Here is a 72,089-nt window from a genome sequence, read left to right as displayed (position 1 = left end):
TCTATTCACGATTTTATGGCTTATGGTACCTTTGCTGGATGGATTTGTCATGGGATTCTAACATTTCCGATATGCGCTGAAGACACTTTATGCTTCCGACTTAAGTTTGGTGGAAAGATATGTTACTTCGATTGCCATAGATGTTTTTTTGCTAGAGGATCACCCATTCAGGTTCGATAGGAACGCTTTTAAACAAGTTTTTGCATCTCATATCGTATTTTACTGATTCTTGTTTTGGGTACATGTTAATGCATCTATTTGCTTGATCGAAAAACATTTCATGTAGGTGTCTGTGCCTTGGATGGCCACCCTATCATAGGGTTATCGGGCCTTGTGCAGGTGGTGGGCTTCCCTTGAGTTTCATGCCATTTTTGAAAGGAACATGGGAAACCGTGGTACTGAGTCGTTCCACAACTACGACGGTGATGGACATGTACACTTGGCTGAGCGAATGGTATGTCACATTTTGTTGTAACTTCGAATTACATAGAAATGTGTCATTCTAACTTGTATTTACAGGAAGTCAAATCCACCCGTATGCCTACGAATGTGGAGGTGTATATGCAAGGGCACAGGGGTTCTGATCCACAGAATCCTGATGTTTTATGCACTCAGACAACCATCGACCGTCTAGTGTGTTTTTGGTACTCTATTATGTGTTTGTGCATCAACTTCGTAATGCACATATATTTGGTATGTTTGCCTCTAGCCTTTGTATGGGCAGGAGATGGTTCAGCGCCATGGGCTGGACAACGATTGGAGGAACCAGCCAATCGACCCTCAGGCAACATATGCTAGTGCAGGAGGACAAGCCCATGGATGATGAGAGTATTTGATTTGGATTTCAAAATTGTTCTCATATGCTTGTGATTGAACCGAGTCCATGGTTTACTCTACTAAGTGCATGGTTCACTCTTGTAGGTTGGGTATTTTTGATTCCACGATTGATTCTAGGGAGCTGAGACACCATGGACGATAGTCCACATCCTCGTCTTCGCAGTTGTCCCGTTCTCGATCATCCGCCCAAGAGATAGAGATTGCAGTGTTGCGTCAGCAGCAGAGTATCATCAATCAGTTTTGAGGGAAACAAATGGAGTATCAGAGGCAACAAGCTGAGTACGAGAAGAAGAAGGACGAGTATTATTCAAACCTTCAGGCCCATAATCAAGCTCTACTCTCGGTAAGTTGAAGTAACATTTTGTTCGTAACAACTAAAAACACATGATGTGTACCTTATTTTCTCAACAATGGCTTGCATCTAATTTGTAGCAACTAGCACAACAATGTCAGAAATTTACAAAAATATAATTTTTTTGCAACTACTGAAATTCATTATGTCTAATGGCTTAACACAAGCCGTCGGACATAATACTTCATTATGTCCGAATGCTAACATAGGCTTTGGCTAATATAGGCCACCAGACATAAGTGATGGACGACCGTTAACTGGCGTTACCGAGGATAAACGCCGATGGCTGAAAGGTGCCGTCAGACATAGCTTATGTCCAACGGCCACCGTCAGAAATAAGAGTATTTTTTACGCTTTACGACAGAGGGACGGGTACCATCGAACATAAGCCTACGACCGTCCGTCGGAAATAACTTATGTCTGATGGCTTTAACCTTCGAAAATACCTTGTTTTACTAAAGTGACGAACAAGCACCACCCACGTATATGTATTTCCTTTAATCTGGGTTGCTGCTGCTCGTTGGCAGTAACATATTATTGACCAAACTTCTACCACGTCCTACGTACAATCCTGCATGTATTAGAGTACGTCTGGTTTCACATCAGACACTTATTCACGTTGTGTTTGTTTTTTCAAAGAAGAATGTAAAAGTTCATGTACCCGAGCTCCAGGACATGACATTTTTGTTTTCTTTTGTTTTTTTGCAAGCACCATGTAGCAGTTTAAAAGCTAAATTCCATCGAATCTATCTCTATATATGCATACACTCAGAACATCTCCAAAACCCTCCTTAAAAATCATTTGGGAAGTCAATGCATGATTATGCCAAGTGATCGATGAACAAAATAAATAGAGGGCTCTATTTTTATCTTCCTCTCCAGTAGTTTTTAGTAATTAGAGAATCTCCAGGACTTTAATGTATAATTTACTTGCTAAACCAGAGACAAGTTAACAAAATAAGCACCAACCTTAATTTACCCCCTCCAATAGTTTACCATATGAACTTTCTAAAAAAACGAATTGTTTGGCGCAGCAATTCCATGTAAGTGTGGCCATCCACCATGTCCGTCGACAGATAGGTTGTCATTCTCGGTTCACCCCATCCACCATGTGGGTCAGTACCGGACCTTGTACATTATTCCCTATGATCTTCATGGAACAGCGACGGTAGAAGTGCTACACAAAAAACATTTGTCAGCATATTCCTTTGGCTTTAATCTGTATTGGTTTCTACTATTTCTACAATATTTTTGTCTCTATAGATTGCAGCTACAGCAGCCTGAACAGCTGGCTTCAACGGATACCAGACAATCGAAACTAAATGTCTTAGCTTATAGTCTCGGTTGCATGCACCGATATTAATTGATTGATATCTTTAATACCAATTGTTGAATATATGTTGAAGAGACAATCATGACATATGATAACACTAATGAGTCTTTATGGTAAAAACACATTAGTAAGGGTCTATATGTACCAAAGGTCTGGCATGCTTGAGAGAATCATATTAGCTACCGCTGTCTCTTCCTATGGTTGCAGACGCTCGATACGTCGACACCGCTTCTCTCGATATGCACGTTTTTAGCGCACCGGCATTACGATATTTCATATTCACGTATGGATATACAACGGTGACACTGTTGTTACTGTGGTGTTGATCAATAACAAACTTGAGGAGGATGGGCTTGTTACTGTGGTGTTGATCAATAACAAACTTGAGGAGGATGGGCAAATGTGTTGTTGTTGGTACGCAAGGACATTCGATGACTTCCACTACATCAATGTGTCCTTCCACTGTGTTGCGCGTCTAGTAGTAGAAATGCATGATTCTGTAGTTACATGCAATCTTAGTTAAACATGGTAGATATGCTAGTGTGTATCATGCATGATTTCCATCAGTGGTACCAGAGCTAGGTCATGCACAATTTTTGATCTAGATTATTTGCATATAGGTGATACTCCTAGTATATTGCATCTATTTTTCTTTGGTTATAGCACAACTTAGGAGAAATGAGGTAATTGTCGGTATAGTGACATAACTCTACTGACTAGAATCACCGTAGGGATAACAATACATGTATCTTTTAGATTGAGAAAGTCAAGAAATCTGAATTGGATATACTATTATGGCTCTATGTCACACAATTGTCAATATGATTGACAGTAAAAATAGAGACATTTAGCTTGTCTCGAAATCAACTAGATTTGATTAATCTGGTGATATTTATATAGAGCTTTCATTGATGTGACCAGGAATTTCTGAGTGTACGACATAGATTATTTGGACAAACCATTTTCATACCGCATGGTAGTATCCGGCTCTCCACCTAGCATGGTTTTACAGAGAATATTATGAATAATATGACCCAAATATAGAAACCACATATAGGACTTGATGATGTAGATCACCATGATAAATGGATGACTTCTATCCTACATTTAATATAATTATCTGCGATGGTTTATTTTCCTACCTTACTATCCACCCATGTACTAAATATGATAGGATAGTTTCCCTAAAAAATTAAGAGTTTATTTTGATATCCTTCCAATTACTACATTTATATAGATTCTAATCATCACTAGGTTGGCCTACCAAAGCAAAGTGTCATTGATTATTTTAATCTAATAGGGTAAGTCCTAGACATTTGCTAAAGATGAAGGGCAAAGGTGAGGGCAAGGCTAAAGATGAGATCTCAAAGCTAAATGCAAATTCTAAGTCCGGCCTTTCTTCAAAAGACAAAAATTTCATTGTGGTGACCTTGAGAAACGGTCTAGGAACTACAAGAAGTACTTAGAAGACAATAAGGAAATTGAGACTTCTATTTTGTGTATATATGTTATTGAAATTAATCTGGCTATTTCTTTTAGTGAATCATGGGTATTTGATATCAGATCGATGATTCATACTTGCAAATCATTGCAAGGACTAAAAAGGACTAGAATATTAGCTACAAATGAGTTGAATATGTGTGTAGGCAATAGAGCAAAGGTTGTTGCACTAGCCATCGACACTTATCAAGTGCCACTTGTACACATTTTAGAAAGATCTTAACAAATATCTAATGCAGAGAATTCCTAATTTTCAATAGCAACAGATATCTAAGTTTTATAGCTTGGCATGGTTATTATTGTAGAAGATTTTGAAACATTGCCTTATGCCCTCATTTCATGGCTTCATGATTGTTATAGAAATTTCTAAATTTTTTGTTTTGTTTCTGTTGGTACCTCAAGATTGGGGCACCCACTACCACTGGATCAAGCTGGACCCTCCAGGACCATTGGAGCTTTGTCTTTTAGTTGCACTGGACAGTCCGGTTCCACACCAGACATGTACTGTTCACTGTCCGGTGCACCTCTGGCGGCTGCTCTGACTTCTGCGCGCACGGTCCGCGCACGGTAGCGTTTACAGGTGTTCGTTGCAGTCGACCGTTGCGCTGTTAGCCGTTGCTCCGCTGGTGCACCGGATAGTCTGGTGGCACACCGGACAGTCAAGTGAATTATAGCGGAGCTACACCTGAGAAACCCGAAGGTGGCGAGTTTGGAGTTGTACGGTCCTGGTGCACCGGACACTGTCCGGTGGCATACCGGACAGTCCGGTGCGCCAGACCAGGGCACCCTTCGGTTCCTTTGCTCCTTTGCTTTTGAACCCTAACTTTGATATTTTATTGGTTTGTGTTGAACCTTTATTGACCTGTGGAATATATAATCTAGAGCAAACTAGTTAGTCCAATCATTTGTGTTGGGCATTCAACCACCAAAATTATTTATAGAAAAAGGTTAAACCCTATTTCCCTTTCAATCTCCCCCTTTTTGGTGATTGATGCCAACACAAACCAAAGAAAATATATAAGTGCAGAATTGAACTAGTTTGCATAAGGTAAGTGCATAGGTTACTTAGAATTAAACCAATTTATACTTTTACTAGATATGCATGGTTGCTTTCTTTTATTTTAACATTTTGGACCACATTTGCACCACTTGTTTTGTTTTTGCAAATCTTTTTGGAAATTCTTTTTCAAAGTCTTTTGCAAATAGTCAAAGGTATATGAATAAGATTGTAAGAAGCATTTTCAAGATTTGAAATTTCTCCTCCTGTTTCAAATGCTTTTCCTTTGACTAAACAAAACTCCCCCTGAATAAAATTCTCCTCTTAGCTTTCAAGAGGGTTTTAAATAGATATCAATTGGAAATATATTTAGATGCTAATTTTGAAAATATACCAATTGAAAATCAACATACCAATTTGAAATTAAACATACCAATTTAAAAAATTTCAAAAGGTGGTGGTGCGGTCCTTTTGCTTTGGGCTTAATATTTCTCCCCCTTTGGCATTAATCGCCAAAAACAGAGACTTTGTGAGCCCTTTATACTTTCTCCCCATTGGTAAATGAAATATGAGTGAAAGATTATACCAAATTTGGAGAGTGATGCGGAGTGACGGCGAAGGATAAACGATACCGTTAGAGTGGAGTGGAAGCCTTGTCTTCGCCGAAGACTCCATTTCCCTTTCAATCTACGACTTAGCATAGAAATACACTTGAAAACACATTAGTCGTAGCCATGAAAGAGATATGATCAAAGGTATACAAATGAGCTATGTGTGTAATGTTTCAATCAAAATTCCGAGAATCAAGAATATTTAGCTCATTCCTAAGTTTGCTAATGGTTTTCTCATCTAATGGTTTGGTAAAGATATCGACTAATTGTTCTTTGGTGCTAACATAAGCAATCTCGATATCTCCCCTTTGTTGGTGATCCCTCAAAAAGTGATACTGAATGTCTATGTGCTTAGTGCGGCTGTGTTCAACGGGATTATCTGCCATGCGGATAGCACTCTCATTGTCACATAGGAGAGGGACTTTGCTCAATTTGTAGCCATAGTCCCTAAGGGTTTGCCTCATCCAAAGTAATTGCGCACAACAATGTCGTCCTGCGGCAATATACTTGGCTTCGGCGGTAGAAAGAGCTATTGAGTTTTGTTTCTTTGAAGCCCAAGACACTAGGGATCTCCCTAGAAACTGACAAGTCCCTGATGTGCTCTTCATATCAATTTTACACCCTTCCCAATCGGCATCTGAATATTATATTAAATCAAAGGTGGATCCCTTGGGGTACCAAAGACCAAACTTAGGAGTGTAAACTAAATATCTCATGATTCTTTTCACGGCCCTAAGGTGAACTTCCTTAGGATCGGCTTGGAACCTTGCACACATGCATATAGAAAGCATATTATCCGGTCGAGATGCACATAAATAGAGTAAAGATCCTATCATCGATCGGTATACCTTTTGATCTACGGATTTACCTCCCATGTCGAGGTCGAGATGCCCATTAGTTCCCATGGGTGTCTTGATGGGCTTGGCATCCTTCATTCCAAACTTGTTGAGTATGTCTTGAATGTACTTTGTTTGGCTGATGAAGGTGCCATCTTGGAGTTGCTTGACTTGAAATCCTAGAAAATACTTCAACTCCCCCATCATAGACATCTCGAATTTTTGAATCATGATCGTACTAAACTCTTCACAAGTAGATTTGTTAGTAGACCCAATTATGATATCATCAACATAAATTTAGCATACAAACAAAACTTTTGCAATGGTTTTAGTAAAGAGAGTAGGATCGGCTTTACTGACTTTGAAGCCATTAGTGATAAGAAAATCTCTTAGGCATTCATACCATGCTCTTGGGGCTTGCTTGAGCCCATAAAGCGCCTTTGAGAGTTTATAAACATGGTTAGGGTACTCACTATCTTCAAAGCCGGGAGGTTGCTCAACATAGACCTATTCACCCCGTTTGATCACTTTTTTGGTCCTTCAGGATCTAATAGTTATGTATAGTTTAGAGTCTCTTGTTTAATGGCCAGATATTTCTAATTAATCTAAGAATTTATGATATTTTTTAATTTTTTATCATGTCTGATGAGAATTAACATAAAGGCTCAATTGGGTCCTGAATTAATAATAGAGTGAAAATTAATCCAGAGGCTCTATTAGAACCTTCAATTAGTAATACCAAGATATATATAAGATAGTAGAGTATAGTTTAAATGTTGGCATTGTTCATTCTTTCTTTTGTTATTTAATTTATGCTTTGCACGGTGGTTAGTGGTTACGTCTGAAGGGTCCAAATAATGCATGAAGAGTTTGAGGACAAGAAGTCTGCCTAAAAATAGCGATGCAAAGGCATGGTGTCCAAGCCATACATATAGCGCACTAATTTTATCAGCAGAACAGTGGTATTTTGTGATACCCGGTTTGCAAAGAAGAGAAGTTGGGGGTTGTTCTTTTTGTTTTTTTCTTCCTCATCCGGTTGTTGTTTTGGGGGATTTGGAATTTGTGGAAAACATTCACAATTATGGCAGTAGAATTTATTTGGTTTGGCGCTGGCGATGGGGTCGGGAGTTGTCGCGTGGGCTAGTTGGGCCGCGGTTGGTGATTCGGCCCACTATTCCTCCCAAACCCTAGCCGCCCTCCCTCCTCACCCCTCCCCCTTTGTGCAGCCGCCCCCCCACTTCCCCCACACCTTGGCCGCCGCCCCCCCCCCCTCCCATCTCCTCCTCTCTCAATCCTTGCAGCCACACCACCATACCCTAGTCCCCCCCCCCAATCTCCTCCTCCCAAGGTGCCAATCCTTGCCGCTCGGATCATCGTCACGTGGTGCGAATCTTCAATCGTTTTGGTGGAGTGAAGAAGGGAGGAAGGAAAGGGGGAGAATCCAAGGTGATTTTTGTGTTCATCCCTTGTTCATTTGCGCTGCAATTCAATTGATTAGAGGTTGCGTTTGCGATTGGGTAGAGGGGGCTGTCCAGAATTTTAGGTGGTGGATGAACAGCAGTAGTTCTAGCAGTTTCTGGTTGTTTTCGTGAGAAATTAATGGAAATCAGTTTGGGGATCATGTAGAACTTTGTCTTACCTTTTCAACAAGTATTTATGTGCTCAATTTGGAGTTATAAATTGAAAGTTATCACCGTTTGAATCCGGGTATGTGGCTGTCCAAAAACCATATTTTCAGGGGGGATGAACAGCAGCAGTATTAGCAGTTTCTGGGGATTTTTCGGGAGTAATTAGTGTTAATCAGTATAAGAATCATGAAGGGCTCTTTCTTATCTTTCCAACAAGTACTTATGCGCTTGATTCGGAATTATATTTTAAAAGTTATCGCTGTTTGAATCCGAGTATGTCGCTGCCCCAAAACAGGAAAACAGATTGCAGGGTTTATTTTGTGGACCGTTTAGGGGTAATTAGATGTTAGAATTTAATCATAAATTGTATACAAAACTTGTGGGGAATTTTATGTAGTTGTCTCTAGAGTTTTTGTTAGACACCACTGCTGTCTTAATTTTAAAGTTATGGAATTGTTAAGCAGCGCCGCTGTAATTTGGTTGGTGTGGGGAGAATTGTTACCCGCGGCGGGGTTTGAGATTGCGCGTAGGTGCGGCGTTGTTTTGAGGCTTTTTATGTGAATTTGGTGCACTAAGTTGGGTGTCAAAAACAGGTGGTGGACTTTCGGATCGTTCTTATGGATTTGCCCAAACTTCCGGTGAAGGCAAGTAAAACTGTGATGGTTATTCCGTCTGTCAGATTAGGAGTTTTATACTTGATTATGTTGTGCTATTGTGTTCATATTCATATTTTTTTGAGTACCATCATTTGAAATGTACATGTTTCATGGATTTCATATGTTGAGTTTGAGGTTTGATTATGTTACTCAAGTGGTTATTATGTGGAATGGGTGGAAGTATATGTCTAGCACATTTTTATTTGGGAAGAACTCATGATGTTGTCATGCATAATGCACTCATCATCCATTGCATTGAAGTTTTCGTCACGATCTTATGGTCTGACCGTACCAGTACATTGAGCATCATATGTTGCCCGAGAAGGGGTATGGTGCAGCTTCATATCCTTTGAGATATGGAGGCAGAAGTCATTATTGCATCTGTAGCCATGTGCATTCATGGGAGAGGTGTGGAATCTATTATGTGGATGTGGATACTTTGGACTTGTGCATGGTGATTCTTCTTGGCGTTAAGAATTTAGTTATTTGTTTACTTGCTGCAATTTACTGTTCAAAAGAAAGAAAGGAGTTCTGAACCATGTGGTTGTGTAAGCACAGTTGATTTACAATGTCCTATTTGTTGTTGTTATGTTTACTTGCTGAGATGTATTATCTCACATCTTGCATTGTTTGATGCAGGCACCTAATCTCTGCTTTGGGAATAGAGGGATGTAGCAGCACGACCACTACACCTTTAATAAAGGAATCACCATTTAATAATGTTGTTAATCAAAATTGGTCAAGTCTAGTGAATTGCCTTGTTCTTGGTTTAGCGTTTATGTTGGGGTGGGCTGAGTTCCTCATCCCATCTGTTTTGCTTCAGTTGGGGCATAAATGAGTTTACCACTTTGCATTTAGCTTCTACTATGTGAATTATATGTCTTTATATCTTGTATGAACTTCATGTTTTCCCCTCCTTGTTATGTTAGTTTCAAAGGAGGTGCCGCCGGATTTTGCTATATTTCCTGTCTTTATTACGCCTCTTGTGTTGAGTAAGTTAGGTGGGTGGGGTTTTTGGTAATATCCATTGTGTGTGACCAGTGGGGTGTTACAGTTGGTATCAAAGGATAGGCTGTAGGTCCTAGCAAGTGGAGTAATAATAAATTGACACACTGCACATGTAGGATGGGATTTCTGGCTTGCTATTGATATGTTATGTTATTGCATGTGCTAGTTTGGCATTATCTGAAGAGATGTTATGCCAATCTTATTTACTAATTATTCTCATCCCTGTGGCTGCAGCTATGCCGCCTCGTAGGGCTCGGAGTAGTCCGCAAGCTCCTAGTGGGGACTCGATGAGTCCGGCGGCAATGTTAGCCGCGATGCAGGCCATGCAGCAGGAGTTGGCCCTTCTGAGGCAAGCCATTCCTGTCACCCCTACGGGTGCTGGAGGTGGAGAAGTGCCCGGGGGCGCTGTCCCTGTGGGTGTTGTTCCAGGTGGCGGGGCCGAGGTGCCTCTTTCAGTCAGTGGTCTTTCTCTGATGCAGTGGATGGGCATGAAGTTGGATTCTTTTGATGGCAGTGGTACTCTGGTCGAGGCGGCAGATTGGTTGACTTATGTGGAGGATAAGATGAATGTCTTCGAGATTGCATATGGAGATCGGGTTCGCTTTGGCACTCAACTGCTGAAGGGAGAGGCTCAAATTTGGTGGAGAGGCGTGCAGGCAGCGCACTCCTCCTCACCAGGAGTTCTATCTTGGGATGTTTTCATCAGGCAGCTTGAAAGGAGATTCTACCCGGTCACCTTTCTGGAGAAAATGAAGATTGACTTGCAGTCCTACAAGCAGGAGAAGAAGACTGTCACAGAGTATGAGGTGGGCTTCAACAAGATGGTCCACTTTGTCCCTCATGTGGCTTATAATGAGATGGAGAAGGCGAGCTAGTTCCGTTAGGGTCTGAAGCCTTCTATCAGGCATGCACTGGGGGCCTTTCCGTTGGTGGACTTCCGTACCACGGTGGAGCAGGCACTGGGTGTGGAGATGCAACACTAGTATACCATGGAGTCGCAGAAGTATTCGGGTGTTGATCAGCCTCGTAGCCAGGATGCGAGGAGGGGCAACACTGGAGGTCCAGCCCACAAGAGGGGCAAGTCTCAGCATCAGCGCCACCATCCTTACCGTGGCAAATCTTCTGACTCGGGTACTTCGGGAGGAAGTACTCAGAGGTTTCGGGCCGTTCCTAAGCCCGGGCTGGGGCTGGTGTGTTTCCGCTGTGGTGATGTGCATCGCCGTGCAGAGTGCCAGTGGAGTGGCAGGTGTTCTATCTGCAGTTAGGACCATAAGGATGTGGTGTGTAGGAGGAATCCTAATGGGAAGCTCCGATGGGAGCCGGTGACTTCCTCCTCTTCTCAGGGCACCATCAACATGATGTCAAGTGCTGAGCAGCAGTTTTCAGTTCCTCTTCCTCCGCAGCAGCTCTATGTGCCTGGGACTTCTCAGTTCATGCCGATGCAGGGTTTTCCTCAGTATCAGGCCACGCCTACTCCTGCACCGTCTACTCCTATGCTGTCTCAGTTTGGAGCTCCGCGCCTGCCTCATCCAGTGGCTCAGTGGGGTTCTTCTATTAATTTCACTCTGGGGGCTTTCTCTTCTGCGGGTATTTCTGGAGCTTATGTGCTACCCGCTATGGATGGCAGGGAGCAAGGAGACGTGGTGATAGGTACGATTTCAGTTGATTCGTTTGCAGCCCATGCTCCTTTTGACTCTGGCGCTAGCTATTCGTTTGTTTCGGAGGATTTTGTGTCGCGGGCTGGTCTTTCGGTGCAGAGGTTGGGTCACCCAATTTTGGTTAGATCTGCTAATGGCTCCATTAGTAGCTGTTCAGTTTGTCAGGGGTGTTCCGTCATTCTTGCTGATGAGGTCTTTTCGGCCAATCTGGTGGTGATTTCCTTGGGGGCATTCGATGTTATCTTGGGTATGGATTGGTTATCCCAGTATCGCGCGTGTCGGCGTTTCGAGACAGGGGGGTCCCTAAGCCGACGAGTGAGTGTGCTGCGTGCCCCAGCCCAGATGGGTCGAGCGCGTGGGCGAGCGCGAAGGGGGGAGAGGCGAGGTGGCCGGAGTCGAGCGTGAGAGAGGTGTAAGTCCCGCGGCCTTCGTGTTCGTCCCGCGCCCAGGTCAGGTGCGCTTGCAGTAGGGGGGTTACAAGCGTCCACGCGGGTGAGGGAAGCGAGCGGCCCCAAGAGAGCGCCTGTCCCGTCCTCGGTCCCGCGCGGCCAACCTCCTCTGAGAAGGCCCTGGTCCTTCCTTTTATAGTCGTAAGGAGAGGATCCAGGTGTACAATGGGGGGTGTAGCAGAGTGCTACGTGTCTAGCGGAGGGAGAGCTAGCGCCCTAGGTACATGCCAATGTGGCAGCCGGAGAGATCTGGGCACCCTGCTGGCGTGATGTCGTGGCTGTCGGAGGTGCGGCGGAGCCTGATGGAGGGACAGCTGTTGGAGCGGTCGAGTCCCTGCTGACGTTGTCCTGCTTCCGTAAGAGAGCCGGGGGCCGCCGTCGTCATAGAGCTTGTGGAGCGCCATCATTGCCCCTCTGACGGAGCTGGCCGGATGAGACGCCGGTCTTGTTCTCCGTGACCCGAGTCGATTCGGGGTAGGATGATGATGGCGCCTCCTGTTGACGTGGCGGTCTGTGCCCTAGGCAGGGCGACGTGGGGGTTCCTCCGAAGCCGAGGTTGAGTCTGCCTTTTGTTGCCGCGGCCGAGCCCGAGCCAAGGGGTCGGGCGAGGCGGAAGTCGTTCGGCCGAGGCCAGGGCGGAGTCCGAGCCCTGGGGTCGGGCGAGGCGGAGTTTCGTCGTCTTCCGGGTCTTAGCCCGAGTCCGAGCCCTGGGGTCGGGCGGAGCGGAGTTCGCCGTCTTCCGGGTCTTAGCCCGAGTCCGAGCCCTGGGGTCGGGCGGAGCGGAGTTCGCCGTCTTCCGGGTCTTAGCCCGAGTCCGAGCCCTGGGGTCGGGCGGAGCGGAGTTCGCCGTCTTCCGGGTCTTAGCCCGAGTCCGAGCCCTGGGGTCGGGCGGAGCGGAGTTCGCCGTCTTCCGGGTCTTAGCCCGAGTCCGAGCCCTGGGGTCGGGCGGAGCGTAGTTCGCCGTGGCAAGGCCTGACTGCCTGTCAGACTCACTCTGTCGAGTGGCACTGCAGTCGGAGTGGCGCAGGCGGCGCTGTCCTTCTGTCAGACTGGCCAGTGGAGCGGTGGAGTGACGGCGGTCACTTCGGCCCTGCCGGGGGCGCGTGTCAGGATAGAGGTGTCAGGCCACCTTTGCGTTTAATGCCCCTGCAATTTGGTCAGTCGGTGTGGCGATTTAGTCAAGGTTGCTTCTGAGCGAAGCCAAGGCCTCGGGCGAGCCGGTGATGTGTCCGCCATAAAAAGGGGGCCTCGGGCGAGACGGAAGTCTCTCGAGGTCGGCTGCCTTTGGCCGAGGCTAGGCTCGGGCGAAGCGTGATCGAGTCACTCGTGTGGACTGATCCCTGACTTAATCGTGCCCATCAGGCCTTTGCAGCTTTATGCTGATGGGGGTTACCAGCTGAGAATTAGGCGTCTTGAGGGTACCCCTAATTATGGTCCCCGACAGTAGCCCCCGAGCCTCAAAGGGAGTGTCAGCACTCGCTTGGAGGCTTTTGTCGCACTTTTTTGCAAGGGGACCAGCCTTTCTCGGTTGCATTTCGTTCCGGTGGGTGCGCGCGAGCGCACCCGCCGGGTGTAGCCCCCGAGGCCTCGGAGGAGTGGTTACACTCCTTCGAGGTCTTAATACCTCGCTTAACGCTTCGGCTGGTCTGGTCGTTCCCTCATGCGAACTGGCCGTAGCCCGGGTGCACGGTCGGGGCCCAAGCTCTCGGGCTGGTATGTTGACGCTGTCAACGATTTGGCCGGAGCCAGTTTTTGCGAGAGCAGCCCCCGAGCCTCTGCACAGGGCGAGAGGACGATCAGGGACAGACTCGACTTTTTACATACGCCCCTACGTCGCCTTTCCGCAAGGAGGAGGGGGGGAGTGCGCCATGTTACCCTCGATGGGCACCGAACATGGTGTCTCCGGTGAGCTGCGAGCGGGTAATCCGAGTGGACGTCCGTGCCCCGTTCGTTGGGGGTCGGCTAGGGGCCCAGAGGCACGCCCAAAAGTACCTGCGGGTGATTTGCCGGACCCGGTCCCCTGGCGACGGGGTCCGAGGGCTCGATGCCTCCCTCCGATGGGATTCCGTTACAAGATCGTTCCCGCTGGTCTCGGAAATGTCCTAGGGTACCTCGGGAGCGCAGCCCGAGCCTTGGTTATGTATCGAACGTACCCCTGGTCATCCCTCGCTCGGTGTCTGAGGCGACTGTGAACCCTTCGGGGGCCAGCCTTCGAACCCCTGATCAGTAATGGGCGCGGAGCCCGAGTAGCCTGAGGCGGCCATGGAGCCCTTCGGGGGGCTGGCCTTCGAACCCCTGACCAGTAGTGGGTGTCGGGGCCATGCGATCTGAGGCGACTGTTGAACCCTTCGGGGGGCCAGCCTTCGAACCCCTGATCAGTAATGGGGGGCTCGGAGCCCGGTTCCTTCGCGGAGAAGGATCCCTTTCGGGGTATCCCCCTTTCCCGGTCCCTGTTGCAAGAGATAGAGAAAGAGGAAAACGGAAAAGGATATGAAATCGGACGATGTGGCGTACCTTTTCTGACGCGTTTATTACGGCGAAGGTGAAGCGTCGCGCGCTCCGCCTGCCAGAGGCGCCGCGTGTCCCGCCGCGGAGTTAATGCGACGGGGCGAGTGGTTGGCGGGGCGGCCGTTGCGCGCGTGCGATCCGTTCGAGGAACGGGTCACGGGTGCGCCGTTTCCACGCCGTGAGTGGAGGCTCTCTTGCTGTCTCAGGATGGGACGTGAGCCTGGCTGACGACGTGACCGCTGCGCCCGCCCGCCTGCCACCGCTATTACTGCCGGCCCACTTTCGGTCGCTTCGACGCGTGGGCCTGGGTTCCCAAGCTGGCGTGTCAGAAGTCGGAGAAGCGCGTCCATCTGGCGCGGTTGCATGCCGCCTGCATGGCTGCCCGCCCCTTCTGCCCGTTGGTCTGGGCGGAAATGGGGGGTCGCCTGTAACCGCCGGTCGGTCGTGCGCACCACGCGCGGCGGTTTGGCTTCTTCTGCCCTGAGCCGGCTTGCATGACATGCGGGACCCAGCCCCCGAGTCGCAGGGGAGGGCCTTGGAGCGTGTTGGAGAAGACTCAGCCCGCGGCGCCTGGGGGCGCACGTAGGGAGAGTTGCCTTTAAAAGGAGGGAGACCCCTTTCGTAAGGCAACCATGTCTTCTTCCTCCCTTAAGCGTCGTGTCTTCCCATCTTCCAAGCCCCCGGATGGGGGGTATCCGCCGCCTTTCCGCCTCCTCGTTGGAGGAACGCAACTCCATGGGAGTTGGTACCTCTCAGCCATCGTTCGGCTTCAAGGATTTTCATCACGCAGCCCGGTCGCACCCCTTCACCGGCGGTCACCCGAGATGGCGACCTCCAGCTTGATGGTGGGGGAAAGCGAGCCGGGCTGCGGCCTCTGCCCCTTCCTCAGCCTCAAGGATTTTCATCACCAAGGCTGGGGAGGGGAGAGTGCTGAGTTGGGGTCGGCCCCTGCGTGGGCGGTGGCCCGCTCCTTCACTCAGTGATGGGGGGAGAAGCGGGCATTGCCCGTGGCGTCCGGCAGCTGCAGCGTGCCTGGTCTTCAGCCGCGAGTGGCTTCGGGGCCACTTGCGGCGCCGGCGTCTGCCACGGCAGCTGGAAGAGGTTCTTCCGCTGGCGCGGCGGCCGGGACCGGCCACGGGCTGACCTCCAACTTCTACGGCCTTCTGCCCGTCCTTGCCTCACGAATTTTGGCATGGGCGGGGGCCTCCTGGCAGCGGCATCCACCCTGAGGTCAGCGTTGCCGCTGTTCGGCCCCCCGGAGCAGAAGTCGTCGTCGTCGCCGCTGCTGGAGCAGGTGACGGCGCGCCGTTCGTCGGCCTTCCGTTGCTCCGCAGGCCTTCCCCCTCGGAGTGGGGTTGTTCGTACCTGCGGAGGGGGAACCGGAGTTCCGTTTGTAATGGCACTTCGAATGCCAGTGTTTTTTGTTCATTGTGGCTGTCGAGGCCTGAACGCGTATGTAATTTCGGCACGGAGCCGTGTTTTTTCCTCATTTTCGAGCATTAAGTCTCGCCTGTTGATTATCTGAACCGCTTTACCAAGCATGAGTTGCCCCGTGTCAAGGTGACGGGTGAGGTATCCGTATCCCGGAGGCGTAGGAATCCCTCGGCCCGTTCGGCCTTGTTGTCTGGGGCTCCTCTAGCTTAGTTGAAGAGACCCCTCGGCCGCCCTTCGGTGGACCGAGGCCAGGGGTAGCGATATCAGTATGAACAGAGGCGGAGTTGGCTCGAGAATGGGAACCTGGTTGGCCGGAGCCTAGCCGTGTTGTCCGTCAGCGGAGCCGACGCCAAAGTCGATCAGTCGATGCCTCGGGTTGGACTGGCGCCCTTGGAAGCCGGTTGACCGAGGCCCCAGGGGTAACCGGTTGAGCCGCCTGCTCGGGCCGGATTCCTGGAGGAGTCCCTGGACCGCGGCGCCGCCCGAGGCTGGGTCGGGCTTTGCTGAAGACGTCGTCGATGCCGAGGGTGCTACGGCTCCCTTCAGCGTGAAGACCCGAGCCTGCAGGATCAGATCATCTTGTAGCGTGTGCTTTCTGCGGCCGCCGAGGCCAGAAGAACACACCCTTGCCGCGCTTGCGAAGCTGCGTCTTTTTTCCTCTTGTTTCGAGCGTCTGGACTCTGTCGGTAACAGGGATGTTTGTGTGAGCGAGAGCTGCTTTTCGCGGAAGGGACGAGTGAGGTATCCGTATCCCGGAGGCGTGGGAATCCCTCGGCTCGGTCGGCCTTGCGGCTTACGCGTACTTTCACTCGTCCATGAGGCCCTGTCCCCGACTTAGTCGAGAAAGCTTGAAGGACTGCTTCGGCAGGAGAGCTTCCGAGCGTGATGACTCGTTCGGTCCACGGAGTCGCTTTATCCGAGCGCAAGTTACTTATCGCAGAAGGTGATGAGTGAGGTATCCGTATCCCGGAGGCGTAGGAGTCCCTCGGCTCGGTCAGCCTTGGCTGCTTACGTGTACCTCATCGTTTCCAGGATCCGCTTTCCGAAGTAGTCAAGAAGCACGAAAGAAATCCTGCTAAAAAGAGATCCTTTTTCGAGGAAAAAATTCGACGCAGAGGGGGTCTCCCCCCTTTTAGCCCCCGAGGGAGGGTCGGGCTTTGCCGAGGCTAGGCCGACCCTTCCTTGACGACTAAACTTTGCGTAGGTGCGAGGTATATGAACAACTTGAAAACATCTTAAGGGTAGAAGCGACGTAGCTGTTTGATGTTCCAAGCGTTGCCGTAGATCTCACCTTGATTGTTGGCCAGCTTGTATGTTCCGGGCTTCAGAACTTTGGCGATGACGAATGGCCCTTCCCAGGGGGGCGTGAGCTTGTGCCTCCCTCGGGCGTCTTGCCGCAGCCGAAGCACCAGGTCGCCCACCTGGAGTTCTCGGGACCGGACCCCTCGGGCGTGGTAGCGTCGCAGGGACTGTTGGTACCGCGCCGAGTGTAGTAAGGCCCTGTCCCGAGCTTCCTCCAGCTGGTCCAGCGATTCCTCTCGACTAGCTTGGTTACTTTGTTCGGTGTAGGCCCTCGCCCTCGGGGAGCCGTACTCCAGGTCAGTGGGTAAGATAGCTTCAGCCCGTAGACCAGGAAAAACGGCGTGAAGCCCGTGGCACGACTCGGCGTCGTCCTTAGGCTCCAGACCACCGAGGGGAGTTCCTTCATCCATCGCTTGCCGAACTTGTTGAGGTCGTTGTAGATCCGAGGCTTGAGCCCCTGTAGAATCATGCCATTGGCACGCTCTACTTGCCCATTCGACATGGGATGAGCCACGGCGGCCCAGTCCACCCGGATATGATGATCCTCGCAAAAATCCAAGAATTTTTTGCCGGTGAACTGGGTGCCGTTGTCGGTGATGATGGAGTTCGGGACCCCGAAGCGATGGATGATGTTGGTGAAGAATGCCACCGCCTGCTCGGACCTGATGTTGTTCAGAGGTCGGACCTCGATCCACTTGGAGAATTTGTCGATGGCGACCAGCAGGTGCGTGTAGCCCCCGGGCGCCTTCTGCAAGGGACCGACGAGGTCCAGACCCCATACAGCGAAGGGCCAGGTGATGGGTATTGTCTGCAGGGCCTGAGCGGGCAGGTGTGTCCGCTTCGCATAGAATTGGCACCCTTCGCAGGTGCGGACAATTCTAGTGGCGTCTGCCACCGCCGTTGGCCAGTAGAAGCCTTGCCGGAAAGCATTTCCGACAAGGGCTCGGGGCGCTGCGTGGTGGCCGCAAGCCCCCGAGTGTACTTCCTGCAGCAGTTCCCGACCTTCGGCGATGGAGATGCATCGCTGGAGGATGCCCGAGGGGCTGCGATGGTAGAGCTCCTCTTCGTCGCCCAGCAAGGCGAATGACTTGGCGCGTCGCGCTACCCGCCGAGCCTTGACTTGTTCGAGGGGTAGCTCTCCTCGACGGAGATATTGCAGGTACGGGGCCTGCCAATCTTGATCTGGTGTGGCCCCGCTCTGCCCTTCCTCGACGTTCAGTGCTCTGCCCTCGGGGGCCGAGGGTACCTCGGGCTGTGCCGAGGGTACCTCGGGCTGAGCCGAGGGTACCTCGGGCTCGGGCGTGTCGTCGAGCTTGACGGAGGGTTGATGCAGATCCCGGGAGAAGACGTCCGGGGGGACTGTCGTTCGCCCCGAGGCTATCTTAGCCAGCTCGTCTGCGGTTTCGTTGTAGCGTCGAGCGATGTGGTTGAGCTCGAGCCCGAAGAACTTGTCTTCCAGGCGCCGAACCTCGTCGCAGTAGGCCTCCATCTTCGGGTCGCAGCAGTGGGAGTTCTTCATGACTTGGTCGATGACGAGCTGCGAATCACCGCGAGCGTCGAGGCGTCTGACCCCTAGCTCGATGGCGATCCGCAATCCGTTGACCAGAGCTTCGTACTCGGCCACATTGTTGGACGCCGGGAAGTGGAGGCGCAGTACGTAGCGCAAGTGCTTTCCGAGGGGCGAGATGAAGAGCAGGCCCGCGCCGGCCCCCGTCTTCATCAGCGACCCGTCGAAAAACATGGTCCAGAGCTCCGGTTGGATCGGGGTCGTTGGCAGTTGGGTGTCGACCCATTCGGCCACGAAATCCGCCAACACTTGGGACTTGATGGCCTTCCGAGGGGCGAACGAGATCGTTTCACCCATGATTTCCACCGCCCATTTCGCGATCCTGCCCGAGGCCTCTCGGCACTGGATGATCTCCCCTAGGGGGAAGGATGACACCACAGTTACCGGATGGGACTCGAAGTAGTGTCGCAGCTTCCGCCTTGTCAGGATCACAGCATACAGCAGCTTTTGAACTTGTGGGTAGCGGATCTTAGTCTCGGACAGCACTTCGCTGATGAAGTAGACCGGCCTCTGAACGGGCAATGTATGCCCTTCCTCTTGCCTTTCTTCTTGGCGCCGCGCGGAGCAGACGCCTCGGGAGCTTCTTCCGACGGGCGGCCCTGGGGCTGCTTGTCCTTTCGGAAGATAGCCTCGACCGCCTCCTGGCAGAGGCAAACTTGGTGGCGATGTCCATCAGCTCGCTCGCCCTGGTGGGGGTTTTGCGACCCAGCTTGCTCACCAGGTCGCGGCAAGTGGTGCCGGCGAGGAACGCGCCGATGACATCCGAGTCGGTGATGTTGGGCAGCTCGGTGCGCTGCTTTGAGAATCGCCGGATGTAGTCCCGGAGCGACTCCCCCGGCTGTTGCCGGCAGCTTCGAAGGTCCCAAGAATTCCCGAGGCGCACGTATGTGCCCTGGAAATTGCCAGGGAAGGCTTGGACCAAGTCGTCCCAGTTGGAAATCTGCCCCGGAGGCAGGTGCTCCAACCAGGCGCGAGCAGTGTCGGAGAGGAACAGGGGGAGGTTACGGATGATGAGGTTGTCGTCGTCCGTTCCACCCAGTTGGCAGGCAAGGCGGTAGTCCGCGAGCCACAGTTCCGGTCTCGTTTCCCCCGAGTACTTCGTGATAGTAGTCGGGGGTCGGAACCGGGTCGGGAATGGCGCCCGTCGGATGGCCCGACTGAAGGCCTGCGGACCGGGTGGCTCGGGCGAGGGACTCCGATCCTCCCCACTGTCGTAGCGCCCCCCACGCCTGGGGTGGTAGCCTCGGCGCACCCTTTCGTCGAGGTGAGCCCGACGGTCGCGTCGATGGTGCTCGTTGCCGAGGTGGCCCGGGGCCGCAGGTGCGGTGTTGCGCGTGCGCCCGGTGTAGACCGAGGCTTCCCGCATGAATCGGGAAGTCGCGGCATGAGGTTCCGAGGGATATCCTTGCCTTCGGGATGCAGTGCTCTCGGCCCGCCGGGCCGCAGCGCCTTCCAGGAGATTCTTGAGTTCTCCCTGGATTCGCCGACCCTCGGTGGTTGACGGCTCCGGCATCGCGCGGATGAGCATTGCTGCGGTTGCCAGGTTCTGACCAACCCCGCTGGATGCGGGCGGCGGTCTGATCCTGACATCGTTGGCGACGCGGTGCTGGAGACCTTGGGGCAGATGACGTATTTCTCCGGCCAGGGGTTGGCCCACCCATGCCTGTCCGACGTCCCGATGGATCGGCTCAAGCGCTCCTGTTCCCTCGTTGAGCCTGGCCTGCGCCTCGCGGACTTGCTCGAGTTGTGGGTCGTAACCCCCCGCCGGAGCGGGGACCACAGCTAGCTCCCGTGGGATGTCGGCGCGAGGCACCGGCCTAGGGAGATCACCATCCTCCGGCATGCCAAGATGGTTGCCTTCGGTGGGATCCCCTAGCTCGATGTGGAAACATTCGCGGCTTGGGCCACAGCTCTCGTCGCCAAGGCTGCGGCTTCCATCGGAACAGTCGGATAGGCAGTAGTCACATGCGGTCATGAAGTCCCGCATGGCACTGGGGTTGCCAAGTCCGGAGAAATCCCAACCGATGCCGAGATCGTCATCTTCCTCGGACCCAGAGGGCCCGTAGGTCGAGACGTCCGTCAGTCGGTCCCAAGGCGACCGCATACGGAACCTCAGTGGGGTTGCACTCGCCTCAATGAGAGCGCCCGCCAAAACGAGGTCGTTTGGCGGGTTGAGGCCGAGTCGAAATGACGCAAGATGGGAGTTAGTCGTTACCTTTTGGTCGACGAGGAGCGACGTAGTCACATCGGGGACTGGTTGCGCCGTCATCTCTGGTTCGAGGGCGACGTCCTGCAGGCTTTCCGCGAGCGCGCCGGCGTCGTCTTCTTGCTCGGGGCCAGCGCGCCGCGGGGGGACGGCGCTTGCCTCCATCTTGAATGCAAGGTCGACGTCCGGCGTGCCTTCCGTCGGGGCGTCGGGGGCGTCGATTCGCTCGACGGCCGACGAAGCGCGGCCTCCTGTCTGGCCTTGACGGCCCCGCCTCCTCCTCCGTTGGCGGGGGAGGGAACGGAGCGAGCCCGAATGTTGCTCTTCCACCACGCGGGGAAGACGTCGTCGATTCCGTCGCCGGCGGGCGGGTTGTCGGCCACCATTGTCGTAGTCGCGCGGCGGTGGAAGAAGTATCATGTCGTAGCTGCCGTCGAAGGACATGAACTCAAGAGTCCCGAAACGAAGCACCGTCCCGGGCCGGAGAGGTTGCTGGAGACTGCCCATCTGGAGCTTGATGGGGAGCTGTTCGTCAGCACGCAGCAGGCCCCTACCTGGCGCGCCAACTGTCGGCGTTTCGAGACAGGGGGGTCCCTAAGCCGACGAGTGAGTGTGCTGCGTGCCCCAGCCCAGATGGGTCGAGCGCGTGGGCGAGCGCGAAGGGGGGAGAGGCGAGGTGGCCGGAGTCGAGCGTGAGAGAGGTGTAAGTCCCGCGGCCTTCGTGTTCGTCCCGCGCCCAGGTCAGGTGCGCTTGCAGTAGGGGGGTTACAAGCGTCCACGCGGGTGAGGGAAGCGAGCGGCCCCAAGAGAGCGCCTGTCCCGTCCTCGGTCCCGCGCGGCCAACCTCCTCTGAGAAGGCCCTGGTCCTTCCTTTTATAGTCGTAAGGAGAGGATCCAGGTGTACAATGGGGGGTGTAGCAGAGTGCTACGTGTCTAGCGGAGGGAGAGCTAGCGCCCTAGGTACATGCCAATGTGGCAGCCGGAGAGATCTGGGCACCCTGCTGGCGTGATGTCGTGGCTGTCGGAGGTGCGGCGGAGCCTGATGGAGGGACAGCTGTTGGAGCGGTCGAGTCCCTGCTGACGTTGTCCTGCTTCCGTAAGAGAGCCGGGGGCCGCCGTCGTCATAGAGCTTGTGGAGCGCCATCATTGCCCCTCTGACGGAGCTGGCCGGATGAGACGCCGGTCTTGTTCTCCGTGACCCGAGTCGATTCGGGGTAGGATGATGATGGCGCCTCCTGTTGACGTGGCGGTCTGTGCCCTAGGCAGGGCGACGTGGGGGTTCCTCCGAAGCCGAGGTTGAGTCTGCCTTTTGTTGCCGCGGCCGAGCCCGAGCCAAGGGGTCGGGCGAGGCGGAAGTCGTTCGGCCGAGGCCAGGGCGGAGTCCGAGCCCTGGGGTCGGGCGAGGCGGAGTTTCGTCGTCTTCCGGGTCTTAGCCCGAGTCCGAGCCCTGGGGTCGGGCGGAGCGAAGTTCGCCGTCTTCCGGGTCTTAGACCGAGTCCGAGCCCTGGGGTCGGGCGGAGCGGAGTTCGCCGTCTTCCGGGTCTTAGCCCGAGTCCGAGCCCTGGGGTCGGGCGGAGCGGAGTTCGCCGTCTTCCGGGTCTTAGCCCGAGTCCGAGCCCTGGGGTCGGGCGGAGCGGAGTTCGCCGTCTTCCGGGTCTTAGCCCGAGTCCGAGCCCTGGGGTCGGGCGGAGCGTAGATCGCCGTGGCAAGGCCTGACTGCCTGTCAGACTCACTCTGTCGAGTGGCACTGCAGTCGGAGTGGCGCAGGCGGCGCTGTCCTTCTGTCAGACTGGCCAGTGGAGCGGTGGAGTGACGGCGGTCACTTCGGCCCTGCCGGGGGCGCGTGTCAGGATAGAGGTGTCAGGCCACCTTTGCGTTTAATGCCCCTGCAATTTGGTCAGTCGGTGTGGCGATTTAGTCAAGGTTGCTTCTGAGCGAAGCCAAGGCCTCGGGCGAGCCGGTGATGTGTCCACCATAAAAAGGGGGCCTCGGGCGAGACGGAAGTCTCTCGAGGTCGGCTGCCTTTGGCCGAGGCTAGGCTCGGGCGAAGCGTGATCGAGTCACTCGTGTGGACTGATCCCTGACTTAATCGTGCCCATCAGGCCTTTGCAGCTTTATGCTGATGGGGGTTACCAGCTGAGAATTAGGCGTCTTGAGGGTACCCCTAATTATGGTCCCCGACAGCGCGGTTATATCCTGCTTCTGGAAGACAGTGTTATTGCAGGCGCCGTCGGGTAAGGAGGTGGTATTCTTGGGAAGTTCCCTGAAGTTCACGTTATCCTTGTTGGCACAATTGCTTCCTGATCGCCGGTCAAGGAAGTCGGGGGTCTTTTTCTCCATGGTGGTGGAGGGTGAGGCTGCCTTGCGGGTGCAGGACATCCGGGTGGTGTGTGACTTTGCTGACGTGTTTCCGGCAGAGCTTCTAGGCATTCCTCCGGAGCGCGATGCAGCTTTTGAGATTAAGCTGATCCCGGGTACGCAGCCTATTCAAAAGGCCCCGTATCGAATGGCCCCAAAGGAGCAGATTGAATTGAAGCGGCAATTGGATGATCTGCTGGCTAAGGGTTTCATTAGGCCTAGCAGGTCTCCATGGGCTTCCCCAGTATTGTTTGTTGAAAAGAAGGATAAAAGGAAGCGGCTGTGTGTGGATTATCGCGCTTTGAATCAAGTGACAATCAAGAATAAATATCCGATTCCCCGAATTGAGGTCCTCTTTGAGCAGTTGAGGGGTGCCCAGGTGTTCTCCAAAATTGATTTGAACTCTGGTTATCATCAATTGAGGATTCATGAGGAGGATATTGAGAAGACCGCCTTTTGCACCAGGTATGGGCATTATGAGTTCATAGTCATGTCTTTTGGCTTAACTAATGCCCCTGCTGCCTTTATGGAAGCAATGAATAGGATGCTGCATGAATTCCTGGACGATTTTGTGGTCGTGTTCCTGGATGATATTTTGATTTATTCAAAGACCGAGGCCGAGCATGAGCAGCATCTCCGTCTCGTTCTGGGTGCCCTAAGGAAGAATCAATTCTATGGCAAGTTGAAGAAGTGTGCCTTTTGGCTATCCGAAGTGGCTTTCCTGGGGCACGTGATTAATCAGCAGGGTATTGCGGTTGATCCCAAGAATGTTGCGGCTGTGGTGGAGTGGAAGAGACCTTCTAGTGTCTCTGAAATCCGGAGTTTCTTGGGGCTTGCTGGGTATTATCGGCGCTTCGTACCAAATTTTTCCAGCATTGCTAAGCCTTTGACTAGTATCTTGGAGAAGGGTGTTCCCTTCGTCTGGTCCGGCGATTGTGAGGTCAGTTATCAGTCATTGAAGAGCAAGTTGGTGGACGCCCCTATCCTAGCTTTGCCTGAGAGCGGTAAGCGTTTCACAGTTTATACGGATGCTTCGCGTATTGGTCTTGGCTGTGTGCTGATACAGGAAGGCAGAGTGATTGCTTATGGCTCAAGGTAGTTGAGGAAGCATGAGGGGAATTATCCAACTCATGATCTGGAATTGGCCGCTATTGTTTTTGCTCTTAAGTCGTGGAGGCATTACCTTTATGGCGAGACTTGTGACATTTTCACCGATCACAAAAGTCTCAAGTATATTTTTACTCAGAAGGAGCTGAATTTGAGGCAGCGTCGGTGGCTGGAATTGATTAAAGATTATGATTTGTCCATTCATTATCACCTAGGGAAGGCTAATGTGGTGGCTGATGCCCTTAGCAGGTCCGGGGTTCCGAAGGTGGCCTTGTCGTTGATCGCTGATCTGGACCGTGTGGGGATCGCTTTGTGTTATGTCGGCACCGCTAGCAAGGAGACTCAGATGCTTATTCAATCCTCTCTCATGGAGAGAGTGCGTGCGGCTCAGTAGCAGGATCGTCTATTGTAGGAAGCTCGAAAGAGGGTGGGTGATGGTAAACCGCGGGAGTTCACCATTGATGAGAATGATTTGGTTCGTTTCAGGGGCCGCCTCTGTGTGCCTCAGAAATCAGAGGTGAAGATGGATATCTTGAGAGAAGCTCATAAAACGCCTTACACTGTCCATCCTGGCGAAACCAAAATGTACCGAGATTTGAAGCAAAACTTCTGGTGGAAGCGGATGAAGGTTGACGTTTCTAAGTATGTGGCCGCCTGTGAAGTATGTCAGCGCGTGAAGGCCGAGCATAAGCGGCCTGCAGGTTTGCTGAAGCCATTAGAAATTCCAGAGTGGAAATGAGAGCATATCACCATGGATTTTGTGGTGGGTCTACCTCGTTCCCCTCGTGGCAGGGATGCTATTTGGGTGGTAGTGGATCGCTTGACTAAGTCTGCGCATTTTATTCCCATGAAGACCACAAATTCAGCTTCAGATTTGGTTCCCTTGTATATGAAGGAAGTAGTCAGGCTTCACGGGGTACCTAAGTCTATTGTTTCTGATCGAGACTCCAAATTTGTATCCAAATTTTGGGAGAGTCTCTATAGTGCATTGGGCACCAAGCTTTTGCTTAGTGTCACTTTTCACCCTCAGACGGATGGTCAGTCAGAGCGAACAATCCAAACCTTGGAAGATATGTTGCGTGCTTGTGTTCTGTCATGGAAGGGTAGCTGGGAGGATCATCTTGCACTGGCAGAGTTTGCTTATAACAACAGCTACCAGGCTAGCATCAAGATGGCACCATTTGAGGCTTTGTATGGGAGGCGGTGTATCTCTCCTCTGTGCTGGGAGACTTTGGGAGAGAGATCCCTTGTTGGTCCTGATTGGGTTCAGCAAACTTCTGAAAAGGTTCAGGAAATTCGTCAGAATATTTTGGCAGCTCAGAGTCGTCAGAAGAGTTATGCTGATGTGTGGAGGCAGGATCTGGAATTTGCTGTGGGTGACCAAGTCCTTCTCAGGGTATCACCCACTAAGGGAGTTGTTCGGTTCGGTGTCTCTGGGAAGCTCAGCCCGAGATACATTGGACCGTTCACTATCTTGGCCCGAGTGGGCAGCCTGGCTTATCGCTTGCTACTGCCGGATTCCATGGCAGGGGTACACCCGGTCTTTCATGTCTCTATGTTGAGGAAGTTCTTGCGGGATCCGGACCATCAGATTGAGATGGAACCAATTGCGGTGCAGCAGGATCTGACTCTGGAGTGTCGTCCGGTGCGTGTATTGGAATTCTCGGAGCGTGTATTGAGGAAGAGATCAATTAAGTATGTCAAGGTCTTATGGACTAATCAGTCTGAGCACGAGGCTACGTGGGAACTTGAGGAGCTGATGCGGCAGAAGTACCCGGAACTTTTCGTTGTGGGTAAGTGTTGTTGATTCATTAATCTATTCTTTTGTCATTCCGATAGAAGCGTCAGAATTCGAGGTTGAATTCTTTTTAAGAGGGGTAGAGTGTGATACCCGGTTTGCAAAGAAGAGAAGTTGGGGGTTGTTCTTTTTGTTTTTTTCTTCCTCATCCGGTTGTTGTTTTGGGGATTTGGAATTTGTGGAAAACGTTCACAATTATGGCAGTAGAATTTATTTGGTTTGGCGCTGGCGATGGGGTCGGGAGCTGTCGCGTGGGCTAGTTGGGCCGCGGTTGGTGATTCGGCCCACTATTCCTCCCAAACCCTAGCCGCCCTCCCTCCTCACCCCCTCCCCCTTTGTGCAGCCGCCCCCCACTTCCCCCACACCTTGGCCGCCCCCCCTCCCATCTCCTCCTCTCTCAATCCTTGCAGCCACACCACCATACCCTAGCCGCCCCCCCCCCCCAATCTCCTCCTCCCAAGGTGCCAATCCTCGCCGCTCGGATCATCGTCACGTGGTGCGAATCTTCAATCGTTTTGGTGGAGGGAAGAAGGGAGGAAGGAAAGGGGGAGAATCCAAGGTGATTTTTGTGTTCATCCCTTGTTCATTTGCGCTGCAATTCAATTGATTAGAGGTTGCGTTTGCGATTGGGTAGAGGGGGCTGTCCAGAATTTTAGGTGGTGGATGAACAGCAGTAGTTCTAGCAGTTTCTGGTTGTTTTTCGTGAGAAATTAATGGCAATCAGTTTGGGGATCATGTAGAACTTTGTCTTACCTTTCCAACAAGTATTTATGTGCTCAATTTGGAGTTATAAATTAAAAGTTATCACCATTTGAATCCGGGTATGTGGCTGTCCAAAAAACAGATTTTCAGGGGGGATGAACAGCAGCAGTATTAGCAGTTTCTGGGGATTTTTCGGGAGTAATTAGTGTTAATCAGTATAAGAATCATGAAGGGCTCTTTCTTATCTTTCCAACAAGTACTTATGCGCTTGATTCGGAATTATATTTTAAAAGTTATCGCTGTTTGAATCCGAGTATGTCGCTGCCCAAAACAGGAAAACAGATTGCAGGGTTTATTTTGTGGACCGTCTAGGGGTAATTAGATGTTAGAATTTAATCATAAATTGTATACAAACCTTGTGGGGAATTTTATGTAGTTGTCTCTGGAGTTTTTGTTAGACACCACTGCTGTCTTAATTTTAAAGTTATGGAATTGTTAAGCAGCGCCGCTGCAGTTTGGTTGGTGTGGGGAGAATTGTTACCCGCGACGGGGTTTGAGATTGCGCGTAGGTGCGCCGTTGTTTTGAGGCTTTTTATGTGAATTTGGTGCACTAAGTTGGGTGTCAAAAACAGGTGGTGGACTTCCGGATCGTTCTTAGGGATTTGCCCAAATTTCCGGTGAAGGCAAGTAAAACTGTGATGGTTATTCCGTCTGTCAGATGAGAAGTTTTATACTTGATTATGTTGTGCTATTGTGTTCATATTCATATTTTTTTTTAGTACCATCATTTGAAATGTACATGTTTCATGGATTTCATATGTTGAGTTTGAGGTTTGATTATGTTACTCAAGTGGTTATTATGTGGAAGGGGTGGAAGTATATGTCTAGCACATTTTTATTTGGGAAGAACTCATGATGTTGTCATGCATAATGCACTCATCATCCATTGCATTGAAGTTTTCGTCGCGATCTTATGGTCCGACCGTACCGGTACATTGAGCATCATATGTTGCCCGAGAAGGGGTATGATGCAGCTTCATATCCTTTGAGATATGGAGGCAGAAGTCATTATTGCATCTGTAGCCATGTGCATTCATGGGAGAGGTGTGGAATCTATTATGTGGATGTGGATAATTTGGACTTGTGCATGGTGATTCTTCTTGGCGTTAAGAATTTAGTTATTTGTTTACTTGCTGCAATTTACTGTTCAAAAGAAAGAAAGGAGTTCTGAACCATGTGGTTGTGTAAGCACAGTTGATTTACAATGTCCTATTTGTTGTTGTTATGTTTACTTGCTGAGATGTATTATCTCACATCTTGCATTGTTTGATGCAGGCACTGTTGGGTCTATGCTTCGTCGCCGAAGGTCTTCAAGGGAGAAGCGGCTTTCGGCTGAAGCTGTTTGTATGAGATGGCCGAAGGTTCCTTTCCATGAAGCTTCGACAGTATAAACCGACTTAAAGATAGAATGACCTTTTAGTCCATAAAGGTCTGAGTCAATGTTGTAAGTTTTTATAAGGGGCATACTTGTAATTCCTCGCAGGCTGCGTCCTGTGCCTATAAATAGTGAACAGTATTCCTTTACTGTTCACGCATTCTGATATTTTGCAATCGCATGTGTCGGAATTCAACCTTTTGCCAAGGCAAAGGTATTTCTGTATCCAATAATTCAATATATTAAGTAATTATAATGTGATTTGTACACGTTTTATTTGTCCTTCTCATACCTTTTATTTTATGTTATCTTATAATTTCCGCTGAAATTTTATTACGAAGGTTTAAGCTTCGTAACTATGCTCTTGTCAGCCTTTGTTCGAAAACATTATTCTCAAGAGAATAATGTTTCATGGACGAAGGATGTTAACATTTAACATTTTATGTTGCCTTGTTCTTAATTCATAGCATTTAAGTACAAGTCTCCAACATTGGCGCCCACCTCCGGTGAACTCACTTCCACTTTTTGAGCTGATGGCTTCGTTCAATGATCGAGCTGGGGCTGCTTCGGACCCGAAGCTGGTGCTCCCGATTACAGGCGGTTCGTCCTCAGAGCCAGCCAATAAGAAGCAGAAAAAAGACGCACAGAGAAGGGTACAGCATGTTGGGGTGCAAGGACCCTTCATCAAGTCAAGATGGTCTCACATTCCTATTACCTTCTCCCAAGAGGACCTTCAGCTCAAAGATTACCCACACAACGATGCCATGGTTATCTCTTGTGTTATCAAAGGATTTCTGGTTCACAATGTCTTGGTTGACACAGGCAGTGCAGCTGACATCATATTTGCTAAAGCCTTCAGGCAAATGCAAGAGCCAGAAGATAAGATTCATGATGCTACACATCCTCTTTGTGGCTTCGGAGGGAGACAGATTGTAGCACTGGGAAAGATCACCATGTCAGTGACCTTCGGATTCATCAATAACACTAGAACTGAGCAAATTGTGTTTGACATTGTTGACATGGAATACCCTTATAATGCAATTATTGGTCGTGGTACCCTCAATGCCTTCGAAGCAATCCTTCACCCCGCTTATCTTTGCATGAAGATACCTTCGGATCAGGGACCCATCGCTATTCATGGAAGCCAGGAAGCTGCCAGAAGGGCCGAAGGAAACTGGACTGATTCAAAAGCAATCCATAACATAGATGGAGCTGAAGCTTGCGAACAATACAAATTCAGAAGGGAGAAAGCAGCTTCAGCAGATCAGCCGAAGCCCATGCTCTTATGTGAGGATGTAGCAGAACAGAAGGTGCTGTTGGGCTCTCAGTTATCCGAAGCACAAGAGAAAACCTTGCTAAGGTTCTTGTTCAACAACAAAGATGTTTTTGCATGGTCAGCCAATGATCTCTGTGGAGTTAATAGAGATGTTATTGAGCACTCGCTCAATGTCGATCCATCCTTTAGACCCAGAAAGCAAAGGCTTCGGAAAATGTCAGATGATAAAGCTGAAGGTGCTCGCAACGAAGTCAAAAGACTCCTCAGTGCAGGAGTTATCAGAGAAGTGAAGTACCCAGAATGGCTAGCTAACACTGTTATGGTAAAAAAGGCCAATGGCAAGTGGCGAATGTGCATCGATTTTACAGATCTTAACAAGGCTTGTCCGAAGGATGAATTCCCATTACCAAGGATAGACTCTTTAGTTGATGCAGCAGCTTCTTCAGAGCTCATGAGTCTGTTAGACTGTTATTCAGGCTATCACCAAATTTGGATGAAGAAGGAAGATGAGCCGAAGACTAGCTTCATAACTCCAAGTGGCACATATTGCTATCTTCGGATGCCTGAAGGGCTCAAAAACGCTGGAGGAAGTTTCAGCCGAATGACTGCGAAGGTTCTCCAATCTCAAATAGGCAGAAATGTGCTAACTTATGTTGATGACATCATTGTAAAAAGCACGAAGCAGGAAAATCATATTGCTGATCTGCAGGAGACCTTCGCCAGTTTCAGGCAAGCTGGCTTAAAGTTAAATCCAGAAAAATGTGTCTTCGGAGTGAAGAAGGGGAAATTTCTTGGATGCTTGGTTTCAACAAAGGGAATTGAAGCTAATCCAAGTAAAATTGAGGCTATACTTCGGATGGAGCCACCAACTACAAAGAAAGGGGCTCAAAGATTGACAGGGAGATTGGCATCTCTCAATAGATTCATATCTAGATCAGCAGAGAGAAACTTACCATTCTTCGAAGTGCTGAAGTCAGCCGAAGTCTTTCAATGGGGACCAATCCAGCAGAAGGCTTTCGAAGAACTGAAACAGTATTTGATAGACCTAACAACATTGACTCCACCAATGCCAGGGGCTCCTTTATTATTATATGTGGCAGCTTCGCACTCAGCGGTAAGTGCAGCACTTGTCCAGGAAAAGATCGATGGTCAAGACAAGAGGCAGGCCCCGATATATTTTGTTTCCGAGGTTCTTAGTTTATCAAAGAAAAATTATACAGAGTTGGAGAAGGTACTGTATGCTGTCTTGATGGCTTCCAGGAAGCTTCGCCACTATTTCCAAGCTTACAACATAATTGTTCCTTCTTCACAACCTCTGAAGGATATCATGAGGAACCGAGAAGCTACTGGAAGGATTGGAAAATGGGCTGCAGAACTCAACGAATTCTGTATTGAATATGTTCATAGATCTTCGATTCAGTCTCAGGCATTAGCAGATTTCATTGATGACTGGACGCCAGGGGCTCAGGAGGAAGAAACAAATAAAGATGCCGAAGCATGGACAGTGTTTTGCGATGGATCTTGGGGAACCTTCGGAGCAGGAGCGGCTGCTGTGTTGGTTTCACCTTCCAAGGTTAAAACTTGTTATGCGGCAAAGCTTGACTTTAGTTGCACAAATAACATTGCCGAGTACGAAGCCTTGCTTTTAGGTCTTCGGAAGTTAAAAGCAATGGGAATAAGAAGGGCCATACTTAAAACTGATTCCCAGATTGTTTCGGGTCATGTTGACAAGAGTTGCAAGGCTAAGGATCCGAAGCTTGAAAAATATCTGGATATGGTTCGAAGAGTTGAAGCTTCCTTCGAAGGGTTTTCTGTCAAAAATATCCCTAGAGGACAAAATGAACATGCTGATTTGTTAGCTAAGTCAGCAGCACAGGGGCTGCCCTTACCTTCGGATGTATTATTTGAAACAATAAAAGCTCCTTCGGTAGAACTTCTTGAAAGAGCAGTCCTCAACATATCTCCTGTTTATAGCGAGGATTGGAGAACTGAGATCATCTCCTACCTTCAGGGAAAATTCCTTTCAGATGACGAAGCTTATAACAGGAGGATAGAGGCAAGGGCTCGTCCATATGTCATGATAGAAGGAGAATTGTACAAGCATGGAGTTTGTGCTCTGCTACTCAAATGTTTATCCAGAACCGAAGGTATTGAGTTGATGAAAGAAATACATGCAGGCCTCTGCGGATCTCACATTGGATCCAGGCCATTGCTTGGAAAAATTTTCCGCCAAGGATTTTATTGGCCGAAGGCGGCTTCGGATGCAGCGGAGTTAGTTCAAAAGTGTGAAGGTTGTCAGAAATGTGCACGAGATCAAAAACAACCTTCGTCCTTAACACAACTCATACAACCCATTTGGCCATTGCAAAGGTGGGGCCTTGACTTGTTAGGTCCGTTACCACCGGCCCAAGGGAACCTAAGATACGTTGTAGTGGCGGTGGAATATTTTTCTAAGTGGATTGAGGCAAAGCCTTTAGCTACAATAACTTCGGCCACCGTCCAAAAGTTTTTCTGGCAGAATATTGTTTGTCGTTTCGGGGTACCAAAGGCTATCACTGTGGATAATGGAACACAGTTTGACTCCGAAGCTTTTAGGGATTTCTGTGATCAAATTGGTACGAAGATCCATTTTGCATCAGTCAGACATCCGGAGTCAAATGGACTTGTTGAAAGAGCCAATGGTATTATAATGACAGGAATAATGAAGTCAATTTTCAATCAACCAAGGGGAAAGTGGCCAGATCAGTTAACCAAAGTGGTGTGGAGCCATAATACAACAACATCAAGGTCTACCGGCTTTACCCCATTCAAGTTATTATTTGGTGACGAAGCAATAACTCCAGAAGAAGCTAAAACCGGATCAATAAGGGTAATAGCTTCGGCAGCATCAGGTTCCGAAGCTGATTGTTCTGTGGAAAAAGATGCTTTAGAAGGGATCAGGTTGCAAGCCGTGGAAAACATCAACAAATATCAAGCCGAAACAATTAAATGGCGAGATAGAAAGGTTCGACTAAAGAATATTGAGCCAGGACACTTGGTGCTTCGGAGAGTGGCCAATCCAGAAACAGTGGGCAAGTTACAATTGAAATGGGATGGACCTTTCTTAGTAGCATCTTCGTCAAGACCCGGTTCATACAAATTGAAGGATATGGACGGCAACGACATTCCTAGATCTTGGAATGCGGATGAGCTTCGGCGATATTATGTATAATTCGATGTAATTTTTCATATTTTTTATTTTTCTTTTATGGCACCCTTTTCCTTTCCGAAGGGGGAGAAAGGTTTTTAATGGGGCCATCACGTGTAATTTTCTCTTTTAGTTCTATAAGAGCAAAATCCCCCAAAGAATGTAAATGTAAAAGCTGAGAACGCACCATCGAGTGCCAAAAAGTAAAGGCGAAGAAGCTCCAAAGTCGTTCCTAAGGGAATGCAGAGCTTACAGCGAAAAGTCAACGCTGATTCCGCCAAAAGTAAAGGCGAAGAAGCTCCAAAGTCGTTCCTAAGGGAATGCAGAGCTTACAGCGAAAAGTCAACGCTGATTCCGCCAAAAGTAAAGGCGAAGAAGCTCCAAAGTCGTTCCTAAGGGAATGCAGAGCTGAGGTGTGATTGTTCTTAAAATGGTTATGAATATGACTTCGGATATGTGTTTGGCCATGCATTTGCACATCACATTATATCATAACATTTGCATTCATAAACATTCATCTAGGCATAAGTAGGATAGTCATCTTCATGGCATAAATGGTTGCTTCAGCAAAAAGAGGAAAAAGAAGGGGAAGAAAGAGCTTCGTGCACAAAAAAGAGAGCTTCGGAAAAAAGGGAAAATATTGTTCTCTGTGCTTCGCTGCGTACGAAAAGAAGGGAAGGTGTTTTTTCGCCGACGGCTCAAAAAAGAAAAATTTCGTCCACATCAAAGCATTTCCTATACAGCAATGGGAGGGTAAGGATATATAATAAGGTATGAACAGAATTCATTAAAGACCTTCGGCATTGTTTACATTTACAAAAGTTACGTTTACAAAAGCTCTCAAAAGTTTCTCAAGCATTGTTTACAGTCTACTATCTAATCCCCAAGGAGCTTCGGCTTCGGCGGCTTCGGCATCATTTTTGACCTTCGACTTCAGCTTCGTCATCCTACATGAATAAGATCGTTGTAAGTCAAAATCGAGCTTACAAGAAAAGGTAAGCACAAGGTATGGTTTCTTACTGGTTCAAGGTGGCTACGAGCTTCGTCTCCTGCCTTTTCTCGCCCACCTTTTGTCCATATCATTTTTATAAATCTATTCGAGATACTTCGGGCAAGATCTGGAATGTCGTCCAGGATTGATGGCGACAAAGTGAAATTTGGCCTATTCACAATCCTTCCATGCTCGCAGCCAGCCTTCAGGAAAGCCGCAGCAGTGCCTCGAGAAGCCACCCAGGCACAGAAGTCACCATGCCCAGCTATGACTTCGTCGAGCTCGTCAATCTCCCCCTCAATATGTTCGAAGGTTTTTGGTAGATCTTCAGCTGAGGGGGTAAATTTTCCACTGCTGGCTCCAACTGAGTAAAAAATCTTTTTTAACCGATGAATGCATCTGTGGCTGAATTCCAAGTAGTTTTCTTGAAGACTTGCCAGTAGTTTTTTCAAATCTGAATTCTTTTGAGCTTCGGCTTTAAGTTTTGCATTAAGATCTTGTTTTTCTTGTTCGAACTGCTTAGACTGGCGGAGAAGCTTCGTGTTCAGTTCTGTTATTTTTGCTTCAGCTTCCGCCAATAGTCCTTCGGTTGCCTGGAGCTCAAAGTTCTTTTTCTCGAAGGCATCTGATTGTTCCTTTATTTTGCTTTCCAAATTTTCAATCATGACTTCGTGCTTTTTATCTTCAAAATCTTGTTGCATCTGCAAGGCTTTGCTCAGAAGCATACTCTGTACGAAAACAACCTTCGTCAGACATGTTTTCGTTCTTAGAAATAATAAAGGTTAAAGGAAAAGCAGTTCACCTTGAAGTTGGAATAAAATAAGCTGCCAACGACATGTTGTCGTCGGTAGCGGCTGATGTCCGTTTCTAGCTTCGGAAATCCGATATTCTTGGACAGAGTACTGGTAATTTTGGCTCCAGTTTGATCTCGGATACAGCCCAATTTTTCATCATCAACGCCTCCGAAGAGGAGCGCTCCAGGCTTGTATCCGCAGGATTTGGCGTATTCTTTAAGCTCTTTTATTTCCGCTTTTGATAATTGTTCCCCGATTAAATTCCGGAACATGAAAGTTTCGTTCTCCGAAGCTTCATCAGCAATTTCTCTCCCTTTCGCCGACGCTACGGTCGCGGCCTCTTCGGCGGTGGTGGTAACTTCTTCTGTAGTCATGTCTAGCAGCATTTGGTCAATATGTTCAAATGTGCTCTCTAGGTTCAGATCTTCAACTGAGGCAGCTTCGGCGGCTGTGACCTCCGAAGGTGCAATTTCAATATTTGTCTCTTCCGCAGCCGCTGATATTTTTCGAGCTGAAGCTCTTGGCGGTGTCTTGTCGATAACTTCTGTCACACCGATCATCCTCTGTCTTTTTACTTTAGTTGTTTTCTTCATTCTTTCGGGCTCCTTTTCCTTCAGAAAAAATTTTGTCAGTCGAGGCCCTAGTGGACTTAGCTTCGCAGGCATGGATTCAGTCATTACCTGCAGAATGGCCTCTACATCAGTGGTAGAGGGTGATGCGGGGGATTTTTCTTCATCAGATATTTTTTGTTTCGGAGAAGATGCTTTCTTCTTCTTTGGAATCTTCTTCTTCGGTGTCTCTTCTTCATCTTTGTTTGAAGCTTCGGTCATCCTTTTCCTTTTTTGGCCTCCGGCATTTTTGTTTAAATTTTCATAGTCTGGGTATTCAAACTCCAGAGCGTCCAACACTCGGTTTAGCCTTCGCTTCGGACGGGTGCCGAAGGCCGCAGTCATCAATTGATCTTCTTTTTTAGAGTAATTGCCAAGTATTTCATTGCACATTGCTTCAATCGTATCTAGCCACTCTTGGCAAGGTGCTTTAAAGAACTTTTTAAACTTGAAATAGTAAGGTAAACGTACGAGTTCACCTTCTTTCTTTTCCCCCTGTAGCTTCGGCATTTCCCATTCTTTCAAACTGGGAAAAACTTTGAATGCTAAAAACTCTTGAACCAGGTCCCTTGTGCTGATATGCTCTGCAATAATTCTGAATTCACTCATTGCTTGTTGTGTTGGACCTTCGGGTGTCATGTTGCAGCGAGGTCGGGTTTCTCCGAAGATTAATTCCAGCGGGCTTTGTACAAGCTTTTCCTTGTCGTCATCAACCTTGACATAGAACCACTCTGATTTCCAGCCTGTTGCCCACTTGCTTCGGTAGCTAATTACAGGGAACTTTGTAGTTTTCTGATAGGCAAAGTTATAGCAACCAAAATTATCGTGCAATCCATCTTTTCTAGCCTTTGTTTGATAATGCAGCTCGTGAACCCGGCAGAAGCTGTCCGCAAATGGTTCCACTGCTTGGCTTCGGAGTGCCCAGATATAAACAATAAGCCTAACGATAGCGTTAGGGGTCAGCTGATGAAAATAGATACCGAACCTCTTCAGCACCTCTCCAATGATCCCATGTAGGGGGAATCTTAATCCAGCCTTTAAAAAGCTCTTGAAAATAACAATTTCATCTTTCTCTGGTTTTGGGGTAGTCTCTTCTCCCCCGAAGCGCAAAAGCTTCTTCTGATTTTCAGTGAAAAAGCCCGATTTTACCATCTTGGACAGATCAGCCTTCGAAACAGTAGATTTTCCGAAGTCCAAGTGGCTCGGCTTGCTTGGCATGGCAATGCGATAATCATCTTCGGAATCAGTTTCCTCAATATCTTCTTCCTCTGCTTCAGCGATTGCTTGTTCTGCTTGTTCTGCATCATCATGAGGGATCTTTTCCGAAGTCACTAGACCCGATCGTTGCATGGCTTCGGAGATGGGGAGAGTCTCCGAAGCTTCAGTTTCCTCCCCCTCGCGCTCAACCCTGGCGGTAGAGCGGACTCTGGCCATTCAATTATGAACTTGTGAAACTTTAATATTTTCTTCCTCCGAAGCAGGTTTCAAACTGGAGCTTCGTTCGATTCTAACAGACAAGCTTCGGTGATGGTTAAAAATTTTGGCAGGAAAACAGTGCAAATAGCAATGAATGCTGTGGTAACTTCACACCTACTCGTCTGTTTATATAGTGCTGCAGGTAAGAAGGCGAAGCGCCAGAGTTTTTACACCAGGCGCACACCCGCTTGCGCTCGCTGCGCGGTGGACCGCAGGGACAAACAGTAAACTCTGCAAGGTGGGACCGCTACATGCTGGGAAATTAAATCGTTTCTCGACAACGAGCTCAGGGAAGGTGTTTTTTGGACCTTCGGCTCCCCGAAGCTTAAGAGACTTTTTTCATGGATCAAGCTCGTTACGAAAAACGATCTAGCACCGCGAAAGGGGCTACTGTTGGGTCTATGCTTCGTCGCCGAAGGTCTTCAAGGGAGAAGCAGCTTTCGGCTGAAGCTGTTTGCATGAGATGGCCGAAGGTTCCTTTCCATGAAGCTTCGACAGTATAAACCGACTTAAAGATAGAATGACCTTTTAGTCCATAAAGGTCTGAGTCAATGTTGTAAGTTTTTATAAGGGGCATACTTGTAATTCCTCGCAGGCTGCGTCCTGTGCCTATAAATAGTGAACAGTATTCCTTTACTGTTCACGCATTCTGATATTTTGCAATCGCATCTGTCGGAATTCAACCTTTTGCCAAGGCAAAGGTATTTCTGTATCCAATAATTCAATATATTAAGTAATTATAATGTGATTTGTACACGTTTTATTTGTCCTTCTCATACCTTTTATTTTATGTTATCTTATAATTTCCGCTGAAATTTTATTACGAAGGTTTAAGCTTCGTAACTATGCTCTTGTCAGCCTTCGTTCGAAAACATTATTCTCAAGAGAATAATGTTTCATGGACGAAGGATGTTAACATTTAACATTTTATGTTGCCTTGTTCTTAATTCATAGCATTTAAGTACAAGTCTCCAACAGGCACCTAATCTCACATCTCACATCTTGTTATTGGGAATAGAAGGATGTAGCAGCACGACCACTACACCTTTAATAAAGGAATCACCATTTAATAATGCTGTTAATCAGAATTGGTCAAGTCTAGTGAATTGCCTTGTTCTTGGTTGAGCGTTTATCTTGGGGTGGGCTGAGTTCCTCATCCCATCTGTTTTGCTTCAGTTGGGGCATAAATGAGTTTACCACTTTGCATTTAGCTTCTACTATGTGAATTATATGTCTTTATATCCTGTATGAACTTCATGTTTTCCCCTCCTTATTATGTTAGTTTCAAAGGAGGTGCTGCCAGATTTTGCTGTATGTCCTGTCGTTATTACGCCTCTTGTGTTGAGTAAGTTAGGTGGGTGGGGTTTTTGGTAATATCCATTGTGTGTGACTAGTGGGGTGTTACATATTTATAGGTCCTAGTGCCCAGGCAACAAGAGACACGAATAAAGCATCGATCACGACAAGATGGCATGCACAGACAATGCGATGAGAGACTTGTTCCTCCTGGTCCTCTTCTGCATCGTGCATGGTGAGAAGGAAGAGTCAAAGGGCATCGATGCGAAAGCGTCCAGGCCTGGTGGGTCCTTCGACATCACCAAGTTGGGCGCCTCCGGCAATGGCAAGACAGACAACACGAAGGATGTGCAGGAGGCATGTGCATCGGCGTGCGGCGGCACTGGGAAGCAGACAATCCTCATACCCAAGGGCGACTTCCTTGTCGGACAACTCAACTTCACATGCCCTTGCAAGGGCGACGTGACCATCCAGGTGGATGGCAATCTGCTGGCGACCATGGACCTAAGCCAGTACAAGGAACATGGTAAATGGATCGAGATTCTACGCGTGGATAACCTGGTCATCACCGGCAAGGGAAACCTTGACGGGCAGGGCCCAGCCGTGTGGAGCAAGAACTCCTGCACCAAGAAGTACGACTGCAAGATCCTTCCCAACTCGCTGGTGATGTACTTCGTGAACAACGGGGAGGTGTCCGGGGTCACGCTGCTCAACTCCAAGTTCTTCCACATGAACATGTACCAGTGCAAGAACATGCTGATCAAGGACGTGACCGTGACGGCGCCCGGGGACAGCCCCAACACGGATGGCATCCACATGGGCGACTCATCCGGGATCACCATCACCAACACCGTCATTGGCGTCGGCGACGACTGCATCTCCATCGGCCCTGGGACCTCCAAGGTGAACATCACTGGCGTGACAAGGACGAGAAGGACGTCACGGACATCAACGTCAAGGATTGCACTCTTAAGAAGACGATGTTCGGCGTCCGCATCAAGGCGTACGAGGACGCCGCCTCCGTGCTCACCGTCTCCAAGATCCACTACGAGAATATCAAGATGGAGGACTCAGCCAACCCCATCTTCATCGACATGAAGTACTGCCCCAACAAGTTGTGTACCGCCAACGGCGCCTCCAAGGTCACCGTCAAGGACGTCACCTTCAAGAACATCACCGGCACCTCCTCCACCCCGGAGGCCGTTATCCTGCTCTACACAGCCAAGGTCCCATGCACCGGCGTCACCATGGATGACGTCAACGTCGAGTATAGCGGCACCAACAACAAGACCATGGCTATATGCACGAATGCCAAGGGCAGCACCAAGGGTTGCCTCAAGGAGCTTGCATGCTTCTTGACCCTCCGTCGACTGACCCATCTCTCTAGTTATAATTTTTCTCTCGTCCTTGCATTGCCCATTTGTTGCTATCCATTGGTAACGGACAACAGTAAAACGACAGACAACCAACAGCAATATTATGTTCGACGGTGTAACACCCTGAATTTGAGGGTATAAAATTTCTTCTCTAAATGCCAACCAAATTCAGGTGTTACCTCTTGTCTCTCTCTCTCTCTCTCTTTTCCTTTTGATTAAAAGTAAGTGAATTAGGCGAGGGTTTAATTATTTATTTTGTCAAAGCTTATGTGAGTCATGAAATGTTGCATCATGCTGAGCCTAAATTATTCTTTTGTTTGATGCACATGTTTGAATTGGTTCGAATTTGAAATTTGGTTTGAGTTTGATTTGAAAACCATAAAGAAATTAAAATAGAAAAGACATTAGAAATTTCAAAAAAAGAAAAGGAAAGCAGCTCGAACCTCCTCCCTCCTTGGCCTTTCGGCCCATCCAGCCCAATTAACCTCCCGCATCCGCTGACAAGCAGGCCCCACCTATCGGCGCCACGCCCCGCTCGCCCTCTCTCTCTCTTCTTAGTGGGACCGCCCCATCAGCACCGTGCCCTGCTCGCCCGCGCGTTCCCTCGCTGACTCGCGGCCCCTATTGTCAGACCCATCCCCTCCCCTGCAACTGTCGCGCCCGCGCCCATGGCGTGCGCCCATGCGGTCAAAGCGTGCCCACATCCCCACGACCTGCCCATGTCACCCGAGTGCTAGGTGAAGACCCCGAACACTCCCTCAGCTTGCCCCTGCCTCACATTCGCTCTTTCCCTGCCCTCGCACTCACCCAGCCGCAACGCCGCCCCCCGCTGTTGCTTCACCTTTCTGTTGTCGCCGCTGGACTTCTGCCAGCGCTTTGGCCATGGTGAGCTTTGCCTGAGCTTGGCGCACCGGGAACCCACGATGGTTTCCCCTTTCCTCAAATCCTCTACCCGATTTGCGCTCCACCTCTCCCCTGCGCAGGTCGGAGCTCGCTGCCGTCGTGATTCTTCAACGTCCGGTCAACTAGAGCCCCATCGCGCCGTGCCAAGCTGCCCGAAGCATCGTATCTGGGTAAGTGACATTCCTGTGTCCTTCTTTTGCGCCAATTCTGCTATACGTGGGGGATTTCAGCCATCGAAGTTGCCCCTCGCCGGGCCACAGCATCTTCATGGCGTTCGACCACTGCAACCCCTCCCTGAGCCCGAACTTAGGCCTAGAGCACCCCACCCTCTCCCTGGAGCCTATGCCAACCGCAGAGCGCCGGTTTAACCCTCACCGCGACGGGTATTGCTCGCCAGAGTAAGCTTGGGTTCGCCCGAGGGTCCCCCTCCACTGTCTGCCCGCCTTAGTCCTGTTCTCGGCACCCAGACCTTGCCATAGTGCTTGCCGAGTCCTCCCCAACCTCTCTGGCTACCCAGACCAACCCCCAGTGTCCTAGAAGCCCCGGTCTGCCTCGCCTCCGGCGACTGCGCCGCCGTGTCCGCGGAAAGCGCCACCCCTAGCTGACTAGAGGAGACTAAACCCCTCGTGCCGAATCCGAACAGCCCGGTCTTGATCTGACGGCCCGAAGTCGTGGATAACGGTTCGCGTGGTTTGTGGAACCAGAGCCATCGATCTACAATCCAGTGGCCAACACGCCCCGTGTCCTCTTCATACTGCTGACCCATGGGCCCCGGGTGTCAGTGCCTCAACCCACCCGAGCCCACCTATCAAGAGCCTGCGCCCTCGCTCGCTATTCTAATTTGGACCTTTGGTCGGAGATCAGACGGCTAGCGCAACCCCGTACCCCTTCGCGTGGCAATTTTGCTAAAGAGACCCTCGCTTTTTAGAAATCAACCCGTTGTCCCTGGTTTTCACGCACAGGCCTCTGTAATCTTACGGATTGAACCCTAGACTTCTATTTATTCACAAATTTAGGCCTAATTTTGTATTTTAAACATCAAAACTTGTTTATTTCATATCTTTTGCATATGAACTTCAAATGGAGTGATTCAAATTGCAAAATGTTCATAGGATTATTCTCTGTCCAAATAAATTATGATCATTCACTGTCTGTACGTGTTAATTTTATGCCTAGACTATAGGTTAGTATATGTAATAGTTTGTTTACTAAATAAGAAAATAAAAAGGAAACCCTAATGGTAATTAGATGTTTAACCTTGTGAGATTAATAATATGTAATGTATGAATTTATCCCTGGTATAATTTTGTGTCTCACTAAAATTAGTGGAATTAAAATTATGCAATCCATGGAGATAGATAATATTTAGGGAATCACAAACCACTAGTGTGCTAGTTCACTCTAGCACCTAAGTTGACCTTTTGTGTTTACATTGCTCTGTCAAACTTGTGTTCACTTGGTTGTATATGTTTGGTGTATTGTTCATTTGTCTTTATCCAATTGCATTGAATGCATGATCGCTTTGTTTAGACAATGAGCAGCTCATGGTTCCTTAGTGTGTTGTTGAAGATCTTCCTGAGCAACAACCTGGTGAAGGCAAGAGTCCTCTGACCTACTATGTCCTACTTACTTTATAGTTCACCGTCCCGCATTACATTATTTAAACCTAAGGATTAACTAGTCTGTATTTACATTATCCTTGTTTACCTTTTTGGGTTTCTAAGCTTTATGCTATTGCTTTAACTTAATCAATGAACATGATGTGAATCTTTATGATACAATGATGTTATCTCGATGATGATCTTGTGATACTTTAGGGGACTCAGGCTATTTCCTGAGTACCTCTCCGAAAGGACCTGTTCATTGAGTGACCACCCGGGATAACAGTACAACCATGAGTGTGGAATGGGACACCCTTAGCTGATTAATTAGAGGAACTTGAGGTGTAGTTGGCTTCGCCGTAGGGCCGTCTATGGGGTCCAGGCACAACACTTTCTCTGCCGAGGCTGGTTGCCGAGGTTCTTTCGATTTGGTTTTGTTAGTCACCCTTCTTATGGGGAGAATTACTATGTTTATCAAACTAGAGAAACCTAACGGGCGGCTATGACCTCTTGGGAATCTTTGTAAAGGCTACGTAGTGTATCCCTAGCCATTCACCTCGGTAGTGAAGATCGAGTTTGTACAACATAGGCTGGAAAGGGATCACGACTCGTGGGTAAAGTGTGCAACCTCTGCAGAGTGTTAGAAACTGGTATATCAGCCATGCTCACGGTTAAGAGCAGCCTTGGGATCCTCTTTGATTAGAAGAACTTTTGATACTTTTATGATTATGGTTAATGATGATAAATATAACTCTGATCAATGATATTTCCTCTTGGAGGGAGTACTTTTGGGTAATAACTGGGTTTATTGCTAAAACATGGCTTTACTACTAGGTAATAAATATCTGACCAACTAAAAGCAATTGCTTAACCTTAACTCCACATACAGCTAGTCAACATTAGCCAAACGGGACATTTGCTGAGTACGTTGATGTGTACGCACCCTTGCTTTAAAAACCACCCCACCCAAGGTTATCGCCAATATATTCAGTGCTCAGGAGGAGATGCAGGCAACATGGAGGACTTTGAGGAGTTCCAGGACTACGATGAGTTCTAGTTATGTTAGTGGTGAACCCCCAGTCAGCTGCCTGTGAAGGCTTTATCAGATACGCTCGCTTTTCCGCACTTTGATAATAGTAATGACAATGTTATGTTAATGACTCCGTGGATGTCTTGGACATCTTGATGTAATAAAGTACTATTTCCACTATTTACATTGAGCAATGTGTGATGATGTCCAATTATGTAATCGTTTTTTAAGTGAGTTTCTGATCCTGGCACGTACATGGTTCGCATTCTGTTTACCTTCCAAAACCGGGTGACAGACGACCTCCTAGGTGGCCGTCGGATAGAACGTTATATCCGACGGCCTAAGGCAGCCGTCGGACATAAGATCCTGCGTTCGACGGCTGTTAGACGGACGATTAGACATAAGGTTATTTTCGATGGCTATCAGATAAGCCATCGGACATAACCTTATGTCCGACGGTCGCCTAGGAGGCCGTCAGACATAAGGGATTTAAACCCCGTCAGCGCCCGCCCACGTTGTTTCAGTTCCATTCTTCAAGGAACACACAAGCTGAGGACGCCGCCACCCACCAGCCGCCGCCGCCGAGCACCTCCCCAGCCTACGGCAGCGCCCGCCCGCCCTGCCCCTGACGCTGCCCGAGCCCATGGCCACCTTCGTCACCATCCTCGATGCCGCCGGAGCCGCTCCGACGCAGCCCGCGCCTGCCTCAGCCTCTGCCCCCGCCCCCGACGCCGTCGGCGCCTGCCTCGACCCCACCGGCGCTCGCTTCACTGGCTCTACGTCGAGCTAAGTGAGTAATTTTGTAACTTTTAGTATTATTTTGTATATGCATATAGATTGTTTGCTATTAATTATGTTTAGTTTGTTATGTCTGACAACCTAAGTTTATTATGTAATTAAATTAGCTTGTTTTAGTTTATTTAGTGGTGCCTATATAATTTAAACTTTTAATTTCCGAGTGTAATTATTATGCCCTCGAAAATAAGATCATTTTATATGATTTAGGGTCCCATGAAATGATTTTTCAATGTAATATTGTATTAGTGTGGTTTATTAGTAATCATAACTAATTAAGTTAACGTCTCGTATCTAGTATGGAGGAGGATCGTCGATGGATGTCTGAAGGTTGGAAGAAAAGAGGTGCTTTATCAAGTGAGTGGGTTGCCAAGACTAACGCGTTTCTTGACCATGCTTTTGCTCGATTGGAGACTGGAATCGATGTTAGGTGCCCTTGTAGCAAGTGTCGGAACATTTATTTCCTTGACAGGGACTATGTCGATAGATCTTTGTAAGAACGGTAATATGCCAGGCTATGAGGTGTGGGTGCACCACGGTGAGGACCCACCTCCTCGTATTGTATCGTAAGTTCAGTCACATGAAGAGAGGTCTACGATAGGATGGAAGAGATGCTTGACGATGTACGCCATGAGCTTCTACCCGTGGATTCGGAGAACCCCGGTCAACCCTCCGATTATGAGGATCCTCCTACGCCTGAGGTTTAGAAGTTTTTCAAGCTCCTTAAAGCTGCCGAAGAGTCGTTGCACGAGCACACGAAAGTGACCATCCTTGTGTTCGTGACTCGACTTATGACTATTAAGTCTAAGTTTGCATTCTCAAACAACTGCTACAAGGAGCTTCTGAACTTGATCAGTGATGTACTTCCGGAGAATCACAAGATGCCAAAGGACATGTATGAGTCCAAGAAGTTGCTATCTGGTCTCGGTATGGACTACGAAAAAATCGATGTCTATGACAACAACTATATGCTTTTCTGGAAGGAGACCATGAGTGAGAAGAAGTGTAAAGTATGTGGTGAGCGTAGATTCGTAGAGGTTGAAAACGACAATGGTTTGACCGTGAAAACCGAGATAGCACGTAAGCAGGTTCGTTACATGCCTCTTATAACTCGGTTGAAACGTTTGTTCATCTCCAAGAATACAACCAGACACATGAGGTGGCACAAAGAAGGGGTACGCTAGAATCCAGATGTCATGGCACACCCAACTGATATAGATGCATCGAAGGTACTAGATGCCTTTGATTCTAGCTTTGCTATTGAAGTGCCAAATGTCCGCTTCAGTTTGGCAATAGATGGTTTCTCACCTTTCAATCTAACTGCACCATACTACTCATGTTGGCTCGTATTTGCTGTTCCATACGACCTTCCACCAACTCTTTGCATGAAATATGAATTTATTTTCTTATGTCTTGTAATACCTAGTCTGGATCATCCTAGAACAAAGATTGATGTGATGATGAGACCCCTGATTGAAGAATTGAAAATTTTGTGGGAAGGAGTCGAGGCGTACGATTGTTACAAGAAATAGAAGTTCAACCTGAGAGCTGCGTTTTTGTGGTCTATTCACGATTTTATGGCTTATGGTATCTTTGCTGGATGGAGTTGTCATGGGATTCTGACATTTCCGATATGCGCTGAAGACACTTTATGCTTCTGACTGAAGTTTGGTGGAAAGATATGTTACTTCGATTGCCATAGATGTTTTTTTGCCAGAGGATCACCCATTTAGGCTCGATAGAAACGCTTTTAAACAAGTTGTTGCATCTCATATCGTATTTTACTGATTCTTGTTTTGGGTACATGTCAATGCATCTATTTGCTTGATGGAAAAACATTTCATGTAGGTGTCTGTGCCTTGGATGGCCACCCAATCATAGGGTTATCGGGCCTTGTGCAGGTGGTGGGATTCCCCTGAGTTTCATGCCATTTTCGAAAGGAACATGGGAAACCATGGTACTGAGTCGTTCCACAACTACGACGGTGAGGACATGTACACTTGGCTAAGCGAATGGTATGTCATAGTATGTTGTAACTTCGAATTACATAGAAATGTGTCATTCTAACTTGTATGTACAGGAAGACAAATCTGCCTGTACGCCTACGAATCTGGAGGTGTATATGTAAGGGCATAAGGGTTCTGATCCACAGAATCCTGATGTTTTATGCACTCAGACAACCACCGACCGTCTAGTGAGTTTTTGGTACTCTATTATGTGTTTGTGCATCAACTTGGTAATGCACTTATATTTGGTATGTTTGCCTCCAGGCTTTGTATGGGCAGGAGATGGTTCAGCGCCATGGGCAGGACTACGATTGGAGGAACCAACCAATCGACCCTTAGGTAGTATATGCTAGTGCAGGAGGATAAGCCCATGGACGATGAGAGTATTTTATTTGGATTTCAAAATTGTTCTCATATGCTTGTGATTGAACCGAGTCCATGGTTTACTCTACTAAGTGCATGGTTCACTCTTGTAGGTTGGGTATTTTTGATTCCACGATTGATTCTAGGGAGCTGAGACACCGTGGACGACAGTCCACATCCTCATCTTCGCAGTTGTCCCGTTCTCGATCATCCGCCCAAGAGATAGAGATTGCAGTGTTGCGTCAGCATGCAGAGTATCATAAATCAGTTTTGAGGGAAACAAATGGAGTATTAGAGGCAACAAGCTGAGTACTAGAAGAAGAAGGACGAGTATTATTCAAACCTCCAGGCCCATAATCAAGCTCTACTCTCGGTAAGTTGAAGTAACATTTTGTTCATAACAACTAAAAACACATGATGTGTACCTTATTTTCTCAACAATGGCTTGCATCTAATTTGTAGCAACTAGCACAACAAGCGGGCGTCTCGATGCCGACATATGGGATGCCGCCTCTGGACTTTGCACTGTCGATGCCAATGTTGTTGCCTCCACCCTGCCTTAATTCCATATGGTATGTACACATATACGTGTGTGACATGTTCATAGTTGTCTTATGTGTTAAAATGATAAACTTAGTGGTTAATATTTCATGTGGGTGTGTTATAGGGATTTCAGACACCTTCCGCTTCAGTTGCCGCACCTAGAGATGCGTCTGGTCAAGACGACACATCGAATTCTGAGGTGAACAACCTTTTCAACACCTAGAGTCCAGCCGGAGGAAGTGGCTATAACTTGAACCAACCAGGTGACGGATATGAGTGATAGTTCATCAAATGTGTTTGATTTGGAACTATGTCAATGTTCATGTCAAGGACTATGTGTCGAACTATGTTAGTGTTTAATTTGGAACTATATGTTGATGTAAAAGACTTGTTGCAACTATTTGGAACTATATGTTTGTGAATGTGAGGTGATGTTTGTGAATGTGAATACTTATGTGAATTGATGTTTGTGAATGTATGTGAATATGTGGTGTAACACCCCTGGTGTTACTGTTACTAAAATTTGAGCATAACATCATCAGCATTAGCATTTCATGTGTTTGATACACCTAGAATGCATTCACTAGGCTGAAGTTTCAAACAAGTTGTATTGATATGGCATTTTGCAAATAAAACCCTGGAGTAGGGTACTTAACCCTAAATGGGGTTTAGAAGGGTAAAACAAAATCCAAAAAGAGAAAACCCTAAAGCTTAAGTGAAATAGTCATAAAAAATGTTACTAAGAAGGGACCTAAATTATATTCACACCCCTGAAATACCAAAAACCCTAAAAAGGACCCTAGAAAACCCTAAACCTAAACCCTAGGGGGCTAAGTGCAAAATCAGTGCATGTTTGGACTAAAGTACAAAAACTATGAAAGTAAGGTATCTTAAGTCATATGGTTCATAATCATGAAGATTTGCAAGCTAAACCCTGAATTTTGCACCTATTTGCAAAAAGAACCTATTTGAGTTCTAAACCTAAGTCTGAAATTCAATGACATTGGCTCAACTTTGGAGCTCTATATCTTCCAAATTATTGAGAATTTGCCCTAGGTCACCACATCAATTTTGTAGATCTATCAAAGGTGAACAACTTTGTTTAAGGGATTAAACATTGTTGTTATGAAGAATTTGGAGATAATTAAACCCAAAGTCAGGCTGTCAGGCTGTTTGATGTCTGAATTTCAGACTAACAATACAACTGCAAGAACTTTGGGCACGAATTCTGGCATGATCGAGCAAGAATTTGCCTAGGGTTGCTATACCAAGATTATAGTTGGATCCTAGAGCTATAACTTTGCTAAAGAGTGTCGATCATGTTATTACATAAAATTAAGAGAAAATTCGCCCTAAACTTTGGCTGTCAGGTGCACTAAATGAGGAATGGCCATGGTACAATACTGAAGAAGATCGACTGCCAGCCGTTCATCGTCGATGACCTCTCCGCCGCGATTCGTGCCACCGCTGTCTCGATTCGTGATCGGGGAGGAATGGATAACACCGGGGATGGGTAAAAAGATCTGGGCGGGATGGATTGCGATTGCTAGCTGGTCCGGCCATCCTGTACACTTGCCGCGCGGCCGTCCGAGTTTATCCTCACCGGAGCTCGCCGTTTCACTCAACCGTGCCACGCCGCAAAGCATTCTCCACGTCGTAGGGATCATGGAGGATAGTCAGTTACCCCTCCTGCACCGTTTTCTCCTCGCTCGCCACGATACGCAGAGCACGGTGAAATATCCAAGTCGCCGTGAGCTGATCTCCAACCCAAATTCCCTGGCCGCCGCTCACGATCACTATAAATTGAGTGCACCCGCGGCTCCATAGGGTAATCACGCATCTATTGCACCAATCCTTGCCCCGGATTATCCACCAGGGACCAAGAATTGCTCACTTCCCCCAATCACGGTTTCCGCCACCGTAAAACGCACCTCGCCGTGGCCAGCCACTTCCAGGTTTGTTCATGCTATCTGCTGCCTTGTTTCAGCATTAGTGTGCTTCCCTGATGCTCCTCAACCAACCCAATTACACTGAGTCCCCCTTAATTACCGGGAACGCGATACCCATTCGAGTGTCCGTGCTGTTTCCATGGACCGATCGATTCAATGTCCCATTGATGAAATTGTTTGAGGGGAAACCCTCGTTAGGTCTTGGATTTGATCTCTGCCAAAGTAGAACGCTAGTCATCACGTGAATCATCCGATACATGCTCGCCGGAGTTCGTCCCTACGCGGTTCGCCATCTTGTAGATGTCAGTGAGACATGTGAATAGCGCCAAGGACCGCCACTCTAATTTTGAACCGGTAAGGGCGTTTTTGCAAAGTTGTCGCGGGCACGCGTGCGCGCGGGCGAATTTGCTCGCTGCTGGGCCGCTTCGGCTGAAATGAGCCCAACACTGTTTAAGCTTTTCTCTTTTCTTTTTCCGTGAAACTTTAGAAATCTATAGAAAATTGTAGAAAAATGGTAAAAATGTCAAACCAATTTTGCTAAATTCCTAATTTTCATAGAATTTAATAAAAATAGTTTCATGATTTTTAGGTCAAATAGAGAATTTTGGAGCATTTAAAATAGCCTAAAACATTGTTTCTGGATTTTTAGAAAATAGATAATAACTCCAAAAAATCCCCAAACTTTTGAGATGATCTTTATACATTATTTAGAAGCCTTGGGTAGAGTTTGGTATGATTTGGACCTTGTTTGATACTTAGGACCCAAAACCCTACCCCTGCCCTTTGAATTCCTTTATTAACTCCGGAAACCCTAGGTTCTCGGAGAACCGTGAAGGAAAATTGTATTCAAGACTTTAGAAAATAAACTTTTACTATCTTTGCACTCTCATGAGCATTACATGGGCATTCATTATTATGTATGGTTATATTTAGAAAACGAGGAAGAAGTTGAAGTAGAAGAAGAAAAGACTTCACCACCACCACCCGAGGAACATCAGGCAGGCAACTGCTTTTATTTTGATATCTGCGGATCCGAGCCTGATTCACCTATAAACCAAGGCAAGCCCCGGTGCATTTGCCACCTCCTTGATTCTTTTAAAATCTTTCTCACTTGCTTGATGCATTAGGTGATAGGAGTTGAATGCTAAAACAATTCCTGCATTACCTTCCTTGAATTTGATTACCTTCCTTTGAATCCCTGTTTTACAAACGGTTTTTACTATGCTTAGTCTTGCTCTAGCAAAACAAAATGTTTTGTTTTTACAAAATATGATGTGGCAAAGTGGGAGGGATGTTTTCGAAAATAAAACTTGATGGTGAGTCCATCATGGCCATGATGGGTTCAGTATCGGAAAAGATGTACCTCTGTCAGGTACCAAACTTTGGGATTTGAAATGATTAAGCTAAGATCGGGCTGGTGACTTGCATGAGAAGATAGTCTCGGTGTAGTGTCTCCGTCTGAGTCGATTAAGGACCATGTCGATGTAGGCCTGCTGACCGAGGACCCTTTAACTGGTCACATGCCTCGTCATGGGTAAGCTTTGCCTCGGGCAGACTAATACCAGAATAAGATACCACGCAATGGGAGTGGAGAGATGGCGAGAGTAGCGTGTACCCTCCATGGCAAGAGGCTGGACGGTGGTGTATCTGTGCTCTCGGTTGGCGTGAACCTGATCTGGTCTTAAGAACCTCGGTGGCGGGTTGACATATGCAAGGGTTAAGTGCTACATATGTCGTGTGATCAGAGATCCTCAGCTGAGTATAATCGATTCGAATCTCCGTACCTTCACGGTTATGAAAACTTGGTCTCTGACCTATACGTAGAACTCCAGTAAAGATGAAGGGTTGTTAAGAAATTGGCTAGTGTAGGTCAAGTGATTGAACTAGGGTTGAAAGAACTCTAGTTACAGGTAATTAAACTTAACTTGACAAATAAAACTGGATTTTTAAGGATCCACTGTTAGTAAGCATTTCTGCAAACAGAATCGTTGATTATTGAGAAACCTTACCTTGACTCCCTTATAACCAGCATACCCTTAAGAGTCTTTTTTAGTCGGGTAAGTCTCGCTCAGTAATTCCATACTCAGGGTTTTATTCCCTATTATTTTTAGGTGAGGAAGCAACAAACTTTTGTTGTTTCTGTTCCAAGGTGATCTCAAAAGAAGAAGACCAAGAGTAAAGCTGCGGGAGGAAAGGATCCTCCATAAAAACTTTTGTGTAAAACTTATCGGGAGGGGTTTTTGCCTCCCTTGGCTTGTAATAATAATACTCTGCACTCGTATGTTATATTTTGGTCTGTAAATATTAATCTTTGCCTTACTTTTAAATAAAGGTAAGTTAATGTAATGGCTTTCGCACTTTCGTAACTCTGATGCTTGTAATGTCTGCGTGACGGGTAAAACGCTCTTGGGAAAGGTAAGAAAAGTAGATACCGAACTTGTCAAGTGATTCAGGGGCACCTGTAGGGTTGTCTGAGGTCCGTTGGACAAGGACAACTGTAGGTGGGCCTAATGACTTGGGAGGTTCCGTCACATGTGGTTGTATATGAAATCTGTGGTTTTCTATGTAAATGTCAGAAATGTACAAAAATATAATTTTTTTGCAACTGCTGAAATTCATTGTCTGATGGCTTAACACAAGACGTCGGACATAATACTTCATTATGTCCGAAGGCTAACATAGGCCGTCGGCTAATATAGGCCACCAGACATAAGCGATGGACGACCGTTAACTACCGTTACCGAGGATAAACGTCGATGGCCGAAAGGTGCCGTCAGACATAGCTTATGTCCAATGGCCACCATCGGAAATAAGAGTATTTTTGACCCTTTATGACAGAGGGATGGGTACTGTCGAACATAAGCCTACGACCGTCCGTCGAAAATAACTTATGTCTGATGGCTTTAACTGTCGAAAATACCCTGTTTTACTAAAGTGACGAATAAGCACCACCCACGTATATGTATTTCCTTTAATCTGGGTTGCTGCTGCTCGTTCTAGTAGCATATTATTGACCAAACTTCTACCACGTCCTACGTACAATCCTGCATGTATTAGAGTACGTCTGGTTTCACATCAGACACTTATTCACGTTGTGTTTGTTTTTTCAAAGAAGAATGTAAAAGTTCATGTACCTGAGCTCCAGGACATGCCATTTTTGTTTTCTTTTGTTTTTTTGCAAGCACCACATAGCAGTTTAAAAGCTAAATTCCACCGAATCTATCTCTATATATGCATACACTCAAAACGTCTCCAAAACCCTCCTTAAAAATCATTTGGGAAGTCAATGCATGATTATGCCAAGTGATCGATGAACAAAATAAATAGAGGGCTTTATTTTTATCTTCCTCGCCAGTAGTTTTTAGTAATTAGAAAATCTTCAGGACTCTGATGTATAATTTACTTGCTAAACCAGAGACAAGTTAACAAAATAAGCACCAACCTTAATTTACCCCCTCCAATAGTTTACCATATGAACTTTCTAAAAAAACGAATTGTTTGGCGCAGCAATTCCAGGTCAGTACGGCCATCCACCATGTCCGTCGACAGATAGGTTGTCATTCTCGGTTCACCCCATCCACCATGTGTGTTAGTACCGGACCTTGTACATTATTCCCCATGATCTTCATGGGACAGCGACGGTAGAAGTGCTACACAAAAACATTTGTCAGCTTATTCCTTTGGCTTTAATCTGTACCGGTTTCTACTGTTTCTACAATATTTTTGTCTCTATAGATTGCAGCTGCAGCAGCCTGAACAGCTGGCTTCAACGGATACCAGACAATCGAAACTAAATGTCTTAGCTTATAGTCTCGGTTGCATGCACCGATATTAATTAATTGATATATTTAATACCAATTGTTGAATATATGTTCAAGAGACAATCATGACATATGATAACACTAATGAGTCTTTATGGTAAAAACACATTAGTAAGGGTCTATATGTACCAAAGGTCTGGCATGCTTGAGAGAATCATATTAGCTACGGCTGTCTCTTCCTATGGTTGCAGACGCTCGATACGTCGACACCGCTTCTCTCGATATGCATGGTGTTAGCGCACCGACATTACGATATTTCATCTTCACACGTATGGATATACCATGGTGACACTGTTGTTACTGTGGTGTTGATCAATAATGAACTTGAGGAGGATGGTCAAATGTGTTGTTGTTGGTACGTAAGGACATTCGATGACTTCCACTACATCAATGTGTCCTTCCACTGTGTTGCGCGTCTAGTAGTAGAAATGCATGATTCTGTAGTTACATGCAATCTTGGTTAAACATGGTAGATATGCTAGTGTGTATCGTGCATGATTTCCATCAGTGGTACCAGAGCTAGGTCATGCACAATTTTTGATCTAGATTATTTGCATATAGGTGATACTCCTAGTATATTGCATCTATATTTCTTTGGTTATAGCACCACTTAGGAAAATGAGGTAATTGCCAGTATAGTTGCATATCTCTACCGACTAGAATCACCGTAGGGATAACAATACATGTATCTTTTAGATTGAGAATGTCAAGAAATCTGAATTGGATATACTGTTATGGCTCTATGTCATACAATTGTCAATATGATTGACAGTAAAAATAGATACATTTAGCTTGTCTTCAAATCAACTTGATTTGATTAATCTGGTGATATTTATATAGAGCTTACAGTGATGTGACCAGGAATTTCTGAGTGTACAACATAGATTATTTGGACAAACCATTTTCATACCGCATGGTAGTATCCGGCTCTCCACCTAGCATAGTTTTATAGAGAATATTATGAATAATATGAACCAAATATAGAAACCACATATAGGACTTGATGATGTAGATCACCATGATAAATGGATGACTTCTATCCTACATTTAATATAATTATCTGCGATGGTTTATTTTCCTACCTTACTATCCACCCATGTACTAAATATGATAGGATAGTTTCCCTAAAAAATTAAGAGTTTATTTTGATACCCTTCCAATTACTATGTTTATATAGATTCTAATCATCACTTGGTGGGCCTACCAAAGCAAAGTCTCATTGATTATTTTAATCTAATAGGGTAAGTCCTAGACATTTGCTAAAGATGAAGGGCAAAGGTGAGGGCAAGGCTAAAGATGAGATCTCAAAGCTAAATGCAAAGTCTAAGTCTGGCCTTTCTTCTAAAGACAAAAATTTCATTGTGGTGACCTTGAGAAACGGTCTAGGAACTACAAGAAGTACTTAGAAGACTAAGGAAATTGAGACTTCTATTTTGTTTATATATGTTATTGAAATTAATCTGGCTATTTCTTTTAGTGAATCATGGGTATTTGATATCAGATCGATGATTCATACTTGCAAATCATTGCAAGGACTAAAAAGGACTAGAATATTTGCTACAAATGAGTTGAATATGTGTGTAGGCAATAGAGCAAAGGTTGTTGCACTAGCCATCGACACTTATCAAGTGCCACTTGTACACATTTTAGAAAGATCTTAACAAATATCTAATCCAGAGAATTCCTAATTTTCTATAGCAACATATATCTAAGTTTTATAGCTTGCCATGGTTATTATTGTAGAAGATTTTGAAACCTTGCCTTATGCCCTCATTTCATGGCTTCATGACTGTTATAGAAATTTCTAAATTTTTTGTTTTGTTTCTGTTGGTACCTCAAGATTGGGGCACCCACTACTGCTGGATCAAGCTGGACCCTCCAGGACCATTGGAGCTTTGTCTTTTAGTTGCACTGGACAGTCCGGTTCCGCACCGGACATGTACTGTTCACTGTCCGGTGCGCCTCTGGCGGCTGCTCTGACTTCTGCGCGCACTGTCCGCGTACTATAGCGTTTACAGGTGTTCGTTGCAGTCGACCGTTGCACTGTTAGCCGTTGCTCCGCTGGTGCACCGGATAGTCCGGTGGCACACCGGACAGTCCAGTGAATTATAGCGGAGCTACACCTGAGAAACCCGAAGGTGGCGAGTTTGGAGTTGTACAGTCCTGGTGCACCGGACACTGTCCGGTGGCATACCGGACAGTCCGGTGCGCGCGAGACCAGGGTACCCTTCAGTTCCTTTGCTCCTTTGCTTTTGAACCCTAACTTTGATATTTTATGGGTTTGTGTTGAACCTTTATGCACATGTGGAATTCTCCTCTCAAGGACGTCACCTTCAAGAACATCACCGGCACCTCCTCCACCCCGGAGGCCGTTAGCCTGCTCTGCACTGCCAAGATCCCATGCACCGGCATCACCATGAGTGACGTCAACGTCGAGTATAGCGGCACCAACAACAAGACCATGGTTATATGCACGAACGCCAAGGGCAGCACCAAGGGTTGCCTCAAGGAGCTTGCATGCTTCTAGACCCTCCGTCGACTGACCCATCTCTCTAGTTATAATTTTTCTCTCGTCCTTGCATTGCCCATTAGTTGCTATCCATTGGTAACGCACAACAGTAAAACGACAGACATCCGACAGCTATATTATGTTCGACGGTGTAAAACCCTGAATTTGAGGGTATAAAATTTCTTCTCTAAATGCCAACCAAATTCAGGTGTTACCTCTTGTCTCTCTCTCTCTTTTCCTTTTGATTAAAAGTAAGTGAATTAGGCGAGGGTTTAATTATTTATTTTGTCAAAACTTATGTGAGTCATGAAATGTTGCATCATGCTGAGCCTAAATTATTCTTTTGTTTGATGCACATGTTTGAATTGGTTTGAATTTGAAATTTGGTTTGAGTTTGATTTGAAAACCATAAAGAAATTAAAATAGAAAAGACATTAGAAATTTCAAAAAAAGAAAAGGAAAGCAGCTCGAACCTCCTCCCTCCTTGGCCTTTCGGCCCATCCAGCCCAATTAACCGCCCGCATCCGCTGACAAGCGGGCCCCACCTATCGGCGCCACGCCCTGCTCGCCCTCTCCCTCTCTTCTTAGTGGGACTGCCCCGTCAGCACCGCGCCCTGCTCGCCCGCGCGTTCCCTCGCTGACTCGCGGCCCCTATTGTCAGACCCATCCCCTCCCCTGCAACTGTCGCGCCCGCACCCATGGCGTGCGCCCATGCGGTCAAAGCGCGCCCACGTCCCCACGACCTGTCCATGTCACCCGAGTGCTAGGTGAAGACCCCGAACACTCCCTCAGCTCGCCCCTGCCTCACATTCGCTCTTTCCCTGCCCTCGCACTCACCCAGCCGCAGCGCCGCCCCCCGCTGTTGCTTCACCTTTCTGCTGTCGCCGCTGGACTTCTGCCAGCGCTTTGGCCATGGTGAGCTTTGCTTGAGCTTGGCGCACCGGGAACCCACGATGGTTTCCCCTTTCCTCAAATCCTCTACCCGATCTGCGCTCCACCTCTCCCCTACGCAGGTTGGAGCTCGCCGCCGTCATGATTCTTCAACGTCCGGCCAACCAGAGCCCCATCGCGCCGTGCCAAGCTGCCCGAAGCACCGTATCTGGGTAAGTGACATTCCTGTGTCCCTCTTTTGCGCCAATTCTGCTATACGTGGGGGATTTTGGCCGTCGAAGTTGCCCCACGCCGGGCCGTAGCATCTTCACGGCGTTCGACCAATGCAACCCCTTCCTGAGCCCGAACTTAGGCCTAGAGCACCCCCACCCTCTCCCCGGAGCCTATGCCGACGGCATAGCGCCGGTTTAACCCTCACCGCGACGGGTATTGCTTGCCAGAGTAACCTTGGATTCGCCCGAGGGTCCCCCTCCACCGTCTACCCATCTTAGTCCTGTTCTCGGCACCCAGACCTTGCCATAGTGCTTGCCGAGTCCTCCCCAACCTCTCTGGCTACCCAGACCAACCCCTAGTGTCCTAGAAGCCCCGGTCTGCCTCGCCTCCGGTGACTGCGCCGCTGTGTCCGCTGAGAGCGCCACCCCTAGCTGACCAGAGGAGACTAAACCCCTCGTGCCGAATCCGAACCGCCCAGTCTTGATCTGACGACCTGAAGTCATGGATAACGGTTCGCGTGGTTTATGGAACCAAAGCCATCGATCTACAATCCAGTGGCCAACGCGCCCCATGTCCTCTTCATACTGCTGACCCATGGGCCCCGTGTATCAGTGCCTCAACCCACCCGAGCCCACCTGTCAAGAGCCTGCGCCCTCGCTCGCTATTCTAATCTGGACCTTTGCTCGGAGACCGGACGGCTAGCGCAACCCCGTACCCCTTCGCGTGGCAGTTTTGCTAAAGAGACCCTCACTTTTTAGAAATCAACCCGTTGTCCCTGGTTTTCACGCGCAGGCCTCTGTAATCTTACGGATTGAACCCTAGACTTCTATTTATTCACAAATTTAGGCCCAATTTTGTATTTTAAACTTCAAAACTTGTTTATTTCATATCTTTTGCATATGAACTTCAAATTGAGTGATTCAAATTGCAAAATGTTTATAGGATTATTCTTTGTCCAAATAAATTATGATCATTCACTGTCTGTACATGTTAATTTTATGCCTAGACTATAGGTTAGTATATGTAATAGTTTGTTTACTAAATAAGAAAATAAAAAGGAAAACCCTAATGGTAATTAGATGTTTAACCTTGTGAGATTAATAATATGTAATGTATGAATTTATCCCTGGTATAATTTTGTGTCTCACTAAAATTAGTGGAATTAAAATTATGCAATCCATGGAGATATATAATATTTAGGGAATCACAAACCACTAGTGTGCCAGTTCACTCTAGCACCTAAGTTGACCTTTTGTGTTTACATTGCTCTATCAAAATTGTGTTCACATGGTTGTATGTGTTTGGTGTATTGTTCCTTTGTCTTTATCCAATTGCATTGAATGCATGATCGCTTTGTTTAGACAATGAGCAGCTCGTGGTTCCTTAGTGTGTTGCTGAAGATCTTCCTGAGCAACAACCTAGTGAAGGCAAGAGTCCTCTGACCTACTATGTCCTACTTACTTTATAGTTCACCGTCCCGCATTACATTATTTAAACCTAAGGATTAACTAGTCTGTATTTACCTTATCCTTGTTTACCTTTTTGGGTTTCTAAGCTTTATGCTATTGCTTTAACTTAATCAATGAACATGATGTGAATCTTTATGATACAATGATGTTATCTTGATGATGATCTTGTGATACTTTAGGGGACTCAGGCTATTTCCTGAGTACTTCTCCGTAAGGACCTGTTCATTGAGTGACCACCTGGGATAACAGTACAACCATGAGTGTGGAATGGGACACCCTTAGCTGATTAATTAGAGGAACTTGAGGTGTAGTTGGCTTCGCCGTAGGGCGTCTATGGGGTCCAGGCACAACACTTGCTCTGCCGAGGCTGGTTGCCGAGGTTCTTTCGATTTGGTTTTGTTAGTCACCCTTCCTGTGGGGAAAATTATTGTGTTTATCAAACTAGAGAAAACTAACGGGCGGCTATGACCTCTGGGGAATCTTTGTAAAGGCTACGTAGTGTATCCCTAGCCATTCACCTCGGTTGTGAAGATCGAGTTTGTACAACCTAGGCTGGAAAGGGATCACGACTCGTGGGTAAAGTGTGCAACCTCTACAGAGTGTTAGAAACTGGTATATCAGCCGTGCTCACAGTTAAGAGCAGTCTTGGGATCCTTTTGATTAGAAGAACTTTGGATACTTTTATGATTATGGTTAATGATGATAAATATAACTTTGATCTCTGGTATTTCCTCTTGGAGGGAGTACTTTTAGGTAATAACTGGGTTTATTGCTAAAACATGGCTTTACTACTAGGTAATAAATATCTGACCAACTAAAAGCAATTTCTTAATCTTAACTCTACATACATCTAGTCCACATTAGCCAAACGGGACATTTGCTGAGTATGTTGATGTGTACTCACCCTTGCTTTGAAAACCACCCCACCCAAGGTTGTCACCACTATATTCAGTGCTCAGGAGGAGATGCAGCAACATGGAGGACTTTGAGGAGTTCCAGGACTGCGATGAGTTCTAGTTATGTTAGTGGTGAACCTCCAGTCAGCTGCCTATGAAGGCTTTATCTGCTACGCTCGCTTTTCCGCACTTTGATAATAGTAATGACAATGTTATGTTAATGACTCCGTGGATGTCTTGGACATCTTGATGTAATAAAGTACTATTTCCACTATTTACTTTGAGCAATGTGTGATGATGTCCAATTATGTAATCGCTATGTAAGTGAGTTTCTGATTCTGGCACGTACATGGTTCGCATTCTGTTTACCTTCCAAAACCGGGTGACAGACGACCTCCTAGGTGGCCGTCAGATAGAACGTTATATCCGACGGCCTAAGGCAGCCGTCGGACATAAGATCCTACGTTCGACGGCTGTTAGACAGACCGTTAGACATAAGGTTATTTTCGATGGCTATCAGATAAGCCGCCAGACATAACCTTATGTCCGACGGTCGCCTAGGAGGCCGTCGGACATAAGGGATTTAAACCCCGTCAACGCCCGCCCGCGTCGTTTCAGTTCCATTCTTCAAGGAACACACAAGCCGAGGCCGCCGCCACCCACCAGCCGCCGCCGAGCACCTCCCCACCCTGTGCCGGCGCCCGCCCTGCCCCCGACGCTGCCCGAGCCCATGGACACCTTTGTCACCGTCCTCGATGCCGCCGGAGCCGCTCCGATGCAGCCCGCGCCCGCCTCAGCCTCTGCCCCCGCCCCCGACGCCGTCGGCGCCTGCCTCGACCCCACCGGCGCTCGCTTCACTGGCTCTACGCCCAGCTAAGTGGGTAATTTTGTAACTTTTAGTATAATTTTGTATATGCATATAGATTATTTGCTATTAGTTATGTTTAGTTTGTTATGTCCGACAACCTAAGTTTATTATGTAATTAAATTAGCTTGTTTTAGTTTATTTAGTGGTGCCTATATAATTTAAACTTTTAATTTCCGAGTGTAATTATTATGCCCTCGAAAATAAGATCATTTTATATGATTTAGGGTCCCGTGAAATGATTTTTCAATGTAATATTGTATTAGTGTGGTTTATTAGTAATCATAAGTAATTAAGTTAACGTCTCGTATCTAGTATGGAGGAGGATCGTCGATGGATGTATGAAGGTTGGAAGAAAAAGGTGCTTTATCAAGTGAGTGGGTTGCCAAGACTGACACGTTTCTTGACCATGCTTTTGCTCGGTTGGAGACTGGAATCGATGTTAGGTGCCCTTGTAGCAAGTGTCGGAACATTTATTTCCTTGACAGGGACTATGTCGATAGATCTTTGTAAGAACGGTTATATGCCAGGCTATGAGGTGTGGGTGCACCACGGTGAGGACCCACCTCCTCGTATTGTATCGTAAGTTCAGTCACATGAAGAGGGGGCTATGATAGGATGGAAGAGATGCTTGACGATGTACGCCATGAGCTTCTACCCGTCGATTTGGAGAACCCCGGTCAACCCTTCGATTATGAGGATCCTCCTATGCCTGAGGTTCAGAAGTTTTTCGAGCTCCTTAAAGCTACCGAAGAGCTATTGCACGAGCACACGAAAGTGACCGTCCTTGTGTTCATGACTCGACTTATGACTATTAAGTCTAAGTTTGCATTCTCAAACAACTGCTAGAAGGAGCTTCTGAACTTGATCAGTGATGTACTTCCGGAGAATCACAAGATGCCAAAGGACATGTATGAGTCCAAGAAGTTGCTATCTGGTCTCGGTATGGACTACGAAAAAATCGATGTCTACGACAATAACTATATGATTTTCTAGAAGAAGACCATGAGTGAGAAGAAGTTTATAGTATGTGGTGAGCGTAGATTCATAGAGGTTGAAAACGATGATGGCTTGACCATGACGACCGAGATAGCACGTAAGCAGATTCGTTACATGCCTCTTATAACTCGGTTGAAACGTTTGTTCATCTCCAAGAATACAACCAGACACATGAGGTGGCACAAAGAAGGGGTACGCTAGAATCCAGATGTCATGGTGCACCCAACTGATACAGATGCATGGAAGGTACTAGATGCCTTTGATTCCAGCTTTGCTGTTGAAGTGCGAAATGTCCGCTTCCGTTTGGCAATAGATGGTTTCTCACCTTTCAATCTAACTGCACCATACTACTCATGTTGGCTCATATTTGCTGTTCCATACAACCTTCTGCCAGCTCTTTGCATGAAATATGAATTTATTTTCTTATGTCTTGTAATACCTGGTCGGGATCATCCGAGAACAAAGATCGATGTGATGATGAGACCCCTGATTGAAGAATTGAAAATTTTGTGGGAAGGAGTCGAGGCGTACGATTGTTACAAGAAATAGAAGTTCAACCTGAGAGCTGCGTTTTTATGGTCTATTCACGATTTTATGACTTATGGTATCATTGCTGGATGGAGTTGTCATGGGATTCTGACATTTCCGATATGCGCTGAAGACACTTTATGCTTCCGACTGAAGTTTGGTGGAAAGATATGTTACTTCGATTGCCATTGATGTTTTTTTGCTAGAGGATCACCCATTCAGGTTCGATAGGAATGCTTTTAAACAAGTTTTTGCATCTCATATCGTATTTTACTGATTCTTGTTTTAGGTACATGTTAATGCATCTATTTGCTTGATCGAAAAACATTTCATGTAGGTGTCTGTGCCTTGGATGGCCACCCTATCATAGGGTTATCGGGCCTTGTGCAGGTGGTGGGCTTCCCTTGAGTTTCATGCCATTTTTGAAAGGAACATGGGAAACCGTGGTACTGAGTCGTTCCACAACTACGACGGTGATGGACATGTACACTTGGCTAAGCGAATGGTATGTCACATTATGTTGTAACTTCGAATTACATAGAAATGTGTCATTCTAACTTGTATGTACAGGAAGTCAAATCCACCCGTACGCCTACGAATGTGGAGGTGTATATGCAAGGGCATAGGGGTTCTGATCCACAAAATCCTGATGTTTTATGCACTCAGACTACCATCGACCGTCTAGTGTGTTTTTGGTACTCTATTATGTGTTTGTGCATCAACTTGGTAATGAACATATATTTGGTATGTTTGCCTCTAGCCTTTATATGGGCAGGAGATGGTTCAGCGCCATGGGCAGGACCACGATTGGAGGAACCAGCCAATCGACCCTCAGGCAGCATATGCTAGTGCAGGAGGACAAGCCCATGGACGATGAGAGTATTTGATTTGGATTTCAAAATTGTTCTCATATGCTAGTGATTGAACTGAGTCCATGGTTTACTCTACTAAGTGCATGGTTCACTCTTGTAGGTTGGGTATTTTTGATTCCACGATTGATTCTAGGGAGCTGAGACATCATGGACGATAGTCCACATCCTCGTCTTCGCAGTCGTCCCGTTCTCGATCATCCGCCCAAGAGATAGAGATTGCAGTGTTGCGTCAGTATACTGTTCACTGTCTGGTACGCCTCTGGCTGCTGCTCTGACTTCTGCGTGCACTGTCCGCGCACTATAGCGTTTACAGGTGTTCGTTGCAGTCGACCGTTGCACTATTAGTCGTTGCTCCGCTGGTGCACCGGATAGTTCGGTGGCACACCGAACAGTCCGGTGAATTATAGTGGAGCGACGCCTGAGAAACCCGAAGGTGGCGAGTTTGGAGTTGTACGGTCCTGGTGCACCGGACACTGTCTGGTGGCATACCGGACAGTCCGGTGCGCCAGACCAGGGCACTGTTGGAACTTGCTCTCAGTTGCAAGGGGATCCAACAAGGGTGAACAAAGACGTTAACAGGGTTCTCACGCAAGATGGCGATAGCTCTGTTAATCTGGCCTCTCACGGGCACTGTGCGGGGGTATTTATAGGTGTCTGAGCGCCCAGCGCCTTGTCCTAAGGACGCATGTGCCCTCAGACACCTAGGTTATCCCCAGAATATTCCCATAAAGCAGGGTTACAGACTGTAATTACAGGAATGCCTTTACAAATTAGGCCCGTAACACGCAGCGGCCACGAAGGGCCCGTTACAATGGGCCGGATCACACGTGGGCCTCTGAGCTGGACGAGGCCGCACAGTGGGACGACCTCGTCGCAGGCCTTCGTCTGATGCCGTATCAAGCGAAGGGTGTCCCTGCCCGTCACAACTCCGTCGGACCAGCGACTGCAGCGAAGGCTTCGAGCGGAGGGTGGCGTCTTTGCCTTCGCCCCAACATTTGCCCTCCGAAGTCATCCACCCTCTCGCCACGCGCCGCCTAAGACACAGCACACAAATTCAGCAAACCCACACATAGCCTACATCCAACAAACGCCAAGCAAACGCCGAAAGTTACCTGAGCCCTCGCCGTCTCGGCCCGCTCCCTAACCACCTCGCGACCGTGCGGACCCCACATCCGGTCATAGATGGCTCCGGCAGATTCCTTCACTATGGGGTCCTCAACCTTGTAGATATCTCGCTCAAAATCTTCATCAGCTTATTCGAAGACCTCAAAGTGCCGGCACCCTTCGCGAGAGAGCGCGTTCATCGCCCCCTCGCAGGTGACCAGGGAGGCATACGACATAAACCCCTCCACGATAGTGGGGAGTGCCTGCAACTCCTCCTGTACCCACTCTAGACAGCGAAGTCCGGGCTCTCGGTCCGGCACTTCGAAGTCACCGGTCCGCGCGCCCAGCTCATGGTACGAATCCATAAGCTGTTTGCGCGTCCGCTCAGCCTCCGCGCGCGTCGCGGCCTCGGCCCTCTCCACACGGCTCTCCAGGGCGCTGAGCCGCTCCTGCAGCTGCTCGGCGCGCTCCCTGGCAAGATTGCCCTCCGCCCGCGCCAGATTGGCCTCCGCCTGCGCAGCCTGCGCCTTGGCGAGGGCCTCGTTGGTCTCCCTCCTCTCCCCCGCCAGTTGGCGCCGGAGGTCAGTCTTCTCCCCCTCCAGTGCGGCCACCTTGTCCGCCAACTTGCGGCACTTACTGTCGGCGGCCGATTTTTCACGGACGGCGTCAGCATGTTGCGTCCGAAGTCTCTCGACTTCGGCAGACACAACTGCCGTGAGGGCCCCCGACACTGTGCGGTCGGTGAAGTCAGCCGCCTGCATAACACACGTAAGACCGCGGCCCCAACAAAAAAAATGAAGTCTAGCTCAACGGACCTAACTTAGTGCCTCCTTCACCTCCTTCAGCCGGCGGGACACAGCGCCCGCCTCATCCCTGACAGCCGCGAGTGCCGACATCTCGCCTCCGGCACTAAGGGCACCGCCCTTCGCCTTCGGCACTATGGCAGCCGCCGTGGTCGCCGCGGCAGGCGCAACAATAGCAAGTTGGCCTTCGTCCGACCCTGCGACGTATCAACAAATTTAAAAAAAGAAAAAAAAACAAGCCAACGTTTTACCACCAAGATAGTCATCCACACTAATATCAGTGGCGAAGTCGGCGACGCGCTTGCCTGACAACGGCAACACTCGGGCCGCCTTCGCGGCCTCCGGCACCCTGCTGGACGGCGGCACAGCCTTCGTCGATTTGGAACCACCGGCGCCTTGCTAGATGTAGGGGCGCCCGACTTCGCCGCCAGCGGCGGCTTGCCTCCGCCGGGGGCCGCAGCCTTCGCAGCCCCCCGCTGCCTCTTTGGCCGGGCTTCATGAAGCCTGACAACCGCCTGGCGCTTCTGTGCAGCTCCCTGGCGATCCTTGTCCATCACTGCCGACACAACAGCAGCAATATTCCGCCCGTAAGGAAACACTTTCCATTCACGAACCATGCGAGATGTAAAAAAGTCTTCGCCGGCCGCGCGGGGGATAGGAACATTCCTAGGCCACCAACCCCCGGTAACCCTCAGCATCCGCGTCGAAGACTCCCGGAGCTCGGGCGAAGACATCCTTCCCCCCGGGGCCGCGCATGTCCTCATCAACTCTCTTGCAAAACCATCGGAAACCCCAAGTCCTCCCATAACAGTACCTAGTTTCCTCTTCTTAGAGGATGGGGCGGCCGCCGGCGCAGGGTCGTCTCCAGACTCTACCACCGGCTTCTTCCCACGGCGGTCCACATCGTCTTGGCCCGGATAGCCGTTATACGGCAGTCGATTCAATTCAAAAACCCTGTTCAAACGGTCATTCGACCCGCGGATATCCCAGCTACGCTGGCCCTCTGTCCTCGGCACGTACCGACCAACGATCCGCACCGCCCCATCCTCCACCTCACGCACAAAGGCGACTGGATCGCGGTTTTGCAGATCCAGCGCGAAGGCAGGACTTCGCACCATCTTCCCACCATGGGAATGCATCTGGCGAGGGCACACTTCGCCCAACGCCCAGCCATGCGCCAAGGGCCATACCCTGTACGCCAAAAATTCTTCAACCAAGTCGCGCCCACTGCTCAGGCCGACAGCGCACCGAAGGGCCCCTTCGTCAGCATCCTCCTCCGCCACCTCAAAGGGCGGGTATGCTGAGTAAAAATGCGAACACATTTCGGACACGGGGAGCCCCTCATGGTCTTCGACGGTACCCTCCGCGACGTAAAACCAAAACTCATTCCAATTGCCCCACTTGTTGCGGGCGCAAGGAACCAACTCGACTACCTCCATCGTGGTCTTGCCGGTCTTCGGCGTAAATGTACAGGACCCAAACTGGGCAACTTCATCTCCAATCATCCTCTTCTGCCAGTGCAGGCAATAGTACTTCGCAAAGACTTCGACTGATGGCTGTCCGCCGTACGAAGTCGTCGCCCAAACATACTTCGACAGAGCCACCACGACATTCGGAGTCAGCTGATGGATCTGAACGTTGAATTTGCGCAGCACTTCTCCAACAAATCGGTGCGTAGGCAGGCGGAGACCGGCGGCGAAGAACGCCTCGAACACAACCAACTCCCCTTCCGGCTCGGGAACTTCCTCCGTCCCCGGGACGCGGGCAACTCCGCCGCCAAAGTAGCCCAACCGCTGCATATCTTGCACGCGGATCGATGACATCCACGACACACCAAAATCCACCGTATCGCCGGCGCGCAACTCCTCCGCCACCAGAGTACTCGGCGTCCCCTCAGACGAGGCGTCGGCTGGCGGCGAGACGTCGGCCGGCGGCGTAGCGGCAGCGGAAGAAGAAGAGGTCGGCATCGCTATGTACCGTCGACGGCGGCGGGCGGTCTGCTTCACTCGAGCCAGATCTCCGGCGAACAAGAGCAAGGCGAGCAGATGAGCAGCAAGACGGTGGAAAAGGCGGCTAGGGTTTTCACGGAGCGCGGAAGGTGAAGTTCAAAAAGCGCCGACCCCCGCCCCCTTTTATAGACAGGGCGCGGCTCTTCGGGAAACCCGCAATCCAACAGCGCGCGGCACTTCGGGAAACCCGCAATCCAACAGTACGGCGTCAATCAACGATCATGTCAAAAACCCCCGCGGAACCACTTCGAGCGAGGGCAGCGTCTCCGCCATCTAGCGACGTCTTCGGCACCAGGTGACTTTGTCGAACTGGTCCCTCGGAGGGCAAATGTTGGGGCAAATGTTGGCTCGAAGCCTTCGCTGCAGTCGCTGGTCCGACGGAGTTGTGACGGGCAGGGACACCCTTCGCTTGATACGACATCAGACGAAGGCCTGCGATGAGGTCATCCACCGTGCGGCCTCGTCCAGCTCAGAAGCCCACGTGTGATCCGGCCCATTGTAACGGGCCCTGCGTGGCCGCTGCGTGTTACGTGCCTAATTTGTAAAGGCATTCCTGTAATTACAGTCTGTAACCCTGCTTTATGGGAATATTCTGGGGATAACCTAGGTGTCTGAGGGCACATGCGTCCTTAGGACAAGGCGCTGGGCGCTCAGACACCTATAAATACCCCCGCACAGTGCCCGTGAGAGGCCAGATTAACAAAGCTATCGCCATCTTGCGTGAGAACCCTGTTAACGTCTTTGTTCACCCTTGTTGGATCCCCTTGCAACTGAGAGCAAGTTCCAACAGGCACCCTTCGGTTCCTTTGCTCCTTTGCTTTTGAACCCTAACTTTGATCTTTTATTGGTTTGTGTTGAACCTTTATGCACCTGTGGAATATATAATCTAGAGCAAACTAGTTAGTCCAATCATTTGTGTTGGGCATTCAAGCACCAAAATTATTTATAGGAAAAGGTTAAACCCTAATTCCCTTTCAATCTCCCCCTTTTTGGTGATTGATGCCAACACAAACCAAAGCAAATATATAAGTGCAGAATTGAACTAGTTTGCATAAGGTAAGTGCATAGGTTACATAGAATTAAACCAATTTATACTTTTACTAGATATGCATGGTTGCTTTCTTTTATTTTAACATTTTGGACCACATTTGCACCACTTGTTTTGTTTTTGCAAATCTTTTTGGAAATTCTTTTTCAAAGTCTTTTGCAAATAGTCAAAGGTATATGAATAAGATTGTAAGAAGCATTTTCAAGATTTGAAATTTCTCCCCCTGTTTCAAATGCTTTTCCTTTGACTAAACAAAACTCCCCCTGAATAAAATTCTCCTCTTAGCTTTCAAGAGGGTTTTAAATAGATATCAATTGGAAATATATTTAGATGCTAATTTTGAAAATATACCAATTGAAAATCAACATACCAATTTGAAATTAAACATACCAATTTAAAAAATTTCAAAAGGTGGTGGTGCGGTCCTTTTGCTTTGGGCTTAATATTTCTCCCCCTTTGGCATTAATAGCCAAAAACGGAGACTTTGTGAGCCCTTTATACTTTCTCCCCTTTGGTAAATGAAATATGAGTGAAAGATTATACCAAATTTGGAGAGTGATGCGGAGTGACGGCAAAGGATAAACGATACCGTTAGAGTGGAGTGGAAGCCTTGTCTTCGCCGAAGACTCCATTTCCCTTTCAATCTACGACTTAGCATAGAAATACACTTGAAAACACATTAGTCATAGCCACGAAAGAGATATGATCAAAGGTATACAAATGAGCTATGTGTGTAATGTTTCAATCAAAATTTCGAGAATCAAGAATATTTAGCTCATTCCTAAGTTTGCTAAAGGTTTTCTCATCTAATGGTTTGGTAAAGATATCGACTAATATTCTTTGGTGCTAACATAAGCAATCTCGATATCCCCCCTTTGTTGGTGATCCCTCAAAAAGAGATACCGAATGTCTATGTGCTTAGTGCGGCTGTGTTCAACGGGATTATCCGCCATGCGGATAGCACTCTCATTGTCACATAGGAGAGGGACTTTGCTCAATTTGTAGCCATAGTCCCTAAGGGTTTGCCACATCCAAAGTAATTGCGCACAACAATGTCCTGCGGCAATATACTTGGCTTCGGCGGTAGAAAGAGCTATTAAGTTTTGTTTCTTTGAAGCCCAAGACACCAAGGATCTCCCTAGAAACTGACAAGTCCCTGATGTGCTCTTCCTATCAATTTTACACCCTGCCCAATCGGCATCTGAATATCCTATTAAATCAAAGGTGGATCGCTTGGGGTACCAAAGACCAAATTTAGGAGTGCAAACTAAATATCTCATGATTCTTTTCATGGCCCTAAGGTGAACTTCCTTAGGATCAGCTTGGAACCTTGCACACATGCATATAGAAAGCATACTATCCGGTCGAGATGCACCTAAATAGAGTAAAGATCCTATCATCGACCGGTATACCTTTTGATCTACGGATTTACCTCCCGTGTCGAGGTCGAGATGCCCATTAGTTCCCATGGGTGTCCTGATGGGCTTGGCATCCTTCATTCCAAACTTGTTGAGTATGTCTTGAATGTACTTTGTTTGGCTGATGAAGGTGCCATCTTGGAGTTGCTTGACTTGAAATCCTAGAAAATACTTCAACTCCCCCATCATAGACATCTCGAATTTTTGAATCATGATCCTAATAAACTCTTCACAAGTAGATTTGATAGTAGACCCAAATATGATATCATCAACATATATTTGGCATACAAACAAAACTTTTGCAATGGTTTTAGTAAAGAGAGTAGGATTGGCTTTACTGACTCTGAAGCCATTAGTGATAAGAAAATCTCTTAGGCATTCATACCATGCTGTTGGGGCTTGCATGAGCACATAAAATGCCTTTGAGAGTTTATAAACATGGTTAGGGTACTCACTATCTTCAAAGCCGAGAGGTTGCTCAACATAGACCTATTCACCTCATTTGATCACTTTTTTGGTCCTTCAGGATCTAATAGTTATGTATAATTTAGAGTCTCTTGTTTAATGGCCGGATATTTCTAATTAATCTAAGAATTTATGATATTTTTTAATTTTTTATCATGTCTGATGAGAATTAACATAAAGGCTCAATTGGGTCCTGAATTAATAATAGAGTGAAAATTAATCCAGAGGCTCTATTAGAACCTTCAATTAGTAATACCAAGATATATATAAGATAGTAGAGTATAGTTTAAATGTTGGCATTGTTCATTCTTTCTTTTGTTATTTAATTTATGCTTTCCACAGTGGTTAGTGGTTACGTCTGAAGGGTCCAAATAATGCATGAAGAGTTTGAGGACAAGAAGTCTGCCCTAAAATAGCGATGCAAAGGCATGGTGTCCAAGCCATACATATAGCGCACTAATTTTATCAGCAGAACAGTGGTATTTATAGGTCCTAGTGCCCAGGCAACAAGAGACACAAATAAAGCATCGATCACGACAAGATGGCGTGCACAAACAATGCGATGAGAGCCTTGTTCCTCCTGGTCCTCTTCTGCATCGTGCATGGTGAGAAGGAAGAGTCAAAGGGCATCGATGCGAAAGCGTCCAGGCCTGGTGGGTCCTTCGACATCACCAAGTTGGGCGCCTCCGGCAATGGCAAGACAGACAGCACGAAGGCTGTGCAGGAGGCATGGGCATCAGCATGCGGCGACACCGGGAAGCAAACAATCCTCATACCCAAGGGCGACTTCCTTGTCGGACAACTCAACTTCACAGGCCCGTGCAAGGGCGACGTGACCATCCATGTGGATGGCAATCTACTGGCGACCATGGACCTAAGCCAGTACAAGGAACATGGTAATTGGATCGAGATTCTACGCGTGGATAACCTGGTCATCACCGGCAAGGGAAACCTTGACGGATTGGGCCCAGCCGTTTGGAGCAAGAACTCCTGCGCCAAGAAGTACGACTGCAAGATCCTTCCCAACTCACTGGTGATGGACTTCGTGAACAATGAGGAGGTGTCCGGGGTCACTCTGCTCAACTCCAAGTTCTTCCACATGAAAGCACTTACTTCTAGGGGAAGGGTCAAGGCAGAGGCAGAAGGTCTAATTCCAGACTAAACTAATAATAGTTTGCTCGAGAAATGTACCAGTGCAAGGACATGCTGATCAAGGACGTGACCGTGACGGCGCTTGGGGACAGCCCCAACACGGATGGCATCCACATGGGCGACTCATCCGGGATCACCATCACCAACACCGTCATCAGCGTCAGCGACGATTGCATCTCCTTCAGCCCCGGGACCTCCAAGGTGAACATCACCGGCGTGACCTACGGCTCCGGCCACGGCATCAGCATCGGCAGCCTAGGGCGGTACAAGGATGAGAAGGACGACACAAACATCAACGTCAAGGATTGCACTCTTAAGAAGACGACCTTCGGCGTCCGCATCAAGGCGTACGAGGACGCCGCTTCCGTGCTCACCGTCTCCAAGATCCATTATGAGAATATCAAGATGGAGGACTCAGCCAACCCCATCTTCATCGACATGAAGTACTGCCCCAACAAGTTATGTACTGCCAACGACGCCTCCAAGGTCACCGTCAAGGACGTCACCTTCAAGAACATCACCGGCACCTCCTCCACCCCGGAGGCCGTCAGCCTGCTCTGCTCTGCCAAGATCCCATGCACCGGCGTAACCATGGACGACATCAACGTCGAGTATAGCGGCACCAACAACAAGACCATGGCTATATGCACGAACGCCAAGGGCAGCACCAAGGGTTGCCTCAAGGAGCTTGCATGCTTCTAGACCCTCCGTCGACTGACCCATCTCTCTAGTTATAATTTTTCTCTCATCCTTGCATTGCCCATTAGTTGCTATCCATTGGTAACGCACAACAGTAAAACGATAGACATCCGACAGCTATATTATGTTCGACGGTGTAACACCCTGAATTTGAGGGTATAAAATTTCTTCTCTAAATGCCAACCAAATTCAGGTGTTACCTTTTGTCTCTCTCTCTCTTTTACTTTTGATTAAAAGTAAGTGAATTAGGCGAGGGTTTAATTATTTATTTTGTCAAAACTTATGTGAGTCATGAAATGTTGCATTATGCTGAGCCTAAATTATTCTTTTGTTTGATCCACATGTTTGAATTGGTTTGAATTTGAAATTTGGTTTGAGTTTGATTTGAAAACCATAGAGAAATTAAAATAGAAAAGACATTAGAAATTTCAAAAAAACAAAAGGAAAGCCGCCTGAACCTCCTCCCTCCTCGGCCTTTTGGCCCATCCAGCCTAGTTAACCGCCCGCGTCCGCTGACAAGCGGGCCCCACCTGTCGGCACCACGCCCCGCTCGCCCGCTCGCCCTCTCCCTCTCTTCTCAGTGGGACCGCCCCGTCAGCACGACGCCCTACTCACCTACGCGTTCCCTTGCTGACTCGTGGCCCCTCTTGTCAGACCCATCCCCTCCCCCGCAACTGTCGCGCCCGTGCCCATGGCGTGCACCCACGCGGTCAAAGAGCGCCCACGTCCCCACGACCCGCCCACGTCACCCGAGTGCTAGGTGAAGACCCCGCACACTCCCTCAGCTCACCCCTACATCACATTCGCTCTTTCCCTGCCATCGCACTCACCCAGCCACAACGCTGCCCCTGTTGTTGCTTCATCGTTCTACTGTCGCCGCTGGACTTCTGCCAGCGCTTTGGCCACGGTGAGCTTCGCCTGAGCTTGGCGCACTGGGAACCCATGGTGGTTTCCCCTTTCCTCAAATCCTCTACCCGGTCTGCACTCAACCTCTCCCCTGTGCAGGTTGGAGCTCGCCGCCGTCGTGATTCTTCGACGTCCGGCCAACCAGAGCCCCATCGCGCTGTGCCAAGCTGCCCGAAGCACCGTCTCTAGGTAAGTGACCTTTCCCCGTCCCTCTTTTGTGCCAATTCTGCTATACTGTGGGGGATTTCGGCTCGTCAAAGTCGCCCCTCGTTGGGCCACAGCGTATTCATGGCGTCCGACCACTGCAACCCCTCCATGAGCCCGAACTTAGGCCTAGAGCACCCACACCCTCTCCCTAGAGCCTATGCCGACAACAGAGCGCCAGATTAACCCTCACCGCGACGGGTTATGCTCGCCAGAGTAACCTTGGTTTCACCCGAGGGTCCCCCTCCGTCGTCTGCACGTCTCAGTCCCATTCTTGGCACTCAGACCTCCCCATAGTGTTTGCCGAGTCCTCCCCAACCTCTCCGGCTACCCAGACCAACCCCTAGCGCCCTAGAAGCCCCGGTCTGCCTCGCCTCCAGCGACTGCGCTGTCGTGTCTGCGGAGAGCGCCGCTCCTAGCTGACCGGAGGAGACTAAACCCCTCGTGCCGAATCTGAACCGCCTGGTCTTGATCTGACGACCTGGAGTCGTGGATAACGATTCGCGCGGTTCGTGGAACCAGAGCCATCGATCTACAATCTAGTGCCCAACGCGCCCGCGTCCTCGCCATACTGCTGACCCATGGGCCCCATGTGTCAGTGCCTTAACCCACACGAGCCCACCTATCAAGAGCCCACGCCCTCGCTCGCTGTTCTAATCCGGACCGTTGATCGGAGATCGGATGGCTAGCGCAACCTTGTACCCCTTCGCGTGGCAGTTTTGCTAAAGAGACCCTCGCTTTT

The 72,089-nt window shown here is 48.2% G+C and overlaps 1 protein-coding gene and 1 pseudogene across 1 annotated transcript; both read left to right on the top strand.

The window, feature by feature from the left end:
* The first annotated feature begins 38,055 nt into the window (after nucleotides 1-38,055).
* Nucleotides 38,056-39,544, top strand: LOC118472229 (exopolygalacturonase-like; annotated as a pseudogene).
* A 29,356-nt stretch (nucleotides 39,545-68,900) lies between these two features.
* On the top strand, nucleotides 68,901-70,560 carry LOC118472228 (exopolygalacturonase-like). Its single transcript, XM_035960107.1, has 2 exons — nucleotides 68,901-69,491; nucleotides 69,560-70,560. The coding sequence occupies exons 1-2, from the start codon at nucleotides 68,928-68,930 to the stop codon at nucleotides 70,238-70,240; spliced, it is 1,245 nt and encodes a 414-aa protein (XP_035816000.1). The 5' UTR covers nucleotides 68,901-68,927; the 3' UTR covers nucleotides 70,241-70,560.
* Nucleotides 70,561-72,089: the final 1,529 nt, after the last annotated feature.

The sequence above is a fragment of the Zea mays genome, chromosome 6 (genome assembly GCF_902167145.1).
Source record: "Zea mays cultivar B73 chromosome 6, Zm-B73-REFERENCE-NAM-5.0, whole genome shotgun sequence".
Taxonomy (NCBI): Eukaryota; Viridiplantae; Streptophyta; class Magnoliopsida; order Poales; family Poaceae; genus Zea; species Zea mays.
This window is presented reverse-complemented; position numbering and strand designations above follow the sequence as displayed.

Coding starts and splice junctions, on each gene's coding strand:
- LOC118472228 (XM_035960107.1), top strand. CDS start 68,928: ATGGCGTGCACAAACAATGCGATGAGAGCCTTGTTCCTCCTGGTCCTC. Junction 69,492..69,559: donor CCAAGTTCTTCCACATGAAA/GCACTTACTTCT, acceptor AACTAATAATAG/TTTGCTCGAGAAATGTACCA.